The sequence below is a fragment of the Lonchura striata genome, chromosome 4, assembly GCF_046129695.1.
Source record: "Lonchura striata isolate bLonStr1 chromosome 4, bLonStr1.mat, whole genome shotgun sequence".
NCBI classification, from domain to species: domain Eukaryota; kingdom Metazoa; phylum Chordata; class Aves; order Passeriformes; family Estrildidae; genus Lonchura; species Lonchura striata.
Window position 1 is genome coordinate 5,756,577 of NC_134606.1, and position 70,639 is coordinate 5,827,215.

General features: G+C 45.4%; 3 protein-coding genes across 4 annotated transcripts; 1 reads left to right on the forward strand and 2 right to left on the reverse strand.

The window, feature by feature from the left end:
* Positions 1-10,277: 10,277 nt before the first annotated feature.
* On the reverse strand, positions 10,278-18,657 carry THNSL2 (threonine synthase like 2). The gene is made up of 8 exons (XM_021535651.3): positions 17,883-18,657; positions 17,037-17,231; positions 16,633-16,785; positions 15,724-15,954; positions 14,726-14,874; positions 11,956-12,081; positions 10,897-11,036; positions 10,278-10,778 (listed from the first exon to the last, which is right to left on the reverse strand). Exons 1-8 carry the CDS (start codon positions 18,103-18,105, stop codon positions 10,544-10,546), a joined length of 1,452 nt encoding a protein of 483 aa, XP_021391326.2. The 5' UTR covers positions 18,106-18,657; the 3' UTR covers positions 10,278-10,543.
* A 10,191-nt stretch (positions 18,658-28,848) lies between these two features.
* On the forward strand, positions 28,849-31,975 carry FABP1 (fatty acid binding protein 1). Its single transcript, XM_021535740.3, has 4 exons — positions 28,849-29,017; positions 30,060-30,232; positions 31,249-31,341; positions 31,850-31,975. The coding sequence occupies exons 1-4, from the start codon at positions 28,951-28,953 to the stop codon at positions 31,898-31,900; spliced, it is 384 nt and encodes a 127-aa protein (XP_021391415.1). The 5' UTR covers positions 28,849-28,950; the 3' UTR covers positions 31,901-31,975.
* A 1,786-nt stretch (positions 31,976-33,761) lies between these two features.
* On the reverse strand, positions 33,762-58,882 carry SMYD1 (SET and MYND domain containing 1). 2 transcript variants are annotated; one of them, XM_021535738.3, is made up of 10 exons: positions 58,462-58,882; positions 49,835-50,011; positions 48,988-49,201; positions 47,126-47,256; positions 45,370-45,408; positions 42,503-42,695; positions 38,972-39,064; positions 37,788-37,951; positions 36,103-36,271; positions 33,762-34,163 (listed from the first exon to the last, which is right to left on the reverse strand). In XM_021535738.3, exons 1-10 carry the CDS (start codon positions 58,596-58,598, stop codon positions 34,005-34,007), a joined length of 1,476 nt encoding a protein of 491 aa, XP_021391413.2. In that variant the 5' UTR covers positions 58,599-58,882; the 3' UTR covers positions 33,762-34,004. The 2 variants fall into 2 exon arrangements, with proteins under 2 accessions (XP_021391413.2, XP_021391414.2); XM_021535739.3 differs by lacking the exon at positions 45,370-45,408.
* Positions 58,883-70,639: the final 11,757 nt, after the last annotated feature.

A 70,639-nucleotide genomic window follows, 5' to 3' on the forward strand; every position in this document is an offset into this window, starting at 1 on the left:
GACCTACCAATAGCAAAACCATCAAAGCAAGAGACACATTCCTGAGGTCTGACCCAGCATGGCAAAGTCAAGGAAAGATTCCCACTGAACTCAACAGCCACTGGACTGTGGCCACAACACTTACATATAGCCAAGACTTATTTATTAATTTTCCCCCTTTTATTCAAGACTTCATCCCACTAGGACTCTGTCTCATCCTGCAACAAGGAAGTTAAACTTTTCCTACAGAGTCATTTTAAGACAATAGATAACCAAATATATATAGTTAGACCTATTACTATATAGGTATAAATATAAAAAACACTTATATATTTGATATACATACAAATAACCTCTTAAACTGGAGGCCAGCATAAAAAACAGAGTAAACACTGTAATAATATTAATTATGCAACATATTCTGCCTAACATATTTATTTTTAATGGTAGTCATTTTAATAGCTCTAAGGCCCTGAATTAGTCCAATATGTTCTTAACTATGTTCACTTTAAATACAAATGTTAATGACTTTTCCAGAGGGTCCAGTGCCCTGGATGAGCTTGCTACACAGCAGTATATTCTCCTTAGCATGTTTACTTTTAATAACAGGTTTAATAATGCACTTGGGGCCTTAATAACCATGTTTAGTCACAAAGAGAAAAACCAGCTACAAAATACTTTCTCTAAAAACTAGGCTACAGGGGATTGCCGCGCTGCTTCAAAGCCACACCAGCCATCCTTTAATGTGTCTCTGTGTGTTTTGCCTCTGCCTGCATCCAGGCTGGGGAGCCTGGCCATGGAGGAGCAGCCCTGACCGAATTTTGGGGTGACTTGGGGACCCTGCGCAGCAGCTGAGCTGTAAAGGACCACAGCCAAAGGCAGCCTCACCTCTTCCCACCCCCAGTGCTCAGTGGTGGGTTTGGGGAGACAGGGCAAATTTCAAAGGAAGGTGTTCCTGGGCTCCAGCAGAGGCATCCTGGGGTTCTCACCAACGCTGCTGGCATAGACGTGCCAAAGGGAACGCGTTTGAAAAATCACACCCACCACACATTAAAAAAAAACAAAACGAAACACTGAAAAGCACCACCATCAACTACAAAACCCCACCTCCTACATTTAGCTTTCTGAGAGCTAGAAATACCACCAAATTAAGAGGCAGGCAGGTGACAGCTGCTGTCTCTTTCATGCCCAGCTCAAGCCATTGCTGTGGACCTGCAGCCCCACTCGTGTCAGCCCTCCTGGCTGGGGCTGGGGGCAGGTGGGACCCCGGGGACATGGAACCCAGCAGAGAGCTGATTCCAGCTTCCCAAGGAGATTCACCCCGTGGTGTGGCTGGCAGGGCTTCTCTCCCAGCTGTGTCCAGACCTGTCCAAGCCCAGGGCTGTGTCCAGACCTGTGAGATCTCGCATGCCAGGGGATGCTCGGAGCTGCCTCCATGACCTGCGGGCACATAGGACCAGCCCAATCCCTCCCTCTTCATTCAGATTGAAGGGTCACCCTCCACAGGGTGTCACAGATGTCCCCAGTGTGCAGCAGGTCCCCTACGGCGTGTGCTGGCAGTGCTGGAGATACCCCAAGGGCAGCACACTTCTCCCTCCATGCAGAAGCATTCTGGGGCCTGCACCTTGAACCAAAAAAAAAAAAAAAAAAACAATCTTATGGTTCGTCCTAAATATAACCATGGCAGACTTTGCCAGGCTTCAGCTCCACTTGCATGAAAAACACTTGCAAGGCTTGAACCAGCTCTGGTTTGTCTACCTTCTGCCCCAGGGCCTGAGTGAAAAGGGAGGGTGGAATCCAATAGCATGTTGTGCATAAAAAGATTATGCCAAAGATAACCTTATTGCTAATAATAACCCTGGAATCTATCCTGTGAATAGGCCCTATTGAATGCTTGAACACAAGCATTCCTCGGTTAGGTTTTTCTGCCTACAAATATTTCACTTGAGTCTTTAAATACTAATCAGAATTCAGACGAAGGGGTTTTTATCTTCAAAGTGCTGCAGAAAAAAAAAAATTAAAATTAATTCATTAATCAAGTATAATTAAAGGGTATAAAAGATGCCTTTTCCAGAGCAGGGAGCCAACCAACGCAGCGTGAAGCCATCGTGGGGACTCCAAGCATCTTTCCCACAGCGAACGTGATTTTCCCGGAGCGGCGCCCGGGCAGTAGCTGTGCTTGTTCCCAGCAGCTCTGCTCAAGCTGTCTTCCTGACATGTGTTAGGCTGTATGTCTGCCACGCAGGAAATAGGGTTTGAAGCTCACAGCCAGGAGCAAAAGCTGAGATTGAAGCTTTAATGAAGCTGGGATTGAGTGGCTAGGGTGGTTCAGTGAAGCAGTAAATGCAAACACATTATCACCTGAGAACTTGCTCCAATTTCACACCAATTAACTAGGAATGAGAGAGGAGGGCTGGGGCTGGCTGCAGAGATGGCTGATAATCCTGTGAATGGGCAGAAATGGCTCGAACGCAGACGCGCTTGTGCCAAAACGAGTTTGTTAGATAACGCCAGTCCCGGTAATTTTGTCTTTGGGAGGGAGCATGTCATTACTGGAGCTGCTTTTATTAGCAAATATTAAAAACATTTGCCGAAATACAGTTGCCCGTGAGGTAAGCAGGGGTGGAAAAAGTAATAAAGCAATAGCTGATTATTTTATTCCTCTGCCAATGTGTCATATAACAGGGGAAGGGAAGGGAAAAGGGGAGAGGGAGAAGATGGGATGTGAAGGATTATTGGGGCAAAGTCGACAGCTCATAGAGGGGAATATCCCATCCTCGAGGAGTCCCTCAGGATGCTCAGTTCTGGATTTCAGGTGGGTTTGATTTCTGATCCAGTGCCAGCAGATGCAGGTCTGAATAGATCCCCAACAAAACTCACCTTGGCAGCAGCGACGGGGCCCATCCCCATCATCCCCTCCACCCAGGAGCCAGTTCACCTTCACTGCATTTCAATATCTAAGTTGTTCCAAATTTTTTCCCTGCCATGATTATTTCCATTTTAGGAGCTCAGGTGGAAGAAAGGCAGCACTTTAGGGGAAGTGCTGTTAAGTGAATTTCTCTGGATTGAATGCTAATACAAGTCTTACCCTCGGTGTACCAGGCCCCACATCACCCCTCCTGCAGGTTTCAGTGTCTGGGAGCAGCCAGCCAGATCCTCTGGACCCACACCAGCCATGAGACATCCTGCAACCAGGAGGCTGCACTGGAGCAAACTCTTGGATGTAAATTAAATCTTGTTTTCCTTTTAAAAAGCGTCAGTGATAAAAAGGTTACTGCAAGTGCAAAGGCAAGGACCAAGAACCCCCTGCTGGGTTTCATGGTGACACAACGGGCTGGAGAAGATCTCAGGAGAAATCCTGTGTTGTGTGGTGAACCCTGGGGAAGGTCTGTGCCCCAAGAGGGGTCCTCAGTGCTGCCCCAGCTCTTCTGTGGCAAGGCAGCATCCAGGAAGTTGTGTTATTCCTGAGAGCTGCCCGCCCTGCCCTCCAGCAGGGAGCTCTAACAAAATAATTGCAAGAAAGGTGCAAACAGAGGAAAAGCAGCGACTGCAATCCTCTCACTCAATATTGAATTACTCCAGGCTACGGGAGGGACACAGATATCTCCCTTTAAAATCAGGAAAGTGTTTTCTCTGGTGATGAATGCTGGACAGCCAGCAAGGGACCAGGATAAACCATAATATACTGAAAAATCCAAATATGGTCCACCCCACTGAGAGCCAAGGAGAGTGCTGGGGCTGGCTGCTGCCCCACATCTCTAAGCAAGGTGGGCCCTGGATGCTGCTTACCCCACTCTGAGCCTGATTTTCAGTATCCTGCTCACTTCAGGTCCTCATTCCCTTGTGAACAGACGTGGGAAAGAGGAAAAAGTGGCAGCTTAAATGAGCAAGGGTCAGTAACTGCTGAGCCAGGTGCTGGAGGATTCTTTCCCCAGGGCAGGTGGAGTGGGGGGCAGGGGGACATCTTGTTCCAGTTGTTCCAGCCATGGGAAGTGGGGATCTGTGGCATTCCCTGTTTCTGGCATTCAAACCACTCTCCCAAGCAGGAAAAACACTTCCAAGTGGCAGATATCCCATTCCGTACACAACGGTGCTCCCAAGCCCCGGTGCAAATCCACAGGGCTCTTCCTGTCCGTGCTCTCCAGCCTGTAATTATCTTAAAGGCAACAATTAAAACTATTGAAACACATGTGATGGGTTTAGGGAGCATAGCTTGGCTAATCCCCACAAGCATCCCGGAGGAGCGGAAGAGAGGAGCTCCCAGGGTGCTGGGGCTTTGCCCGGCAGGTAGGGACCAAGTGGAGCTGCAGGGCATCAAGCTCAGGGTGAGGAGGTGGCAGCAGCCTGGTCCCCAGGCACTGTGGGACCCTGCAGTCCCCCAGGTAGCAGCGACCAGGCTGGGGGACCTGCAGAAGGGTCCCCCTACTCCTCATCTCGACCCTTCCCAGGGTCACACAGAAAGTCAGTGACAGAAAAACCCCATCCTCAAAACCTGCTGTTTAAGCCCTGAGTGCAAATTTCCATGCCAAAATATTTCATCTTCCTTTTCCCATGTCAGTCCAGGACCTAGCACAGTGAATCCTGCTCCATTCCCTGTGTCAGATACCAAAATAAAGCCATGTTCAGACACAGCTCCTTCTCCCTTTCCCACTTCTTTTACTGCAGCATCATGCTGCTGTTTCCTTTCATGAGCAAAAAGTTCTGCAACTACCTGTGATGCTCTGCTTGAGGGGTCCCAAGGCAGGAGCAATGAGATGAATAGTGAGGAATTGAACGAAATATCACTGACCTGTGCTCACCACTTTTTAATTTATTTGTTTTTCAGGAATCATTAGTTTTGCTATTTTTCTGAAAGCATCACCCTCCTGGAGCCACATTATATTTGATTTTTTACTCTGCTTTCTTTAAGAATTGGTTTCTAACCTGCCCTAAAAGTGCTGAACCAGCTTTGGGAGCCTGAAAATGCAGAGAACTACAGAGCAAAAAAGAGAACACAAACTCTTTGTTCTCAGTATCTCGTGATCTTAAAGTGCTCAGGGTGATCTCAGGGGTGTCAGGGCAAGGACAGAGCCACAGAGGGCAGCTGCTGGCTAGTCTTTTCCAGCCCTCTTGTTCTGCTTTTCATCTCCCCCATAACACCTCCTTTTTTGTGGTATAGTGCTGTAAATATCCCTAGAATTTGCAAAATTTCTACATTTCCTTCTTTTTCCCAAAATCGAAACATCATTTTAATCATTTGGGCTAAAAGTGAGTAATTTTGCCTTTAAAATACCTTTTTTAAGGCTCTTTTTTTTTTCAGTTTCTGCTCAAAAGAAGCTTGTGTTTGCTGAAAAGAAACAAATCTTTTAATTCAGTTCACACAAACTCCTTTTTAATTATTTAATTTCTGAATGCTTATTTTTTTGGCTTTTTCTATCCCATTTCTCCCCTTTTCTCATTTCAAAACACAAATAATTGAGGAAAAAAAAAACCCTCTGAGCCACTTCTGTTGCTGGTGCCACCAACAGCCCCAAAAATGCTCCCAGCCCCATGCTCCCCTCACCAGGGAAGGAGTCTGCAGAGTGTCCCACACCCCTGCTTGTGCTCCCAACTGCCTGTGGATACCTGCCCAGCTGCATCAAAATCACAAGACAGACATAGCCATGGGGCTGAATTAGACAAAAAAAAACCATAGCAAATCCAGTCTTGCATTGATAGGACCCCAAAAGGGCTGTGGCTGTTTATGAACCATGTGAGGAGTTATCAAGGCAGAGGAGCATCACTCTGGCTGATCAAAGTGCTGCACTGTCCCAAATCGAGGATCCCCTCACAGGCAATGTGTCTGTCTTATATTTTCTGTGTATTTATTACACAAATTGTACACATCTCAGGTTATAAATTACTCAAGGGCATAATTAAATGTTTCCATTCACAAAAAAAAAAAAAAAAAAGTATATGTAGCTGTTCAACACAGAAACCTTTCTCTCATGAGCCATCTCTGACCAAGGCATCCTCTGACTGAGTTGCATCCTCCCCCAGCACCCTCATAAGCTGCACAGAAGACAGCCATTGTCTTTCCATGGATTTATTGATTAACAGCAGCATTTTAGATAAGTGAAGCCCAGTTGTCTTCTTTAAGTGCAGACAAACATTTGGGCTAAGGTGTCATTCAGTGTTGTGGGCAAATGGGAAATTTTATTTGGTGGTTGCTTTTCATCACGTGAGCATCTGACATTTTATTTGCATTTCTAGAGGACTTTAGTCTATTTTAAGCTGGGAAAGGGAGAGGGCAGTAGGGCTGGTGGGAACTCCAGTTTCCCTGAGCAGCATGCCCTGAGTTGGGAGATTAATAATGACCAGAGGAGCAGTATCCCAGGGATGGGGATTTACAGCAGTGTCTGGTTTTTCACAGCAAGAGTGAAAAAAGCTGAGGAAAGCAAGAAACAAGTGAGAGGGATGGAATCCTATCTCCAGCTACTCACATCAAAATGTTCACAAGACAAGTTTCTTCTGGGCATGATGAATGCATCAGGAGGATGTTCAGCAGCCTGTGTAGCCCAGAGATCAAACAAAGTGATCTCCTCTGCCTTTTAAATGTATGAAGCTCAAAGATCTTAAGGGCAAATAAACTTAGTTTGATTGCAGGGCTGAGATCTTGGAAGTCACATTCCTTTAATTTCCTTGAGCTGGTTGCCTTCCCTGTGAAGGACAGGCACAGGGTAGTGAATTTTCAATGGAAACTGGTTTTGCCTCATTTTCCACTTCTCTCCTGTTACAAGGAAAGAAGTGCAGAGCTCCAGAGGCCTACCTGCCTCTTCCTATGCAGACAGAAAGGGCTGGGTGTCTGTTTTTAATTACAGCCTGAAAGAACTGCATTTAAAAGACAACAGAAAGCTATTTAATTAATGCTTATCATTAGCACACATAGGAATGCCTAGCAGCAAATTGCAACAACAAAGCAATTCCTTTTTACTTTTTTTTCCTTGCACTTTGGATAAATTAAAAAAAAATAAGGGCAAAAAATTTATTTGCACCACGTTTGAGATGACATTTTACAGAGTGAGAGTAGTGGGAGTGTAGGTATCACCCTAGGAGAGCACAGATGTCTGAGCAACCTTCTCCATCTCCAGTTTTTCAATCTCCAGCTCTCTTGGCCAAGAAGCTTATCTTCATCCATCCATCTATCTGCCCTTCTATCTCAGCATTTACACTGGGCTCATCCCCATGTCTGAGCGCCTACTTGTCTTCATACCTGTCCATAAATTACATGGGGCCCCCAGGGCATTATAAATAATAATTCCCAAACCTTCAGAACACTGTTTTAAAGCATTGGCTTATAATTCACCACGTTGTGGGCTCCTCCCAGTTCATAAATGGAGTAGGAGGACGTGACAACCCAGTCAGTGGAGTAATTGCCTAAAGATCAATTCATGGGATGGCCACAAGCTGGAAGATGGGGATGGACATTGTGACAAAGCACAGGGGAATGCTGGACTGCTCTGCTCATGGGAAAGAGACTCCTCACCCACAGCTCCTTTGGGATTTTATATTCCTCTCAATTTTATCTCAGTCAGCATCATTCTATGTCCCCCTTTAGCAAATAGATCTCTTAATGGCACTCTTAATGATTAGAGTGTTGAACCACAGCATGGCTCTGATGGCAGATGAAGTCCCCATGGGGCACAGAGGCAGATGGCTTAGAGGGAAGACTCCATATGTAGTCCAACAGATCCCAAACTACATCAGGACAGGTACCCCAATCCCTTGTTGGACATGCTAACTACAAGTGAGTTTGGCTCAGGACAGCAAGTTGCTTTGGTACATGTGAGTTATTGAGTAGAAACTCCAGCTGAGCTATGACCCTATTCCTCTATCTCAACACACTGCATCTCCGTCCCAAGACTGTGGAGTTGCACAAGACATTACTTTCTCCTTGAGGTAGGAATTGGGAACATGTCCCAGCCATGTCCCTCAGTGGAGGAATACAGTGTCCCCATGGAGTATGGTCACCAGCCTGTGGGCTTCACTATCTCCTGGATGACCTGTCAGACGTGCCTGGGGTCAGAGACCTGAAACTGGAATTTTTGCTGGAGAAAAGCAAGAGCAGTTGATAGATTAGATCAATTATTTGACAAGCCTGTCCTGGGTTTGTGATCAGCTCTGGAAGGTACAGGACTAAAATGCCATTAACCCTGGGAACATGTGAAGCTGCCAGAGCCTACAGCCACCCATCAGTGTTGGGTGAGGAGGTACCACTTTTTGTGTGACTTTCCTTCCTCCATTTTCCATCTTTCCACCAAACCAGGCTGACCTTCCCTCTCAGCCAGAGACCCAAGGATGAGCGAGCAGAGCCCCAAGCACCAGTCCTGGGGACAGAGTGGGAGCTCCCAGTGTGAGAGAGGCCATGGATGCCATGGTCCCTGAGCAGGTGGTGGGACAAAGCACACCCATGGGGCCAGGTGCATTCCCACATCCCAGGCACTGGGCTGGCACGCGTGGCTGTGCATTGCCCTCTGTGCGAGCCAGCCCCCCTGCAAGCCAAGCCTGTCTTGCTCCCTCTGCCTTGGCTCCAGGTGTGGAACAGGCTTTTCCTGCTGTTCTTCTGCTTCAGAGATCTCAGAGAGGGTTTCATAGTGTCCTACCCTAAAAAAGTCTGATTTAGGCTGGGGGAGATGTAGCATCCTCACCCCAGAAGGGTATCCTCAGGGATGGTTGAGAATTAAAAACCTTTTCACCCTGGCAATGAGGCTGGACCCTTTACTCATCCTACTGCTTGAGGGGATGAGAACACGGAACGTATTCGTCATGCTTTCTGCTTGCAAAACACACCAGGATTTTGGCAGGCTGCAAATCCAGCCCTATTCACCCCTCCTTCACAGTGCTCCCCAGTGAGGGGTTGGGGTCTTGCCAGCCAGGTTTGCAACCTGTCACTTGGGTGCAGAACTGGGTGCAATTTAGGGCCTCTCCCCTCTCACAGGGTGTCTTGAGATATGATTAAGGGCTAAATTGCAACTGGGCCTGGCTGAGAACAGCAAGATTTGGGGAGGCAGCTGTTAAGGGTAGTAGGGTCCAATGAGCATAACATCTGCATCAATGAAAGGGGAAGGGGGGGTCAAAAGGGATCAAGAAGTTTCTTATTGCCACCCCCAGAGGCATCCTGCACCACCCCCAGTGCAAAGCCATGCTTTGGGGAAGGGTTATTTGTGAGGATGAAGGTGCTGCTTAAATAAGAGGTATTTTGCTGGTTTGGTTCTTCAAGGGCAAATGATGGTCTCATGAAACATCATTCCTGGACCCCACCTCTCAGCTGCTCAATCTATGCAAGTAGAGCTGTTAGCATCAAAAACATCCAAGTGCTGTGGTTTTTATATCATTCTCAGCTAAGCTGTTTCCCTCATCCCCGTTAATTGGGATGGGGCAGCCTCAGCCCCCACCCTGGAGGAGGCACAGGTCCCTCCTCTCCTGCAGGGTTTCGGTGGGATGGAAGGAGGTGGCACAGAGCCAGCTGTGCCAGAGGGAGCCAAGGAAAAGGCTGCTTGGGTGCCAGCAAGGCAGCTTGCAGCCCAGGCCAAGCTTCCCACTCTTCCCGCACATTCTGCAACATCCCAAGCTGAATCACTTCACAGAATTTACTTTTAGCCTGTTAAATGCCACTAAACCTTCAAATTAATCCTCCCATTACAGGACTTCCTTTGATGTCAAAGGGGGAATTTTTTTGATGGCAAAGGGGGATTTTTCCCCCCTGGTATAATTATTTCTATTTTTCTTCCCCCTTTTTTAGGCACAAGAGATTCCTGCCAGATGCATGACTTGTGGAGGCAGCTCCCACACAAGGTATTTATGTATTTATATGTATATGATGAGAACGTGGTATTGAAAGACCTGAAGTTTCAGGCAGAAGATAAAGGGAATTTCCCATTTCCTACTTGCTACGGTGGAAGTTGCCTGGGAAGAGTCTTAAGCAGGACTAGGACCCAAAAGCTGTGAGATACAGCACTGGAAAGCAGCTCTTTAAGATAAACTTATCCAGAGAAAACTGCTAAATTTTTAACTGGAAATCTGCAATTTAACACCATCACAGAGTAAGTTTCAATGCCTGGGATCAATCCCCAGCACTGCTTAAATTACAGGGATAGGTAGAGCAGATCCACACCACTCTTTTATGTGTTTCCTATTGAGCATCTTGGGTGCTATTTGGATTGCTGGGCTGAACATCCCAGCACAGAGCCAAAATCACTGGATAATGCTCAAGAAGCAGGCAGCTGTGGGTAGTGCTATGACAGTTTTCTGGAACAGCCAGTAATGATGGAACAGCCAAGTTTACTCAGAGTTTTAATCAGTTTTTCTGATTTATTAGGAAAGAGGGACACAATTGCAGTGCTCTTCACCGAAAATATTATGAAATTGTCCATATAATTGAACTCTTTACTGAAAATGTTATGAGATAGTCCAATTACACGGGGAAGTGAATTCTTGACAATAAATCATTGCATGGAGACTCCCAGCATAAGACAGGGCTTTTCTGGGAGTGGAGAATGAGCCCTGGGAGGTATTGTCCAGCTGTGCCCAGTAGTCAGTTGTGTGACTACCTGCCCTGGGGTGCCGACTGACCCGTCTGTGCCTCCCACTGCTGTGCCACAGCTTCAATCCGGCCCCGGAGCACCTGTGCCCAGTCCTGTCCCCGCTCTAGGGGAGTGGACCTGGTCTCCATTGCTGTCAGAGCAGTGATTTCAGGGGGGATCTGGGGAACCAGGCCAGCTTGGAGAAGGGCATCCTGAAATTTGGCTGCAGAGGCTGGAGCCAGGCAACACCGGGGGATGCTGGAAAGACAAGCAAAGAAACCTTATGGTGTAAGCAAGCTGGGGACTGGAGATGCTGCAGGAGCAAGGGGACAGTCATGGTCCAGTCCCTAATGCTCCTGACCATGGCTCTCCCTACCTGTGTGGCTGTGAGTAGTGGTAGTGAGCAGCCACGGCAGAGTGGGGGCACAGCAGGTACTGGTTCTCCTCCCAGCAGCGCCGCATAGCTCCCACAATGTCCTGGTCAGAGGATGAGCACGATCCCAGGGTCTCTGACAGCTGTGGGGAAACAGGGAGGTTTGCACAGGCATCACCACCCAAGGTATTCCCAGCTGGCTTTGTGACACAGGCACTCAGCAAAGCATGTGGAAATAGAGAGGCTGGAGGATGGGTTCACCCAGAGACTGAAAGAAAAGGGGTTGCTGATGCAGCTTGGGGATGAGGCACTGCTGGAATAAACCACAGAGATGGAGAGTGGGCAAGGGGTTTCCATCCACAGGTGCTGTGAGTGTGGGTGGGCAGGAGCCAGGACTCAGCTCCTCATCTCTGCGCTGCTATTTCCATACTCTGAGGGAGTTTCTGAGGACTTGTGCACCTCAGTGTAACAGCTCCTCTTGCTTTTAATAATAACATTGTTTAGTATTTATCTTTCTGCAGCACAAGCAGGAGTGGGCACTGAGCAAAGGCTGCTCTCTGAGGGAGAACACATCGCAAATTGGACAGGAAAAGACAGGATTTTGTACCTGGCCCTCTCACAACTCAAATGTTTGGTTTTCTCTTGTATCTCTCTCTGCTTTATGTTTCTGCTCCCCTGTGCTGTAACAGCAAGGCTGAATTGCAATTAATTCAGCAGACCCACTCCCAAACACCCTATTTGTACCAGCATCCTCTGTATGATACCTCAGTACATGGCCAAGGATAGGCCAATTTCATATTGCTACCTCAATAACTGCAGGTAATTTTTAAGTTACTTTTGCAAAGAGAGAGATTCTTAAAAAAAAAAAAAAAAAAGGGTTTTTTAGTATCTCCATGCACACATATTGATAGAAAACTGTTCTGGAGTCATGCTTAAATTTTTGGTTCCATACTCTCAACTATGATTTTTTTTTTATTCTGAAAATGAATTGGAAATACCTGATAGCAATAATTTTACACACACACACACAGAGGCACAGTGTTGTATGGATGAGGAACTGACCTTTCTGTGCAAATCCTTTGGCAGCTTCAGCCTTTTTGAGATGTTGAATTGCTCCATCAGAGTTTTTATCAGGTGGCTGTCAGAGCCTGAGAGCAGCCAGAGGATCCTCTCCACGTTGTAAGGCTCCTGGGATAACAAGGCAAGAGGTGAGGAAATTCAAACAGGGGTGAAGCATCCTTGTGGATTCTCTAATGTCACATTAGTGCTGAGGTCCTACCACTGTGTTTTTCTTGGTGGAAGCTAGGGTGGGCTTTTTGACTTCCCTTTGCTTGCCTACATCCCAAGACAAGTCTTTGGGAACACAATGTCTTTTGAACCTCTGACCTGTCAGAGCAGTCTGACAGTGACCATCAGATTAAAACAGAAAATGAAGGGATGGCTGATGAATCAACAGCTTGACCACATCTGTACCATCACTGTGAGGAGCCCAGGCTAATAACACATTGTGTATTAGAGAACCAGAAATATCCAGCTGTTTACTCAGTGTTGCAGATGCTGCTGTGAGTCACCCAGCTCCTGCGTGACTTAATGAGACACCCAGCTCCCTGCAGGGCTGGCTGATAATCTCCATGAATTTATAGGGTACATATAGGGCCCCACTAGCCTATATGGCTGTGTAGCAATCAGCATTGCAACACTGCAGCAGAACTCTGTGCAAGACCATACAGGAGGGTCCCAAACCTATTTCACTGCCCTGCTTCATTCCTGCACATTTACAAGTACCAAGAAATATTCATCCAGGGGGTTTGGCTGAGATACCTTGTAGGGACAGATAGGACAAGGGCATCAATTTACAGAGTCCTCATCTCACCCCCTGGGCTCAAGTGCTGGGTTTGGATAAACTCTTCATAACTTTTAGCAGCTGACAGTGCCTGTGACCTTTTGTCACTCCATCGTGTCCTACCTTGTTAAATCATCAGGACTTACTCAGCCTTTTGTGTCCTTATCTGGGTGTCTTATGAGCTCACTTCTGTTCTTCATCTTCCCACCATCATCTCTCAGAGCCTCCAGCCTCTAATCTTCAGCCTAGTCTGGGTGTAGCCTGCCCCTTGCTCTAGGCTGTCCCCTGTCTTAGGCTGTCCCAAGAAGATACAGGTCAGCATGCCTGGACTTCCATGACCTGCTCCTGGAGGTGCCTCCAACACTGTGCTTCTGACACCCTTTTTCCTGTCCTTCTTTCTGCTGTTCCCACATTCTTCCCACATTTCCCCTTCACCCTCCATTCCCACCAGCCTTGTGGTTTCCATTACAGAACACTATGTTGACACCAGTACGTTGAAGTGGGCCAGGGACTGGTGCAAGTACCAACCTCACCATCTAAGTAAGGCTTTTGCTTCTGTCCCACACCATCAGAGCTTTCCAGGAGAAGGTTGGGGTCCAGGTCATGGAGGGGACAATGTTTTGGAGTGTGGATATGAGCTCAGTGGTTCTTCCTGACCTCAGGGACAAAGAACAGCCCCTGCCTGGCTGCAAAGACACAGCTTTTGCTGGGATTGTCCTGGGATTGCTCCTTGCAAGGCTCATCCACACCAGACTTTCTGCTTCACCTTCAACTCTTCAGGCAGCATCTAACAGGAAAGTTTTCTATGCCTTATTTTAGTCTGCAGAAGCAGCAACCTAAAGAGGCTGTGCACTCTCCATCTTTGAAGGCTTCCAACACCCAAATGGATGAAGCCCTGAGCAATCCCACCTGACCTGAAGGTTGAACCTCCTTTAAACAAGTCCCAGCCAGAGACCTCCTGAATTCCGCTCCAGAACAAATGTTTTCTTTAGCTACAGAAATATTTGCATGGATGTTTCAGATGTGAGCTAAACAATGACACCCCATGCAGCCATGGAGAGGAATGCAAAGAGGGATTCACTCAACCAGCTCCTCAGGAATCTCAGGAAATCTCCTCACCTGATTCTGCCCCCAAGATCCCAAAGTCTGGCACTTGCTGACCAGTGCTACTGAAGGGAGATGGGCTGAGAGAAAAGCCCGGTTACCCTCGGAGCTCTGAGAAGCCCCACAGGTTCCTGGCTCAGGAGGAACGCCAAGCTGCAGAGCACAGCCTGATAATAGGGGCATAGGAACTTAGTGACGGCAAAGCATGGCAGTCCCTCCAGACTCCCAGGTCCTCCCAGTGTGCTTGAACAGCTTTTGGAAAATCCAGATAGCTTAAGGCCATAGAGATACAACACCAAGGGTTTCCCACTTAGATCACTTGTTTGGAAGCAGATCTAATCCCTGGGGATCCCAGGATGGGAATGAAAGGGGAGATATGTGCTTCCAGGTGTTTGGTTTCTGTACCTCCATGACTTTTCTTTCCATGGCCTTTCCCTGCCTGCTGGGACTTGTTTTGCTCTGAGCAAGCTGCAGGCAGCCATGAACAAGGCATTTCTTCTGTACTTCTCTACCTCCTTCCTAGTCTTTCCTCTTGCTCTTTGTGGAGCTTTTCAGAAGCATCAACAAAACCCTTTGTGACATGATGGCATTTTTATTCTCTAGTTGTCACATGCTGTGGAAATGTCCCTGTCTTGCTAAGCTTCCACAGAATGAACCCCAGAAACCCAGCACCCAACAACAAAGATCAGAAAGTCAAACCCTGAAAAGTGAGGGAGGAGTTTGATCTATCTCATCTCAGCAGTCTATATGATAAATGGTCAATATGAGTCACACCTCCTAATGCATCATTTAGTGGCAGATTTTTACAGGTAGAACAGAGTACAAGATCAAAAAAAGTCCCAGCAATATCTTCTATTTTTGCATTTTGGCCAGCTCACTACATACCTGAATATCCATGGCTGATGCTAACGTAGCCTTCACACTCTCTGCCACTGAGAAATCTCCATGTTGAACAGTCCTGTGAATGATGTCATTGCTGTTCACCACAGTAACAAGTCGAACTGGGAGACCCATTTTCTGGGCAATACAGCCAGCTAGGGAAAAGAAGTGAAAAAAATGTATAAGTGCTTGATGAAGAAACATTTGACAGAGACTTAGCAAAGAAGTCATTGTTCAAATTGATTGAGCATCTAGTTCAGAAGCAGACACAAATTATATCCCCTAGTGGACTCTGAGATATCTGACTTCAGTGGTTTGGTAGAGCATAGATTATAAAATCCAGGGATGCAATGCTCCACCTGCCATTGTACATAGACCCTTGCTCATCTCCACTTTTGCTGGTGGATAGGCAGGGGACAGAGAGTTCAGGCAGCTGACAGGCAAACAGGTGAGTTGAAGATTTTGGGCTTTTTCCTCTCAGATGGCAGCCTGGAAGAGGAGTGAATATTAAAAAATCCTTTATTGCTTTCATAAGGGAGTTCTACACCTATTTTGGGACTGAGGCAATCAAGGACTCTCATTTAGAAGGCCAGATTATGCAATTAAGAGTGGTTCTCCTGACCATGTATTACCATGCAAACCAGTGAGGACCAGGCAGGACTCCACACCTCTGTTAATGTCTCACTTAAGAAATCAGAGCCACAGCATTTTCCCTCTTTTCTGCATCAAACACATTCTGTCCTCTCCTAATGTGCCCATCCTCAAGATAGTTAAAGTCATCATCAAAGGGTGGTTTTGGTTTTTCTGCACCTTGCAAATCATCAGTGACACCTAAATTGAGTAATAACCATACATGAGTAATAAAATATAAGTGGTTCTGAAGAAATCCTACCAGAGAGTGGGTGTTTTAATAAACAGCAGTACCCAGTATCTGTAAAGTGCTTTTGGTCCATAGATCAGAGCATTCTCTCTCTCTTATCTAACCCATCTCTTTTTCCCTTTACCCGTGATATTTCCTCCTCCTCCCGTTGGCACAACAATTTCCACCATTGGCAGCTGGCTGGTATCCAGGGATGGGGTGCACTGAAAGTAAGCATAGAAGTAGTGGGCAATCTGCACCATAATCCTGGACCAATTGACAGAATTCAAGCTCATCAGGTTGTATTTTCCAGCAAAATCGACATCAGCAAACAGTTCCTTAATCGGCTCATCAATTTCATCGCTGTTCCCATGAGCTGTCAAAAGGAGAAAGGAAAGATTAGATCTGCCAGCAGCAGTGCATCAGGCACGAGGTGTTTCTGCTCAGAAATAGGGTTGGTCTCAAGCCCTGGGGTTTGCTGTGGCCAGGAGTTGCCCATCTGCCCTGGGGGCTGTGTGAACCAGGGCCTGAGTGGCACTCTGTGGATGTCAGGTGGCTTCTGACACAGCACTCTGGGCTCTTGCTTCTACCAAATATAAACTCGCCAGGAAGGCAAATGCTGCATCCCCTTGTGAGATGCCAAGGTGAGACCAGGCTGAGCAGAGGAATTCATGGGAACTCAAGCAGCTCAAGCACCCAGTGGTGATGCCAATCCACAGGGATGGCATGGTGGTAGGAGGTGGATCACCCATGAAGGCAAGAGGACAGAGGGAAGGGGTGGCTCCAAATCCTTTTAGTGACAAAAAACAGTGCTGAATTTAGTTCAGCCAAACACCAACCACCTGCATGGAGGCTTGGACCAACCACTGCTTGGTTGTCAACCTGGGGATGTTGTCTCCTGTTAGCCAGATGTCTGGGCATGGTGATAGCAACAACCCAGCTGGCTGCAGCTGCTAAAGCTGCAAACCCCACTGAGCAGCCCCCTCAGACTTTTAGGGTCAAGGTTTTGACACAGCAGAGTCATAAACTGGACAGTCCAAACAACAGTGCCAACCAGTAAAGACATGGATGTTGTCTTCAATGACAGTGGTCATCTGTAGTTCCTGTATCTGGGTGCAGAACCCCTTGGGCAGCAGAACAAAGATGTCCACATTCTTCTGTCCTCTCACGCTCTCGATGGCTGAGCTCCCTGTGTCCCCTGAAGTCCCTGTTTCAAAGCGAGGAAGCACCAAAAAAGCAAAAAATTGCTGTGTCAATCTACCCTGCATCACTGCTCTTTAAGAAAAAGATGCAGAGATGCTCCATAAGATGTTTTTGGCCAGAGCAGCCACCTTGGTATTGCCTGGATATTATAAGGCAATACCATCCTCCTGGGGCATCTTTAGGGAGGGCTGTAGGATGATGGCTCTCCAGATAAAGATCTGCCCAAGAACCTTTCCTCCAAGGAGTCATACTCACCCACCAGAATATTGACATGCTTCTGCTTTTTCTCCAAGAAATACTGTAAAAACTGTCCTGTGCAGGACAATGACAGGTCCTTAAATGCATATGTAACACCATGCCAGAGCTCCAAAACGTTCAGCCCATCTTTCAGCCTGGACAGATGCACGACATTCTTGTGCCTAAATCTGCTGAAGGCCCTGTCGATCAGCTCTAGAGGGAAAACAGTTAAATGGCCTGTTAAATTAAAGGAGTGTTTTCCTGACCCATGGCTTCTTGCATCTTTGCTCCTTGTGCTCCTGGGTACCTTTCTGCACAAGCAAAGGCTCTCAGTTGCTGGTGCAGTGACAGATACCAAACAAGTTATTTGTGGTTATTAGGAATGAACCAGCCCAGCTTCATGGTATTTGATAACTCTGTGCTAAGTAATCCCAGGGGACATGTCGCACAATCAGCAAAACTATATTAAAACATAAAATACCGGAAGCCCAAGTTTTATACCAACATGCCATCGAATAGAGGTTGCAGCTGCCCTCTGGTGGAAAAGATAGCTCTTAAGTGTTAAAAACAAAAAACACATCTCAAGGCAAGTGTGAAGCAGCAGAAACCCCTGGAGGGAGCCCCACAGTGAGCAGGGCCACAACATCAGCTTGTTGCTGTCACCAAAACCTCTATTTTTACACAGGGGACATCTTTTCCACTTGTGCCAGCAAGGTGACGGAGGAGAGCAGGCTACAGAAAGGAGCAGGCAATGTGCAGCAGGCTCCTTCTCTTGGGGGCATGGATGGGGAACAGGCAGGCAGATGCATCCAGACCCCCAAAACCTCGTTCACATCCCCACGAGCAGCTCCCCGTTCAGCTCACCATTGAGCGCGTTCCGTGGGACCAGCGTGGCCGGGACGAAGAGGGAGCACAGCTCCTTGACCAGCTCAGGGTAGGACAGGCTGCTCCACCTTTGCAGGGTGTCCCTGTCCAGCGAGGGGATGCGCTGGGGCATGAAGAGCCCCCCATCGGGTGCATAGCCAGAGAAAAGGGCTCCCTCAAAGTCCACGGCCCTCGTGCCTCCCCGTGTGCTGACATACTCCATGGCTGCCGGGGAGGCACCGCGATCACTGCCAGCACCCCAAAGCACCCCCGCAGCAGGAACAACTCCAGAACTTCCCCCGTGGGCAGACAGCGCTCCCCAGGGAACAAACACCTCCTCCACAAGAAGCTGGAGCAGCCAGGCTCAGCGCAGGACACTCGGCATTTTGCAGGAGGGTGGAAAGGCTGCCTGGGATTTTGCCAAGCTTGGAGCCTCCTTGTCCCGCTTTCCCTCCACCCTGCCCGGGGAGACACTTCCCGCCAGGAAAAGCCCTGACGGCGCAGAGTCGCTGCAGAAGCACCTCACGAACCTTTGCGGGCTGTTTGCAAAAGCCGGAGCTTTAAATTAAAAAACAAACAAACAAACAAAAAGAAATCGCTACGTTTTCAGAGGAGCAGGCTGATTTAGTTCAAAGGGGTTAAACCAAGGACAGGATTTGACGCAGCGTAGGAAGGGCTGAGCTAAATCCTCCGGAGTGGCGCAAATCCCGCCGCTGCTGCCTGACCCCGCGGCTGAGCCCGCCTCAGGCGCTTGGGCAGCGCTGCAGCCCCTCAATACTGCAGCCCCTCAATACTGCAGCCCCCTCAATAATGCAGCCCCCTCAATAGTGCAGCCCCTTCAATACTGCAGCCCCTCAATACTGCAGCCCCTCAATAACGCAGCCCCCTCAATAGTGCAGCCCCTTCAATACTGCAGCCCTTCAGCGCCGCCGCCCCCTCAGCGCGGCTCGGCTCGGCTCGGCAGTGCCCCGAGAAGCCGCTGCGCCGCCTCCAGCCCGGCCCCTCTGCGCTTGTGCTCACGGAACACTTGTCCTCGCAGCCTGGGAATGGGAATATGCGGGAGAGACGGAGCTCAGCTGCTTCTCTGCCAGGAGTCGGGATCTGGTTAAATATTAGGAGACAGCTTTTAGCCTGAGAGTGATCAGGCACAGGGCATGGAGACCTTGTGGTCTCATGTATAACCCTGGAGACATTCCGACTTCCAATGGGGAAACATGGAGAGACCTGATTAAACTGTGAGTTTGGATTGAAATTTGAGATTGAAGCTGCTTAAGGAAGAGTTTGGGTCAGGAAACCCCAGAAGTCGCTTGCACGCACAATCAGTCTGGAACTCAGCTCCGCTCAGCCTCCCAACAGCCCTGTCACATCAACGGGGAAACTGAGGCACAGGGGAGAGAGGAGACATGGAAGGGGCTGTGCAAAAACAATCCACTTCTTTGCAGGGAAGGGCTGTGCATCCCTTTGCTGCTTTTTATTTTAATATAATCACCATTTTTTTGAAGGGCAAGGTTAGCACAGGACCGGTGGCTGCACAAACCCAGGACGCGGCTCAGTGCTGGAGAAAGCAAAAGGACTTCAGGCAGGCAGGCAGGAGCAGAGGTACAAAGGATGGCTGATAACAGCTTGCTGTAAGCCATGGAACCCACATCTGCAGCAAGGCACATACCACCCACCAAAGCACTAGAGTCTGACAGTAAATACATTGCCTCTCTCTCTTTATTCTTACGGTTCTAACTGGAGCAATGAGAAAAATCTCTGATAGACAGTGGTCCAGTCACTGCCCTGGGCAGTGGTGTGGAAAAAGACTTTTCTGCACCCAACATCCTAAAATACTCTTTCTGCAGGCTCTTTAGGTAGGGGCAGTAGGTAAATTTCAGGTTCTGGACAGAGCTGCTTTTGATGGCATTGCTCAAGGTTGAACAGGGCAGCTGTAGCAGAGCAGGAAGCAAACAAGCATTTTAATAATATATCTGAGCCAAAACAGTGGGCCAGAGCAGAGCACACCTCTAGGAAATCAGCTAGGAAGGGAACAACTTATCTATAATTATATAAATTATATCACCAACCAGCCTGCATCTGCCCACTATCTCTGTGCTCAGTATTACTCATGACATTGCAAAGATGAAGCCTGAGCCACCCAAACCTGCTGTGGCCCCACAGTCCTCCCTGTACCTGTAGTCACCACATCCTCTTGGCACACTGGCATGCAGCAGGGTACTCACCCTGTAATGGAGGTCTGTCCCCATTCCAGATGTAGATCCAGGTCTTTTCAGATGGTTCTGGATAAAACAGCAAGGCTGGACCTTGTTCTTCAGGGATTGGTCCTAAATCGATGGTGAAACCTCCCCATCACCATCTCTGGAGTCCCTGGAAGCTCCCAGTGATTATTTACTTAGATATTGAGGGGAGTGGCTGATATCTCCAAAACAGTGTCAGCTTCTCAATATGTTCCAGTGGTAACTGACACAAAAAACTGCAAGTAGTATTTCTGGACAAAACAGTGAAATGTTAGAAATAAAAGAAATAGCAAAAGCTGCAGGATATGTGATTTGCCTCCTCTAGTCTAACCTCTCCCCTTCCCAATGACAATGTGCCAAGGTGAATTCAGGATTTTCCTTCCTTGCCCATGCAGTGGCAGAGCATACTTTGAGCTCAACTTAGATTCAGGCTAGAACAAGGACAGGATCAAACCCATAGGCAGAACTGCACAAGCTGATAGTTTTTATTACCAATGCAAGTATTTAATATCACCAATGTACATCTTTGCAAGAGTCACCCAGCACATTTCAATGAGACTTCACCTATTCCCACCAGCATGGGATCTCTGGGCATTCACTTACCCTATGTCTAATTCTTTTAATGTGTGTTTTAACTATGTGAAATAACTTCATTAATGCATCCAATTTTTTTTCCCAAGTGAAGAGCTTACAATGAGATTGATGATTCCTTCAGCATTACATCCCTCTGGGATGCAGGAGCCTTGAAAAAAAAAAAACAAAAAACAAAAGGATTACACCAGGATACTTGCTGCTCTGCATCTGAAAAGGGGTTGTTACCACAACCCTCTCCATGCCCTGGGTCTGTCAGCAGTGATAAACCTCATTAACAAGGTCAGTGGTTACTGCTGGGGTGCAGGGACTGCTGATGTGGCAGTCACAGGTGAGCACAGAACACAGCCTGGGACACAAACCAGGATGACACTGCCATTTACTTGGAGAGGTTTGCCCGTGCTCAGCCCTACTTCATTTCCATGAACTCAAGTTTAGAGTGGCATTTCATTTTGGGTGGAGCTCTGAGCAACCTGGTCTAGTGAAAGGTGTCCCTACCCATGGTAGGGCAGTTGGAAACAGATGATCTTTAAGGTCCCTTCCAACCATTCTGTGATTCTATGATTCTTTAATATTATTTTGAATTTTTAAGAAAAAGAGGGGAAGAGTGTGTCCATGCTGCTTGTCAGGACTCATCCACTGCAGCAACAGATGAAGAGCTGGAAAATGTAATAGCCTCTAATTAACCTGGTCTTACTCACTGCCTCCATATTCCTGCTGGGATTTGCAATTCTACTTTGGACCTTGCCCACTCCTGAGCAGTTTGTGGTCTATGGACTCATATGTCAGGAATCACCTGTATTTGCAAACCCCAGGTAAAGCTGCTGCTGTCAGACTTTACTTTTTTTTTTCTTTTTTTTTTTTTTTGGAATGCCTCATTTTTCATTCATCCAGAGAAATTTTCTCAAAGGCATCCCAAAGCGTGACGAGGACTGAGAAAGCATAATGACAATATAACAGCAACAATTCAACTTTTTCCTTCACAAATCCCCCTAAAAAAGCATGTCTCAGCCCCAAAGATAAAGATTCAAGGATAAGCCCAGCAAAACTCTAAACTTCATGTTTGCTGAGCAGCTTTTCCATCCTCGCCAGCAAAGTGTGCCCCTCTATATGTCTGTCACAGGGATGTTCTCTATCTCTCAGGATTTCTTCATAGAGGTGCACAGAGAGAAGAAAGAGAAAACAGTTTATATTTCTGCTCCTTGTTTTTCTCATGTGGAATGTGTTTGGAGAATTGTTTACCTGGGGTGATTGCTTGATTGGATTATTGTAAGAATTGTTTGAGCCTGATGGCCAATCCAATCCACCTGGGGCTGGACTCTCTCAGGGTCATGAGTTGGGGGTTAGATATGGTAGTTAGAGAAAGTAATATGTAGTTTTAGTATCTTCCTTTCTATAGTATATTAATGTATTATAGCATAGTTATAATAAGGAAGTAATTCAGCCTTCTGAACTGGAGTCGGACATCGTCATTTCTTCCCACGGGGTTCGTCTGCATTTTACAAGACATGTCCGAAGCACAAGAGGCACGTTGGATCAGGGTTCCCGGGGGGTTCCCGGCCCATTTCCCCGGCAGAGCATCCCCAGGAGCGCTGTGGACCAGCGGCTCTGCCGGAGCCACAGGTGAATCCCAAGTCACTAGATGGCGGCAGTGCCTTGTGTCCAGACATCCTGGAGGCGCTGCACATCCCTTTCCCTGATCCCATCCAGCCTTTCCCACCCTCGCACAGGTCCCTCCACCTGCGTTATGGACGCTATCCCAGCAAAAGCCGGGAAACACCTCTCCAAAGTTTTGGAGCTGAGAAAAAGGAAGCACGGGCGGTGTCCTGCGGCAGGAGGGCTGGACACAGAGCTGATGCAAGAGCTCATCGGGATGGGAAGGAGGTTCTTCATGTTCACCCATCTTCTACCCAGAGGATTCTGTCCTGGGATTTTATTACCTTCTTTTCAGCAAGATCTCTCCTGTCCCCAGTGAGACATTCAGAAAAGGGCACACAAAAAGGACCCCAACTCTCATCCAGGTCTAAAAAGCACCACATTTAATAAAAAAAGCAACACATAACCCTGAGCAGAACAAAAATGTCCCCATTACTCCCAGTCCTGTCTTTGCCCAAAAGTTGCCTGTGGGCTGCAAATCACATTCAAACAAAATCTTTCAGACATGTGACCTAGACAACACCAGGCAGGTCCAGAAAGGCAGTGACCAGGAAATTTGGGATTTTGCAATGCCATTTACTGCCCTCTACAGAGTTCTTCCCAGTGGGAAGTGTGTTTACGTTGGCTGAGGAAAATTACAGGAGTTTATCCCTGGGGGTTGTTGAAGTTCTATGTCCCCTGCCCTCTCATGTACAGAAGTGTGAACATTCACAGAGAGAACAGGGAGATTCTAGGTAAAAACTGTAAGGTTCTGGCCAGAAATCAAAGTATTTCAGTTGTGCCTTCTCAGATGCAAGCACAACTTAGGCTCAGAATCTACATCAGGAAGGGGGCTAAGGAAGTTTGCAGAATGTCTGCAGCTGCACAGGCAAACATGCACCCAGAGTTATTTATTTGAGCCTCATGTCAAGGAGATACAAGACAGAAAGGTATGACTGTAAATAAATTAAACTGTACAAAGCTGTATCTGTGTTACAGCAAAGGTGGTTCTTTGCCCTACTTTCTAAATCTGATCTAAATTGCCAATATCTCAGCTGACATGAGGCAAACTTCCACATGGATCACCTCCTCTCATCTGCAAATGTGCACATACAGACTTTTCCAGCTCTGGTGATTCTGCAGGGCAAGGAGCTGCTAGCATGCTGGCCCTTTCCCCACATTTGGGTACAACACTCATGCCTCAGAGTAAGGTATTTCACAACCAGGTCAGGGACATCTGTGTTGTGGTTTGGGTCTTGTAGGCCAAAGTGCAAGACCCACTCATAAAGGCAGAGCAGAAAGGGAGCTCGAGGAATTGTGCAGTGCTGGCATTCCTGTGGGATATTGGAGAAGCTGTTATATCCTGGAGAAAGTTGTGCAATCTGGTTCTACTGTGCTGAAGTTTACATTATATCCCATAATCACATTTTTATCAAAATCTGCAATCCCATAGCATGTGGACTCTATGACTCCCAGTTAGGGACTGGACAAGGAAGATGCTTTATCAGCTTCTCTAGATGACTTTGGAAAAGTCAGGCTCCATAATGTGCAAAAGGGGGGATACCTGTGCTCAGGAAGGCACTTTGACTATAAAAACATGGCATAGCCAAGAGGGACGTGAACAGTGGCAATCCTGGGCTTTGTCCACAGCTCTGGTCTTGCTGCCACCATGGTTGTTCTCCATGGAGCACCTCTGTGGCCCTGAACCTGGTGAAGGCTCAGTTGCTGTCAGACTCCATGCAATTCTCTGTCCTCCTCGCAGCTGTGTCATGCCTCAGTACTGACCCTCTGGCTGGTGCATCACTCTTGGCTCATTGCTTTCCCCAGCTAAGGAGCACTGTGTGCTAGGGAAGGTCTTGGGGTTATTTCTTGGACTTTGCTTCATTTTATATATAGATTGTGTTATATATTTGCCTCAGGGAGAGACAGGAACAGGCTCCTCCTCAAGCTTGTCTGGCCCCAAGATGCTCTCCTTGACTAATCTGTGAGGAGCACTGAGTGAGTCACAGTGCTTGATAAATCAGGGCACAGCTGGGCAGGTGAGTGCTGGCCCACAGTGACAGCCAGGTGTCCCTCCAGGACTGGAGTTCATCTGACCACTTGGAGGCTGCTGCCTTTCCATGCCAACATGCCAGTCTCCTGCACTTGCTCAGATAAAAGTTTCCTTATCCCCACTGTGTCTCAGGGGCTCTTCACGTGCCTGGATCAGAGGGAAATGTTTCCACTGCAGATGTCTGGTGGGGTCTGATGCACCATTGGTTAAATCTTCACTGACTCTGCTTTGGGGGGTCTCTTCCAGGCATTCCTCACTCAAGAACATTGACTGCTAATGGCTCCATTTCTTTCCCAACATTTTCTTTCCTTGTCCTGACACAAAGTAGTTCCATAAGCAATGAACACCATTTTCAGTCCTTTACCTTGACTCCATGAGCTGGGTTGTGGTTGGAGGGCAGCCTCACCCCACCGAAGGCCAACCTGCTAGGACAGTACACATCCTCTGAGGGCACAAACAGAGGGTCCCTGTGCCTGGAGAGAGGCCACAGCTCTATACCACAGTTGTTGGAGGCAAGAGAATGGGAAGTGGGTGGCAGAGCCAGCAACTTTATTCCTATTGTAAAGCAAGTTCCCAGCAGCAAAGTCCAAATCTTCTGTAAGCTCTGGTCCCCAGGTGATCATTGATAAGCAGAGCTAAGGCTCTTGTACTAGCAGTGATAGAGCTGCCTTGACTTTGAAGAAGCAATACAAACCCTTTGCTCCATTTGGCACCTTTGCAATAAGATGACAAGGGCTGAGGGCTGCTCTTCTCTGAATATCTGCATTGATGGAAAGCTTGTTGCACAAGCTACTGCTTTTGCATTCTTATCAGGGCTCTGATAGTGACATATCTAATCTAAACCTATATGAAATGGTGCTTGCATATCTGCAGCTTGGAAGTTACAGCTTGGAGGCAGGAATCTCAGCAGACTGCCAAGGCCATTTTAAAAAGAGAATAATCTGGGAAACGTGCTGTATTTAATCTCAGTGCTGTCTTGGTAACACAGCACAAGGAAAACCAAGAGGGATGGAGAGCTCATGGTAGCAGCAGCATCTTCTCCATCCCATCCAACCTTTCAAAGCAATGCGGCCATGTGGCCTGATGAAGAAACCTTTGTTCATCAAGGTTCAAAATAATCATACCAGGGATGTGAAAACCTGGCAGCAGACCAAGTTTCCAGGTTCAAGGACAGCAGAAATAGAATTACCCAACAATACTATAGGCTGAGACAGAGGGGAGCCCATCTGGGGATCTGTGCCTGGCAAGCTTGTGACCAAGCTTTTTTAAAAAATGGCTAGGGGTTTTGGGGTGTTCACCTGGACCAGCAGTAGCAGAATCCAGGACTGAATCATCAAAGTTCCTGGCTTGCAGCCTTTCACATTTGGGCCAAGAAAATCCTAGTGTAGAGCCCAACCCTGGCTTCCCAAAATATCAAGGTGCTGGGCTCACTGGAGTCTGGGGAGCCACTGGTGGGATAGATAAGAGAAGCAAGTGAGGTGATAGAGGAGAGATGCATATTTCCAGATATTTCTAGACCTCCACAAGGCTGCCAGGGACCCTCCCCTGGACTATAGGAAGTGCCTCTCCCCATACTTTGGCTGTAAAGTCATTTTTGTAGTTCAGAATTTAATTAAGAGTTTCAGTTTGAACTGGAGGAGGCAGAGAGGCATTTGTTTGGGTTTTTTTTTCCTGTAGGAGCCATAAACCTCAAAATCTAGATACAATGTCCAACTCACCAAGGAGTGCAGGTAGGAGGGTGGCTTTCCAGACACTGAGTGAAAGTGAGAGCTGAGTTCAGGAATCCCAGGGAAGGGTTGAGCAAATGTCATAAAAGGATGCAACTGCTCCACAGGCAGCTACTGAGGTGACAGAGCCAAACTCTTCCTGATTATGGAAGATGTATCGTGAGGCACCAGCCACAAATTGCAGTTTGGGAAATTTGGGTTGATGACCTCTCCTTCAAGAGGTAGGTCTTGGAGACCCAGGATGAGTGCCCAGGGAGACAGAGGAGGTTTGGTTTAAAATTTGGCCAAAACCATGTCTGATCCACTGGTGATACTCTTGCCTAAGACATTCTGCACATCCCTATCTCTGATTCAGGTACAAAAAATTAGAAATAAGATACATCAGTCTTTTTTTTTTTTTTTTCCTGACAGGCTTTTAAGACCCTCTGCTTTATTTTCAAGACAGCTTAAAGACAGAAGTACCTTCTGGCTTCCCACAGGATGTAGCTTCCTCAATAATTTTTGAAAATTATCCACACCTTTTCCCTTTATACAAACAAGATTCAAATTTTAGGGTATGGATTTACTTTAATCAAATTATCAATTAACATGGTCTCATGTTAATGCAAATCAAGTACATATTCTTGGCACTGGAAAGTGAAAATGATGCTGTATTCTGTTGGGGAGATGTACAAGTATTCTGAACTTTGCTATTGAGATTAAGTTTATCTCACCTGCCATTTGCTCAGCAAGCCCTGCTAGATAATAATTACCTTGGCCAAATTTCATTCAATAAGCATTTCTCCTTTCTTTAGTATGAACTGCATATCTCTGCTAAAGAAAATGAAAGAACATTGAGCCCAACAGAACACAAGGAGGTTTTCTTTTTGTTCATTGATCAATAATCTGTTGGTCACATTTCCAAACTTCCTAACAGCAATCCATAGTTCCCACTTAGCAATAGCAAATCAGGAGCACAGATATGTTACAGCTTTTCACAGTAAGCAGAGGAGAAGAGGATACCTACATAAAACAACTTGGGTTCCAAATGGGATGAATTCTCTCATGAGTTGTCCATTTCTGTGAATGGAAAAAATTCTGCCCTATTACCAAGAGAGTCCTGGACAATTATATTCTCCTTTTAACGTCTGATGAGTGACATCCAGCCCTTAGGTGCTTCATCTCCATGGACACTGTGGGCCTGGGAACTCTGCAGTTTTTTCAAGTCTAATCTCTCCCCCCATCATGCAAAGAGAGGAAACCTGAATTGTCTGGAGGAACAGCTGGAGGTCCAGGGCATGAAAATGCAGGAGGCACACATGTGCTTCTAGGTAGCCCTTGGCCAGAGAATGTTGGCTGACAGGAGGCAGGGATCTAGCAGCTCCGGGTACTGCCAGGACACAGCAAAAGAGGTCAGTCACCACTGTCCCCATCAAGAGGACACTAAAAAGGGACATGTCAGCACAGCCCCATGTGACACCAGGCTATTCACCTGAGGCAGGCATAAAAATGAAATGCAGTTCCTAACATGACATAATTCTTGAGGGGGTTAAATGGGAAAAAGAACCTGCCTGGCTCCCTCCATGGTGCACAGAGATGATGTCCCTGCAGATTTTCCCCCCTTTCAGCCCACTTCATCCACTATCCATCCCACCGGCCAAGGTTTTCCCTCTCTTGCCTCATCTGGCAGATTGCCTGTACTAATTAACCAGAAACTGAGGCTCACTGCTGCAGCACAGAGAGCGGGGCTGAGGTGGCAGCAGCAGGACAGACCACAGCAGAAGGCTCTGACAGCATCTCCAAATTGGAAGAAGATAGGTCTTTTTCTTTCTTATACCTGATTTCACTTCAAAAAAAAAAGGACAAAGGTGTGAGCTGACTTTGGGAGGGAGGACGAATTCATTGAGGCAAGAAGCCCAGCCTGGGAGTTCAGACCCAGAGGATGGATGCTCAGATACCATGAAGCAATCCTGGGGTGCTCAGCCAAAGGGACAGGACTGGAAGAGGAACCCAGTTCTGAGTCCTGCTTTGGAGGGAGGAATTTGGCTCAGCTTGGAGGCTGCTGCTGGCCCTTCTTCTGATGTAGCACTTGAAGAATTGCAGCTCCAAGAGCTGGACTGCTTCTTCAGTGCAAGAGAGACTGTGGCTCCTACAGGAAAAGGAGATGAAAGTGATTTGGTAGATCAATAATGGCACCAGCTCTATCCACATAGGACCATAGAGGTGGAGCCTGATTCAAACTTCAGTCTTCAGGTGGGCCAGTGCAAGGCCAGGAATTGATTTGGAGTATTTTTCCTACAAGACATCGATGGGTTTGTGCTGCTGCTACATCTGGGTTACACCAAACCCCACCAGCACAGGTTTGTGAGTGAGTCAGTCCCTGCCAGTGTGCAGCCACTATTCTGCCAGTGCTAAAGACACCAGTGAGCAGAAACCCCCCAGTGCCAGCTCCAGGGGACACACAGTCACCACATTCTCCTCCTCCACACATATGCTTCCAGACTGCAAACTCATTAGATGATTTGGCTCTTCCTCTGATAATGAGCCTCTTTGCACAATTATTATTTTTTGTTATCATTGGTTTCTCAATGCCACGTTGCAACCGCCATAAAATGGGGTTTTATGGGGTTTCCCTGCCCCCAGATTGTAAATTGTGGTCTGTAAAATGTAGAACAATTTATCACTGTTTTATGGGCATGTTCAAATATTAACATAAAACTGGGCAATGGTCAATTACATCATCTTACCTCTGGCCAACTTTTAAGGCAGAAGGATGATATAAAACCAAGCTCTGCTTACCAGCAAGGCACCTTCTCTTGTGTTAGGAGCACATAGAGTTTTCCACCATGAGCTTCACTGGAAAATACCAGCTCCAGCACCAGGAAAACTTTGAGCCCTTTATGAGAGCCCTCGGTATGTGCCTGCATGTGCTATGTACTGCTTTGTCTCTGCAGATCCCACTGATTTTTGGGAGCCAGCTGTGCTGATGTGCTGATGGTGTAGATTGGGACATCTCTGAGATTTGCTATTTCTCTCTGTCACCTTGTAATTATTGGGATTTTAAATGTATTTGTGTGGAGATGTGATCTCAAAATAGAAGAGAAAGCATCTCTCTGTCTGGGGCGGGGGGGCCAGGAGATGATGGGTGAAGTTTTATGCTTTGAAGGAAGTCAGTCCTGGCAGGTTCTGCAGCCACTGGCCAGCGTGGCTGAGTGCTGCACACACGTGATAAGCCACCAGGACCTTGGTGGCTTAGGGACACTGCAGATCTGCTCCATCAGGCTGTGAAATTTGAGGGCAAGCAGGACATTGCTCAGCCACTGTTCTGCAATGCTGCAAAACCTCAGAAAAATAGTTGGTTCATCAGAAAAATAGTTGGTATTGTTTAAATGATGAATGTGTCTGATATATTTCCACTTCTGTGGAAGGGACAGGGAATTCTGTGACAGTGAATGTGGTTCTGCAGGGATCCAGGGGGCTTTGCACTATTTCTGCACGGTTATGTGCCAGAAGGGCCCTACCTGTCAGATCACCTTCAGGCTCTGGGAGAAGGTTTTATAAATCGGTTCTGAGGAACCCTGAATCTCATAAAAAAATTTTGTTCCTTTATTTTGTCTTGATTTTATCAATTTTTCCTTACCTGTCAGTGAAGGAAGGAAAGCGAAATTTATTTTTAGACAGGGATGGAGTGTTTGTGCTCCCAGTCAGGTCAGCAAGACACAGGACATGTCTAGTTCCCACATAAATTCAGGATGACAGTATTCATCTTCCTTCTCAGCAGACTCAGGGACCTATGGCTCTTGGGGAAGCACCATCATTTAAAGGTTTTTCCACACTGGAATAGAATTTTTCCCAACAGTAGGCCCCCAAATCCTACTACATTGATTTGTTCAGTGGAAGCAATCTGCCCACAGATGGCTCCACCATTCATTCAATGTCTCTTGTTCCTTGGCAGGGCTCCCTGAGGACCAGATCCAGAGGGGCAAGGACCTCAAAAGCATCTCAGAAATTGTGCAGGATGGGAAAAAGTTCACTATTACTGTGACCACTGGCTCCAAAGTGGTGAAAAACCAGTTCACCATTGGGGAGGAGAGTGACATAGAGATGCTGAATGGAGAGAAAGTGAAGGTAAGTGAGCAACCAGGGCCATGGGGGCTCAGGGATATTATATTTCCTTTCTAGCCATTCCCTCTGCATATGAGCAAAGGGACTGACCATACCAGAGGTATTAATTAATGCATTGCACTTCCTGCAGAAGAAGCCTTGTATTTCTGAATCTATTTTAATAGTCATTTTGGAAAACACTAGAAGCCAGTGTTGTAATATCCCATTTGGAAAAGGAGGATAGAGATGCTTTGGTAAAATTTTTTGACAGGAAGAGTTTTGAAAGATTTGAGATGAAAAAGGATTGACTTTGTGTCATCTTGCAACACAAAACATACCTCTGCCTTAATTTTGTTGACTCAAAGGTAGTGCAAGAAAATCAGACAATCAGTCATAAACCAATAAATCTCTTCTTTTAAGTCCCAGTAGCTGTTAGCTTCTCTGCTAGCCTTTCCCACTGCTTCAGATTACCCTGGGTGAGATGATTTGGCAAGGTGAGGAGTTACCACCCTTGAACTTGGGTGCTCCCTTTCCTGGATATTAGTTTCCAATGGTTCATAGAATGTCAAGGCAACACCACTGGCAAAATCTGCCTCTCATCTCTGCCTCAGGAGGAGATGGAACTGCAGGGACTTTTGAAAGCAGGAGAGGTGATCACCAAGGAAATGCCCTGTGAATAGGGCTCTGAGAGCTCTACCAGCTGTGTCACAATTTCCAGCATCACTGCAGTCCCTTTGGCATAAACCAGGGGGAAGCAGCTATTAGAACACTTTTAGCCTCTGCACATCAGCAGCTCAAGGGCAAATGAACACATAGCTGGGCAAAACAGAGAAACAGAAATGGGCTTTGCTTTCTAATTTATTTGATTAATTTTATTGATCAGTGACAGCTGCCCTGGGGGTGCTGGTGCTGTCTGCAGCCTTTTTAGATGTGCAGCTCAGGTGGCTCTGCAGTCCCCTCCTGCTACAGCAGAGGAAGGAGAGCATGCAGGGGTCAAGGTGGTCTCCAGCAATAACATGAATGCTTCTGTCTTTCACCAGGCTGTTGTGCAGATGGAGGGTAACAACAAACTGGTCACACAGGTGAAAGGGATGAAATCTGTCACGGAGCTCAACGGAGACACCATCACCTACGTAAGTGTAGAAGAGCAATGGCTGGAACAACAGGGCTGCCCTCAGGAGCCTGGCCTAGGAAGCTACACGGGCACTGGGAGGTGCTGGAGCAGAGCAAGTGCTTGAACACAGGCTCTGAAGGCAGTTTCTCCTTAGAGTATGATCCATAAAGTACTTTTTAAGATCCCAGTTTAGGCACAGCTGATCAAAGTTTCAGGTTATGAGGGCATGATCTCACCCACCCAGAGGAACAGGTATGTGCACTCTTAGAGAAGAAAGGTGAGGCAAACTGATCCCAGCTGAGGGATGCCAGCCTATCCCTATGTGCTTTGGGGTATTCATGAAGAAATCCAAAGCTTTAAAAATCCAGTTTATAAGAGTTAGACTGGGGATCAGTCCTGTTTTGATTTGCAAGACCAGATCCTAAGTACAGTTTGGAATTAAATACCATGATGATCCTTATCCTACTTGAGATATTCAATGATTCTACAAATTCATAAAAAGATAACACTTTCCATTACTTTTTCAGACAATGACCATGGGTGACCTCACCTTGAAGAGAGTCAGCAAGAGAATCTAGAAAGATTATATATGCCAATAATTTACTATGTAAAATGTGGCCATTAAAATAAAAATTTTATTGAGTCCTCTGTCATCAACCTCTTCATTGCTACTATAAATAGACACAAGCCTACAAAGCTCATGGAAGCAATGGTAGAAACTGGGCAGCAAACTGATCTAAGGGTGTACTGATGCTGGAGAATGGAGTTGAGGCAAGGCACAGGCTCAGAGCCACTGAGTGACACATGCTGATGAGTGTTCTTCCAGCCCTTTCCTGGGAGCAGCTGCCAGCAGCCCGCTGGGAATGCCCCAGTGAGTCCTGCACCCATGGCTGATGTGGGCTGGGGAGCACTGGGCAAGAAAAGGGCTCTGCTCCCTTTCCTTGCAGACATGGCCAAAGTGATCAGAGTGACCATCGGGGCCAGAGGATTTGGGGTGGTTCAGGTGGAGTCAAGGAAGTGCCAGTGATCCTGTTTGCAAAGCTTGGGAAAGAAACCAGCATGGGCTACCAGCTGCTGTCTTCATCCTCACACCTCTGCAGTAGGATCCAGCCCTGTAGCTCTGGCCACCCCATCCCCATCTCCTCCCCAGCCCTTCCCAGCAGGAGGGTTACAACTGCCACAGGTATCCAGTGTGTGTTTCACCCCAAGCTACACCTGGTAAATTGGGTTGAACTGGAATAAAAAACTTCTTCCAGGGTGAAATACAGATTTTCTCTTCTTGCAGGAGATGGGCTGGTTGTTCATAGTGTAGACAGAGGAAACACCAAAGTCATTTCCTGTACTCTTGCTTGGCACTTCAGGCCAAATGGAGATGTGGTTTTCTGCTGCACACAGGAAGGGAAACTCTTTCCTTTTATCTGCCTTTTCCAAGGCTGCTGCCAGGACTCCTCTGTGTTCAGGAAAGGTTTTCATATTACAGATCAAAATTGATCCTCATGCCAAGAACTGAACCAATATGGATTGTCACACAGGGCAGCAGAGGCACCTCACAGACAAATGGAAGGGCTTAGCTAAACTGTGCCTAAAAATCAGGTGTTGGTCTTTAGTGAACTCAGATCTGGAGAAACATCAGCAAAATTAATGAGAAATGTCAAAGAGGAAAAGATCTGGTTTTGTTTACTTGCTGTTGTGCTGAGGAGCAGGTAGGCGATTCTTGAATAAACCTTTCCCCCTCCAGGCTGCCACTGAAAATCTGCAGGAAATCAGCTGGGTTTTGAGACATATGGGCAGACAACAAATACATTTATTTATTGGCAGTTCACTGCAGCTGCTCTTTGTACTATCCCTTTTCTCCTCAGTGCAAAATTGATTAAACACCTAAGTTAAAAGGCAGGTGTTTTAAGGCATCAGAGACCCTGATGAGGAAGGATGGATTCCCCTCCCTGGAAACTGCTTGTCTAGTTAGAACAATCCACTCAGCCAGTGCACTGAACTATAGCAACAGGCTTCTGGCATGGCCCCATGTCCATCACTGCAGACATTTTCTGATTTGTAATTAAGGAGAATACTTTATCTCAATTAACTTATCTTGGTGTAAGGATTCCAGTTAGTCTCACTTGCAAATGGCCCACAATTCAATGCTGCACCTGTGCCAGCTGCAAAATCATTTTTCAGCAGTTTTTCATAAAAAAAATATCATTTAACACAAAACACCATCTGTGTGTCTTGTTCAGTTTGCTTTCATTGCCCACAGGTGTACATGACACTTCTTGTAACTGGCTTCCCACTTCTATCTTCCCATGGACACCACTGGAAAGAAATTATGTCATCCCCAGGAAGTGGTAGAACCCCTTAAGAAAAATCTATCAATCAAAATTTAACAAAGGAATTCAGAATCAGAATGTGTAGAAAGAAACATGCTTCCAATAAAAATGTAAATTTTCTAACTGTTTTTTTTCTTTAATTATTTAATGCCTTAGTGATAGAAAAAGGGATGTTGTTTCTGCCGGGACCTCTCTGCTTTAAGCCCTCAGAAGAGTTTCCAGGATGCTCCCCCAGCAGGTCCATGCTGACAGACTTGTGCCACTGGAAACAATCACATTGCTGTATCACATTCCCAGTGTTTGGAAGTGCCATGGGTGATGTCACCCTACAGGCATGAATTGGTGTCAAGCTCCAGGTTTATTCCTTTTTGTGGAAGAGGCTTGGTGCGGTCTCATTGCTGGGTTCAGGCATGACTTGAATCTTCTGGTTCTTGAGGGCAGCTTCCCTCATCTTGTAATACATGAACTCATTCTGCTGGAACATGCGCAGCTCCATCTCCGTCTGGACACGCATGACCTGAGGGACACAGCTGGTTACAAACCCTGGGCTGTCCTAGGTTACAATATAAAGATGTATTCTATCCCCATCTTCAAGAGCTGTTGAAACCAAGAGGGCAATGGTTTTTTCCTTATCTCCTGTTAATGCCTTGCCCATGACCCACAGATAAATCCCTCTGGGGGCCATTTCTGTTTAATGGACCCACCAAAACTCACAGAATGGTAGCAGCCCATTGTGAGATGCTCTGCCCAGGGGTGAGGAGCTAAGCATCCTCACCTGGATATAATCTGGGGTTTGGGACAGAACAAGCAGCTCTTACCCACTGGTTTCCAGAAGACAAGAGCTACTAGATCTTTTCTATGGGATCACCACTTCAACAAGACCATTCCATCTGGATTGCTGCCACCACCCTAACGAGCAGGGTGTCAGGTTGTATTCTGACTCTGTCAGTGGTTTTTCTTTTGTATTATTGTATGTATTTTATTGTGTGGGTTTGTTTTTGTTTTTTTTTTTTTCTTAATAAATTGTATTTCTGACCTGGAGTCTCTTACTGGTTTTGCTTTCAAACTGGAATAACTGCCACTATCAGGCACTGTTCCCAAGGGATGTCCTAGGCCATGCAGTGACTGAGGCACCTTGCCCTCAGTGTCCCACCAGCAGGACCAAAGCTGGCTGGACACAGATATTCTGCTCCTTTCTCACTCTCATTTGCTGGCGTGCTAAAGAAAGCATCAGCCTTTCCCACATCCAGCTTTCCCACAAGCTACTGGGAAGCCTCATGCTCCAAAAAGTGATGCAGGACCTGGAGGTGATGCTGTGCAGAGCCAGGAAATGAGTGCACTTCCCATCCACACACAGGGCCTGGCCCTTGGGGTGGCCCATCACCAGGGTGGGGGTCACCTCAAGTGGGAGAAGAGGGTTGCTCAGTCCCACAGTTGCACCCTTTATACCCCAGGATTCAGCAGCAGCAGTCATTCCTAGCGCTGCATTATAACAGAGGATCAGAAGGAATTCTAGGATATATTTTTACACCTCTCTGTGCATTTATTCAATCCTTTGTTTAGGAGCACCGAGATAAGCATGTGCCATATATCTGCTATTTTCTTCCTAAAATGTGAAGGGAAGCACAGAAATGGAGGTATCTCATCCTCTGCTGCACATATGGAAACAGTCAACAGGTTGGCTTTAGGTAGTAGATATTAATTTTTCTGAAGATATAAAATTGTACCAGTGAAGGTTATAGCTCTGCTATATGAGGACTAAGACATCAATAAAGGATTTCATCTGGTATCCTATAATTTTTGGGGGGTAATAAAGGAGAATGCTATAAAGCAAACAGGTCACATGAAGGGACTTAGGGGCCAAAGAAATAATAGATTCCCCAGTTGCAATTGTAAATAATTCCTCACATCTGAGCAGATGTAATTCACTCGGATCTCCACTCTTGACTCTAAGCTAGGAAATGCACCTATCAGTCATCTGAGGAAAGAAACATACTACTGCTGAGAAGGTGGTAAATAAAGAAGAATAGACACCAATAAAGAAAATCAGGTGGGAAACTGGGCACATCCACCACATGTGATTTGATATACCCAAATTCCAATGTCATCCCTCCGAGAGCAGTGAAATCAGCCTGCTGGAAGAATGGGGGGGCTCTGTCTATTGGCACAGCAATTTCAAAGAAGATTCAGGGGCTCAGCTGCCATTTCCCATGTATGTTATGGTGCAAAATAAAAGCTGCTTTTCAGGGATGAAAATTTCCAGTAAGAAAGGACATGCATTTCCCTGCAGAATGTAACATAATCTAGACAAAACCACAGCACTAATGGTTTTATCTAGATTATGAGAAGCAGTCAGCACTTAATACATCTCTCATCTCTACAGTCTGTTGTTTCTATGACTTGACTGTAATTTTGCCCAGATAAAGAGCAGAGACAAGACAGGAGATGACACCTACCTCCAGGTCTTTGGTAATTGGGTGGGAAGGTCCATGGGTTATCAGGAGAATGGCATAGGCTTTGCAGATCAAGCCATGGCCAACTTCAATGAGGCCAGCGTGCCAGTGAGTCACTCCCGCCCGCATCACGGCCATCCCCAGCTGCGCGTTGTTGGGATGGTAAATTTTCCTGGAAAAACATTGGGTAATTTTAGTTCAGGAGAAATCTAGGTTCTCAAAAGTGTCACTGACATGATATGTTTGCCAAAGAGCAGTTTGTTTACTCAGGTGAAGAGCTTGTTGCAGCCAGTGCCCCCAAAATGTGCTCTTCTTAGAAAGGGACGGGAACACATTACACAAGGACAGAGCTGTACAGGGACATGAGTTATGAAAAATGGGATATGGACTGGGAAAGTTCAACTCCTGGCTTGGAGGAAACCAAGCTCTGTCATCTCATGCCAAAAGAAAACCACGCTCCATCAATATTTTGGCACAAACAGAACACAGATCTGACCCTACGGCTCAGCTGGCACCAGCTTAACCTGACACACTTAGTGGGGTTACAATGCAACAATCACCAACTCCTCATTCAGAGCAGGAAGAGAAACAGATGGTTCCAGAAACTCCAGAAATGTGCATCTCACCCTCTGCAGATGCATCCCTTCATCTGGGAATTTTAAGTGCCTAAAGGGAAAAATGTAACTTCTCCTCTACATCCAACTTTAAAAGATTAAGCAGAGTTAGAAACTGCTTGGACTTAGCTGAAAACCTGCCCTCAAGGGTTTCTTTGGAATTTGAATTGGCACTTAAAGCAAGAAAGGAAACTACCAAGGTCCTCACCATGGTCTGAAAAATTGAGGAACACAAAGAAGAAAGAATTCTCTCTCAGTCAATTAGCTCAGCACCAGGGCTGGGACATGAAGTTGCTTGTTAGGCCTGCAAGCCAGGGAGGTGACTCTGTCACCCCTCTGCAAAAGAACAAAATATAACACCCTTTTGGGGTAGAACTGACCAAAAAGACAAGTAATGAGTGTGAGATGTCCTCAGCAGGAGGATGAATAAGATTATGAATTTGGCTTTTCTCTGTTCTCAACAGTTTCCATTATTTTTCTTTCTTTCCTCTTTTTCCCTTCTGTTAAATACTCATCAGTCCTGTAATAAAACCTCAGTAATAATAAAGCACTTAATTTTTAATGTGAGGTTTATCCTGGATCTATGTGAACTAAACCTGAATTTCTTTATTCTCACTAAGCTTTTACCACAGAACTATATAATGAGCCAAGACAAAATCCATGTAATATTCAGGAGTGAGGAGATATCTTGAGTGACAGCCATTTGACATGGTTTCTCTTTGACCTCTCCTTCCTGCAGGGTGCAGGGAACAGGCCATCTCCTGCAGTCACAGCCTCTGTGTCCTGCACCCAGGCTCTGTGTCTTGCTATCAGGGCAGCCCTGAGATGGCTCTGAGACAAAACAAAAAGGCCAGTGAAAGATGTTCCTAAACCATTTGCCAGTTCCAGTTTAGTAAATTAAGGTGTTTGTGCATTTAAGAAGGGACCCCTCTCTGTCTGGTGGTATAAAAAGTTTCCCATAGGAATTTCACCACCACTGCCCTCATGGGAGCAGACTAAGAAAATTATTCCTGTAAGGCACTGCTTAACAAGGTACGAGCACAGAGAGCTGCCAGAAGCAGGACACAGACGTACAGGTAGCCATCCACCATCCTCTTGGCATAGTCAGCTGCTTCCTCAAACATCTGGAGGTAGGAGAGCACCTCGGAGGCAATGCTGAGGATCCTCAGCAGGTAGATGTTCGTGTCCCCCAGCACAGGCTCCTGTTTCTGCAGGCAGTCACGGCACAGCTTCACCACCTGAGTGTGGAGGGACAGCAAGGGTGAGTCCAAGCACCTTTGGGCCTGAAGCTGCCACACCAAGACCCCGTGGTTTGCACAGTCCATGCCATTCCCTGAGGCTGAGCCAGCCTCTGTGAAGGTTGGGGAAGGGAGGGTGTCCTTTGATATGTTGAGAAACATCAGCCTAGGAAAATGATTGGCACTCACAGCTTTCTCTCCCAGGGTTACACTCATAAAACTGAGGTGAGGAAAAAGTGATTTGTACTGCTCAGGAGAATAAAGACTCCAGGAGGCTGGGTATTGTCAAACACCAAGTACCTACAGGACTCATACTCCAATGCCATCCACCAGCCTCCTGAAAATATTCAATGCAAGGAATATTCCTAATGACCCCCTGGGGCTGGAGACACAGAGCTGTACTGTTCCATGCCTGATCTAGCCATGGGTCAGTGTCCAGATTTCTGTTCTAGGGGGCTTCAGCCTTTTCCCAAAGACAGTTACAACCCAGAGGTCACTACTGAACCTGGAGTGCTCTCTGAGGAGAACAATTAAATATTTCCTGGGTGAGCAAAAGAGGGGAAAAAAAAGAAAATACTTGAGATGTCTCACCCGTTGCCCTTATAGCTTGGACTCTAAGGTGGGACATGGCTCACCCAAACCACACATCTATCCTCAGCACCTAACAAATGAGCAACACAAGGCACTAAAGAGATCAACACAAAGACCCCTGATGGTCTTGTTCCTTTCCCAAACCCACTGTCCTTCTTTTTTTGAGGCTACCTGGCAGAGCTGACTTGTTACACCTGTAAATCATGAGTTTCACCCAGGAGCCTTGGGTTCAACACCTGTGTCAGTCAGAGGTGCTGGAAGTCACCTGAATCTCTTTGTGTCATCACTACAAAAAAAAATCAGTCTGGGATGCCTCAGACATGGTTGTGCTTTACAGTTTCAGCTATAAATTGGGAATCTAGAGGGGAACAAGGCCTCCTTTCCTAGGCAGTGTGTGTGCAGCAAGAGAGCAGAAGTACCAGGACTCACCTCATGGTAATGTCCCTCCATGCGGGCCTTGCTGATCTTCTCCAGGGTGTCCTTGGAGAGCTGGATCACCTCCTTCACTGTGTCTGCAGAGGGCTGGGGACAGCAGCAGGAAAACCAGTGAGGACAATGCACTGCCTCACATGTGCCAAGGTATATTGGTTGAAATCAGCTTGGTGGGATGCTTCCTACATCACCACTTCCTACTGCTGCTTGTAAATACCAGTGTGCTCCTCAGACCTGCCCAAGGCTGCAATGGTCCCAGCTCCAGGTCAAAAGGTGAAAGTCCTGCTGACTTCAGTGGGAGTGTTGCCCATCAGGGTAGTGGCCATGTGCCTCTGATATGCACAGCTAGATTCCTCAACCCTCCCCACCACTCTTCCCTTCTGGAAAAGGGACAGAATTCAGCCTGCAACTGAGAGGTCTCCTGAGATACCAAAGAGGCTGTGAAAGGCCCCAGCTGGAGAATATCAGGTGCTCTTAGTGCAGCTGCTAGAGGGAAATGAGGCTCTTGAATGAGAGACCAGTGGAATAGGAAAGATCCCTGGATTTTACCTACCCTGACAAATGCTGTCATTAGTTCCAAATAGCCTAAGATGGCTAAGCTCAGATTTCAGCTCGATAGGGAAATGTGTTTTCCTGCACACCTAAAAGAAGTTTGTGTTTCACCATGCATTTAGAGACATGAAGCACATGTAGGAACACCTGGCAAGACACTAATGAGTTCATTATTAGTTGCCACCTCTTTATTCCCTTAATACTGAAATATAACATGATATCCAGCAGAACCATTCATCCTCTGCTTCTCTGAGCCCTTCAAATTTGCACTCCAGAACTATTCCAGCTATCATGACCTTCCTTTTCATAAATGAGGAAATCTGAAATCAGCCCACAGTCACGTGACTCCAGGAATTTTTGGGAAGAGCCTGGTCTGGAGACACACAGCAGAGCCAGCAGCCAGGAAAGACCTCTGGGTGTAGATCAAAAGCAGAGTCCCCATATTGCAATGAAGGATGTAAAGACTGGGAGTCAGGACTATAGGGCTGTCCTATTGTCTTCTTTCCACACATGGTCAATTAGACTTTTGAGGAATCTGAAATTCATCTAGTTGGGAAATCCTCTTCGAATTCTAGTATTGAAGGAAAACCAGTAATTTTCTGACCCATTTACCCCGATCTGTTACAGATGTTATTATGTTACCATTTGTGTTATGATTTATTATTCTATAGCATTTTACTGAAGCTACTGTAGCTAATCAGCTTTGGGCAGCTGTCTGAGCAGCACACCCAAAGGCAATGTTAATGTCAGTGCAAATCACATTGCTGTGCTGTCTGCGTCAAGGCTCCCAGAATAGGAACCTCAAACAGCATTTCCACAGTGGCTTTTTCTAATAAAAATCCTCCCTCGCCTTTACTAGACTTCTAAGTCAGTTGCCACTCTAAACAATGGGAACTGGGCTACTCTTTGGAAGGGGTGAAGGACTGGAGGTCAGAGCAGCTGTTGAGGATGGAAGCTGTCCATCTCCCATGTATTCCTAGCGCTTTTTCCAAGCAGCTGTGAGCACTGCTGCCCCCAGGCAAGTGTGTCTGAGCTCAGGAAACGTGACACAGCCAACTGCTCTGCGGGTGAGGTCAGCCTGGATACTTATTGTCTGTGGATGGGGTGTATTTTTAATAGCTGAAATCATGCACCTTGCATACTCACAGGCTTTTTCTGCACAAGCACTTCAGATTGTGGAGGACATTGCCCCAGAAGTGCATGTTTTCCTGCTGTGTGCTGCACAACACCTCTAATGCTCACAGAAAGGGGATGGTGCATGTCTAGTGGGTGTCCCTGCTCAGGGTAGGACAGATGGAATGAGGTGATCTATAAGGTCCCTTCCAAGCCAAATCATTCTGTGATTCATGGTCTCTGTTCAGTCAAGACTTGATAGCAGGTGTTGAATGATGGATGAGACTTTTTTTTTTTAATGCTGTCTACTGGAGAATGTGTTCAAAAATACTCCTGCAGAAAGCCAGATAAAAATCCTTCTGCATCAGAGAACTGAGTTCTGGGACAACTTTATATTATAAGTGGAGAAGTACATTAGTCAGGATTAGCTGTAAGATGAAGCTTGATAATTTAAAATGGAGTTATATAGCAGGGTCTTTTGTACCAGAGGAGAACTTGACCCAGCAAGGCAAGGATCTCCTCTAGTCCCATCTCCTGTCTCCTATAAGGGAGCTCCCTTATATCAGCTCAATACTATTCCTCTAAACCTTTCTCAAGGAGAGAGTTACACTCCACAGCATCCAGCCTTTCCTGGCTGCCATGTCTCTGAAAGAAGAGTTGCAGGACTGAGCTTGGCTTCCTGGCACCTCCTGAGAGGGGGGCTGAGAGTTCTGTGCTCCTTCCCAGGAAGCTGCATCTCACTGGGGCTCTCCTGCTGGCACTGCTTCTGTGAGGTCACATTTCCTCAGCCCAATTTTTTTGTTTTGTTTCCCCCCTGCTCCACATCATCCCCTGGGTTGTACTGTCTGATTCATGGTGTGACTGCTCAACACTGCAGATCAATGACTTGCTCTGCCTTGCTTTACCTTCCTTTATACACTTTATAAGGCTTGCAGGAGTAGAAATCCCCAAGCTAGCACTGCCAGAGATCACAAAACCTATGAGCAATTATATCCTTGGGCAGAGGAACTAAAAAGAAACTCTTAGAGCTGCCAGCACACTCATAAACTGGAGCTGCTGCCCAAGCAACACATCCCACTGCCAACAGCAAGACACAGCCCTATACTCTCCTGCTGGATGACTTGTGAGACCTCCAGGGAAAAGAAAGATTACTTAAAAATGAGCAGTTCAACATGTTAATTCCTCACAGTCAGTCTGCCTGCAGCAAGCATGCAAAAATGTCAAGTGATGGTGCAAACTCCTTGTGACAGGCCTTTGCAGAGAGGGACTGGGAGTTCAGGCTTCCCACGTTCCTGCAGCCTGTGTGATGGTACAAACCACAGAGCTTCAGCAGCACTCGTTAGTCCTGTCACCATGGATCACCTGCAACACATTTCTCCTTCTGCACTCAAAATGTAGAGTCCCTTGCAGTTTTTCAGAAAAAAAAAAAAAACAAACAAACAAAAGAAACCCCCCCCCAAAAAAAAAAAAAAAAAAAAAAAAAAAACAACAACCCAAAAAACCACAATCTAAATGCCAACATTTTTCTCAGCTCTGGCCCTAATTTTCCAATATTTTTTTTATTCTGTCTATTGTTGGACTTTTAGGTTAAAGGCAACTTTGGGAGGCTTTTTAAAATTAAAAACTGTACTTACCTTGTATAATAAGGACTGGCCTTGCATGGTGGGCTTGAATTGGTGTTGTGCCCAATCAAGGTCCAGATCTGTTCTCATTTTTTTACGTTGGCATTAGTCATGCTTTTGCCAAAATCTGACCATCGAGACTATCGAGACTGCTGAGAAACCACAGTCCTAGAGACCCACAGATGCCTTGTAGAGGAGATGCAGCCACCACTGGGTTTGGACACTGCAGGACAAACCATACCTTGCTTTCCCCTGCCTTCACTGCCAGCATCAGGTCATCCTTGAGCTGTTTCTTGCAGTGCTCGCACGTGCAGTCAAAGTAATATTGCTTCTTGAGCTGCTTCCGCCGCTCCTCGCTCAGGCTGAGGAAATCCACGTAGGAAACCGTCAGCTCATCCCCCGGGGAAATCTTGTTCAGGGCCCTCAGCTCGATCCTAGGGGCACAGGAGATGAGATGTGCATGTGGAGAAGCAGCAGAAGCAGAAGTGCAGCCACAGAGCCAGCAGGGACCATTCCTGCAGCCTGCCCTGCCTTGCAGGGGCGAGCCCTCGCCCTAAGGCGCTGCTTTAAGGCTTCAGGGAGGCAGTGCAGAGGGGAACAGCAGCCTGGTCAACTGAATACAGAGCAAGAACACAGTCACACCAGTTTTTCCTGCCCCTCTACAAGTCCCTGGCAGGGATATGTAAAGGTCTGAACTATAAAGAGGTTATGGCTCCATTAATTTATCCATATGGGGGCTGAACCTAGACCTCAACTTTTAGTTTGTTGCAGGAGATCTCACCAGAAGAAAAAACATTGAGATCAGAAATACACACCAAAATGCTGAGTTTGGATTTGGGGTCTTTTTTTAAGTACTGCTTTGCATGCTACCCACACACCCCTGGCTATACTCCCAGATCCTGAGCTCTGCTGCCTTCGGTATCGTTCTCACTTTGAAAAGTTAAGACAAATTCCCTCTGGCTGCTGCATAAGAGATGCCCTCACCCTGCTCATGCATTTCCACATAAAAGCTTAGAAGTAATTATCTGGAGAGAGTATATTTTTAAATAGCTCATTTGACCTATTACCACAATTCAGTTGCCAACCTCTACTACTGAAATCCATGGCAAGGCCCTGATAACGGGATTTGGAAAGCCAGACCTTTGTACCTGCCTTTCCCTCATGTCATTCCCTGCAAAAGGTCTTCAATAATGTGGAGATTCAGAGCTATTCCCTTGCTCTTTCACTCTACATACTGAATGTCCCAGTTACTCTGGGCCATCTCTCAGTTGTAGGGGCTAAACAGGCACAACTGGCTAGAGAATTTGGTGAGAATGGGGAAAAAATCCAACAAATACCAGCTGTGAGGTGGTTCTTTTGTACCCACCTCCTCTCCCAGCTACTAGTGAGCTCAACAGTGTGTTTAATGCATGTCTGCCCTGAGATGGACCTGGGGGGAACCTGTTGGCTTCCACCAGAACATGAGGCACTCTAGGTGGAACCCAACAAATGCCTCACTAAAGGCAGAGGTGGCAGAGGACTCACAGGTATCACCAGGTGCTTTAGAAGTAAGCTTTTTGGGGAGGACATGACTTATTCTGTGTGATCATGTTTTTGCAAACAGTTGTAATTCTCCTGTAATTCCCTTCTAATTCCCTTGGAATTCCTGTTACAGGCTCTCAGTACCAAGGGCGTAGCTCTGAGTCTTCCAGCTCTGCTAAAGCTGCTGTCAAAATTCTTCTCCGAGGCTGGTCTTGATCTTCTCTGGGTGTTGCCATATCAGCAACAAATTTCATACAAAATTTACCACCAAACATGCCATTGTAACAAAGGACAGCTGTTAGTTATGTCACAAGTACAGGAAAGTGCCAGACCGAGAAAGGTGCAACCAGCTACTCCAGGAGGAAGTGCACAAAAAAGAGCAATTCCCACCTGAAAAGTTTACACATATAAACATTCCCGCTAACACTTCACAGGATCCTCATCAAAGTGAGTCATGCAACCAGAGAAGCAAAATCAAGCCTCTGACTTTCATGATGCCCCTGATAGCCCAAGCACTGTAGGGGTATTTCAGGCAGCCATCTCTTGTGTGGAGGGGATTGATAGCCCTTGGGGTTAGCCAGGAAACACATGGCATATTTTAAATACTGGAGTTCAAGAGACACTGTCAGCCAGGAGCACACCACTGAGCTTGTCAAGGGCTTTCTCCAGTGTCTGCCACGAGCAGCAGGGACCTTGATAGCTGCATGCACAGGCACAGTAAGTGCCTGATAGCTCAAAACTCAAATTGCCCCAAATAGCAACTCTAACCAGAAGTGAAACTGGTTTTCCCCTTTTTTATAGCCCTATATATAATGTCCTGGGTAAGATTCAATGGTGAAAAAGAGCACTTAAAATGTATTTCACATCTTCTTTGAGGAAAATGCATGCTTGCTTGAGATTAAATTTTAAAGACCACAGTGTCTTTAAAGAACACTGACTATAATATACCAAATGTAATGAGTTAAGCAAAAACTTTTTTTTTGCACATATTTTTGTGATTTATTTAGTTTGGATCAGGTAACAGTGGCATCATTAAAAGGTGGAACATTAATAATGGATTATGGAAAAAAGGAATTGAAACCTACATGTCATGGTCTGCTACTGTAGGTAACTCATTCCTCGGGCACAGTTTGTTGCAGGAGAAACACGGAGTATTTAGTGTGTCAGTAACACAGTCATTTCTCATCTCCTAATATGCAAGGCTTTATTTTGGGCTGTACAAGATTAGCAAGACCTTGTTCTGACTTTCATGCTCTTGCCATAGTCAGGGGAGGAGAAATGAGAAGTGGAGAGGGGAAATACTGACAGGGAGGAAGCCAAGGGAGGGGGTGGGAAGGCAGAGAGGGAATTCACCCTGGGGAAGACAGTCTATTACCACTATTATTTTCATTTACTACAAAATGCAGAGTTAAGTGAGGTTTGGGTTTAGTGGGGCTTTACACAGGGAAAGAAGTTTAGAAAACAGGAAAAGTAGAATTTGGAGTAAACAGAGGGAGCCCCTTGGGGTCTTTGCATCTTTTCCATTAAACATGGGGCGTGAGGGGTACAGGGGAATGGAGGAGAATGATGCTTTCAAGACTGACCCACCTCATCTGTGTGTGGAACATTGATCTTACAGCCTCATGACTGAAAGACAAAACAAACATCTGCAGTTTACACATGTACAAGTACAACAACAAAAAAAAATGGGTACGTGGCATAGCACTGGACATTGCACTGACAGGAGACAGGGGGGTTGCCTGTGCCTGCCTCATGTGGCACTGCATGAGAGCTTCCCTTTTGATGTGCAGCTGCCAGGACCAAATTGTCCATCAGTGGGCCATAGAGGATTTGGTGGAGAACTGCCCTGGCACTGTGATTTTAGGAGTGGTCTAGGTCAGGGAATGTACAAAACCTGCTCTTGATATTTGGCAGGAACAAGGGGATTGGATCTCCTGCACAGAAAGGTCTCCACTGACATCAGCAGTTGTACTCTCTGGAACACAGCTTGAAATGGAGATCAGACTGGGATATCAGCCACAATTTACCTGGCCAATAACCAGATGGCCAAGTTTAAAGTCAGTAACCAGATACATGTGGGAGCTTTGACAGGCTGCCAGGCAAATCAATGTCCTTCCTGTACCTACTCAGAAAGTCAGGGCTGTTATCACTGCTGGTTACCTGCTCCACTGCTGGAGCTGTTTGCAGAGGCTCTCCTGTCAGCCCACTATGGATCCAGTCCAGGGCAACTGGATAGCATAGCACAGACTCCAACCTGACTTTGGATCAGACCCTATTTTCCACCAAGGTAATCATCGTCATGCACTTTTGTTTTCTCTTGGCTTGTTTACCAGCTGCTTGGTAAATTCTGGTATCATTTTATCAGGGAAAACCAGCAGTGATAACTGGAGTGCAGAACCAATGTGTTAGTTAAAAGAGGAGCTGGAGGGAAGAGGGGTGGTTAAATTATAGCACTAAAGTTTAGTGAAGACAGGTAGCTGTAAAATAGTAGCAGAAAGGTCAGAGGAAAGATCAGGTTTTGGCAAGCAATTTCCCACAGTTAATATTTTGCACACACTACAACTTTCTGATTCAACAGCAGTTTATACCTGTCATGGCTTGGAAACTGGGAAGGGCAGGCATCCCTCCTGTGGGCTACCTCCACTCCCAGCTCTGGTGAAACATCTCTGCATTTCACACCAAATCTTTTTCCATCTCACTCATCCTGCAGAGGTTTTCTTACAGGACTGGAGTGGGAATAGGGAATGCCCAGAGACTGAGAGCATCCTGCACTCTCAGATAACACAACTGTCACTAAGGTCCCGTTGCTAAAGAGTTAATCAGTGATTAATTGAGATGGGGGTTGTGTTAGGAATGGTTATAAACACATCAGCACATGGTGATACACAGCTGAGTGCAAGCTTCAGTTAGGAGAAACTCTTGGATTGTAGACTCAGCATAATCCTTGATAATTTGCAAGTAGAATTACTCCTTATCTATAGATGAGACTTCAATATAAGAGGTGAGTTAAACAGCTGCTTACTACTTTAGCTACCTATTTTGAGTCTAGTTACAAAATTCATAGGATGCCAGGGGAAAATTCTTTGCTGGTTGCTGGATTTGGGATCAAATCTTATGTATTTGTTAGTGCATCAGATGACAATTTTTTAAATAACAAGAAGGGAAACTAGTTTGTCTTTAGTAAGAAAACACTGTTTGGGCTTTTTCTCTGAGCTTATTTCCATCTCTCTGAGAGAAGGAAATAAGAATGAATAGATTTTCTGGGGCAGGGACCTGACAGTGGGGGTGGCAGAGCCTGAGCTGGCTGCACCCCTGCTGCAGCAAAGGAAAGAAATCCACTCACTTGCCATTGTTGAAGACGACAGTGCAGTTGGGCCAGCAGTCATGGTTGGCCTGGCAGAGGTTGGGGAAGATTCCCACACCAACAGCCTGCAGTCCTCTTTGGTCACTGAGGGTAAAGCCATTGCAGCTGATCTAGTCCCAAAACACAGGCAGGAAGAAGTGTTAAAGGAGAAAAAGCTGAAACACTCCAGCTGGGATAAAACATCAGAAGAGAAACAATGCAGGACTTGTGCAGAGGGGCCAGGCCAGAGCTGAGTCAATGTTATGGAATATTTGCTGTCAGTGTTCATTTGGGATGCCTAAGATAAACTTGGTTGGGCCATGCATTGATTTCCTTATATTTGGTTCCTGAAAATAATTCAGAAAAAGGTCACAAGAAAATGACTTTGAGGCAATTCAAGCAGAAAGCAAAGTTCACACTCACAAAAACAGGTACCAGTTAGGAATTAACCTTGACTGCTGCATTCAACCTGGTCATGTTTGCTGGATTGCCCTCAAAGCTCATAAAAACCAGCTACTACTCTTTGCTGTGAATTTTCAGAATTACTACTTTTGTATGACAGATATTCCAAGAATGAATTATTTCACTTTTCTATATGAGACACTACTATGAACAGAACGGTTTTAAGTCACAAGCATTAATAATGGAAATATCTGCAAACAAAAAATCTGATAGGATAAACCAAAGGAAATAATTAACCCAGCTGCTGATTATTTTACCCTGTTAGTAGTTTTATTTCCTTTGTGAACTGATTCTGTGGTTTTTCTGTGCTTCCTTGCTCCTCCACAGACAAGCTGTGCTGGTCACTAGCACATAGGGTCTCCCTGTGTCCAGTGGACTGGGTTTTCTTTGTGGTGTGGGTGCCAAAGCTGTGTCCTCTCCCTGTACTGGGAGTGACAAAGACCAGCTTGTCTTGCACAGCAGCCACTGGCAGAGGGGTGAGCAGAGCCTGTGTCTCCTCGTGGCAGTGTTGGGAGCTGAGGGGGTAGTGCAGGATACCCAGGGCTGGGAGCAGAGCAGCTCAGCCTGAACTGGAATTTCTCTCTCTGCAACACTGAGAGCAAAAGTTTGTAGTTAACTACTTTGTAGTTGATATTATTAATTTCCATTTTTTGCTGTTTTAATTGTATATATTATGTCAATGTAAAAAATCAAATGCACACAATATTAATAGACATTAATGTATCTACTAAAATAGATCTTCTATATTCAAATACATTCTAGATGTAGTTACTAAAAATATATTTTCTCAGCTGTCCCAGGTGCACAGAGATGCCCAGTGGGACTTGTGATGAAAATGCAGCACCTATGATTGAGCAAACCTCTTGTCTGCACATTGAGACAGACAAAATGTTTCAGCCCTTGCCTGTTACCCTGATTTTTAAGTGTTAAGTTTTCTTTTGAAAGTTTTAATGTTCTCATAAAACTTCTTTAGCCTTCTGATAATGTTTACATATTTTTACTGGAGTTCTCACACAATGTTCATGTAAATAATGATTGTTTTACATTCTCCTTTGTGAGAAGAGAGAATTAATAGAGTGTTAGTTTGACCAGTGTGGTTGGAGAAGTAGCAATTTCATCCTCCAATCCACTACCACTTTTAGAATTCTATATATTGCAAAGTCAGAAATAAAATTAACTCTTTTTCTCTCTTGAACTCGCCAAGATTCTGTGTACTCATTTTATGTCCAATAGCAACACTTGCCCTTGCCATGCCTCAATTTCCCTGTGTCAGTGCAGATGAGAAGCAGGTGGGGGATGAGATGAAGTCAGCCATCCTCTCATGAGGCCAGCTGGAGAGTTTCTCCCCAAAGCTGGCATCACAAACCCTCCCCCCGTGCTCTGCCCCCCCTTGGACGTACCACCCCGAATATGTGGGAGATGAGCTGCATCCCGAACTGCTGGCACTGGGGCGGCCAGAACTCCAGGAAACTCTCCACGTCAACACGCAGCTCCTTCTTCTCCTCCTCCCCAAAGCTGTCCACGTGGTTCTGCAGCTCCTCGATGGGCACCAGGCAGCCCTCGGACAGCCCGCTGCCCTCCCGCTCCATCTTCCACAGGATGCGGGCAGCCAGCCTGGCCAGGACACAGCCACGGGGTCACAGCACCAGCACCACATGGAGAGAACAAAATTCATCAGGATTCATCCCCTGGGGGGCCACGGTGTGCAGGCAGACCAGCTGAGACAGGCTCAGCATCCACGGGGTGATGGATGGTCAGCATCATCCCCAGCCTTCTGAAGCACAGGGAGGTGCAGGGTTGTGTCCCAGCACCTGTGTTCTCATCTGGAGAAGTTCTACAAATCCCCTGGTATCCAGCCCTCCACAGCTGCTCCCATTTCCTTGAGGATTCCTCTCATTTTTTTATGGTGGAGCCAGAATGTGAAGACAAGTTAATGTATGCTATAGGCAAATTGGGGAATAACCCATCTCTTCTTTCACTTTTCCACCTACTCCCCAGTTTCCCAAACTTCCTAAACCAAGCAGGGTAGGTTTACCTCACCATGTGCAGAGTTTTTGGGACCCAGCAACAAAAAAAAAACAAACAGGAGCACATCTCTTGCACCACTGATGCTCTTCTATGTACCTTCCCTATCTCAGAGATCCTCCTGGCCCATCCTAAACCTTCCCCCACCTCCACCTCGCCCAAGTCAGGCCACCCAGGATGGGATGCTCTGTTCTCTCCCAGGTCACAGGGGCCAGCTCTCACCTGATGTTTTCTGTGGGTGCCTTGCCATGTCTCTTGATGGCAGAGCACTCGTTCTTGTGGTTGAGCCAGGCTGCTCTCTGGCAGGTCCTGTCACAGTAATGGGCAAACTTGCACTGCCCGCAGCGGTGCAGCCTCTCCTGCCGCTTGAAGCAGGTGTGACAGATGACGTGTGTCAGGCTGCAAGGACAGAAGGACACCTTGGATCAGTGAGGTCCTGCCAGTTTTGCACCCCTGAGCTCCCCACAGCCACAGAAATGAACATCTCGAGATTTCTGGTGACTATGGAGAAACATCCCACCCAGCTAAATCGTTGTGTTCTTGCCTGGTGCTGTTGCTGGAAGTTAAATGGTGATGGAATAACTGGGAGCCCTTCAAAAGGGGTATTTCATCTTTGGGGGATTCAAAACAGGATTTCCAAGAAGCATGCTACAACTGTATGCATGTAACCATAACCAAGGCTGGGGAGGATACTGATGAAGGAGTCTGACCTCACATCCTGCCTCTGAGAGTGTCCAGGGTCCCAGACTGAGGGGAAACCTCCCCCATACCCCCTTCATGTGTCCAGCTTTTTCTCCTACAATTTAATTCACTGAGAAGGAGGGGGAGACACTTTGGTCTCCTGCCCAAAACATTTTGGGACTTTCCCCTTGCTGCTAGAGAAGGCTTTTCACTGCCTGATTTGGTGTCTGCAGCTGTCTGCTTCTCCAGGCAAGCGCTCACTTTATCTGGGCCTCCAGCCAGGCTTGACAGTACAGGGGAATTTAAATTCACACCACTCAGCCACTGCTGGTGCCAGAAGGGAGGTTCTCATCACTGCAAAAAGCTCAGAGGTCATAGAGGCTTTGTGATTAAAGAAACATTTATAATTGTGCACAGTGCAGAGTGGGGAAAATGAGGCATGGGGAGATAAAAAAATATTGATCATCCCATGAGGAGGATGTGCCACATGCAGGAATCAGACTCACAGCCCCAGAGAATCCAGCCCAAAGATTGTCCTTCCTCTTTACTATACCTATATATAGGTACACACATACATATGCATATACATTTATATCTATATCACAGTACATTCAAAATGAATTTTCTTCTCTCTGAAAATATTGTGTCAGCTGCTGACATAATCTACCCTGTGCCTTGGCTCTCGCAGGATAAAGAGGGCCACAGATTTAAAAGCAGGATGACCCATATCAGACAAAACCATGTGCAAAAATGAGGTTTGGAAAAAAGGGTTTAGGAAAGCGAGCAGTGCTGGAGGGAGCCCAGTGCAAGGCAAGCACCTGGGATGGGGCAGGAGGAAACGTGTCTGGGAAGGGGGATGCTCCACTGTGTCCAATGGCAGAGCTGAGAGCTGGTGAGAAATGTGAGGCTGGGCTCTGTCAGCTGTCAGGTCAGGGGGGCAGAGAGGTGCAAGAGAGATGGCACTCCTTGTAAGGCAAAGCAGAGCCAGAGGGCTGATAAACCCACATGGTTTCATCGTGCCAGGAAGCACAGGGAGATTATCTCACATGGGGAATGGGGGTTCCTCCTGCCACCTCCTTTAAGGGCAGTCAGGGAAAAAAGTTTCCTTGTAGAGAGGAATGACAGGTTGGAAGGGAACACGGTGCAGAAAAATCCAAGTCTTCTAACAGGTGCTTCTCTCCCCTCAGTTTGCTCCCTGAGAACAAAATCACTCTGAAATGCTGACTTTGCATTTTGCTGTTTATTGCATGGGGTGTCCAGATTTTCCAAAGCAAACCTGGCTGGCAGAACTTACCAACAGCTCTGGAAATCCCTCATTTCTGAGGAGATGCAGAAATGCACCAGAAATGTTAAACAAGACTTTTTGAGAAAGAGAAGGAGCAGCCCTTGTGGTAGTGAAACTGCAGAAACAATTACCCCCAGGTAATCTGACTGGCAAGTGTAAGAAATACTGAAGCTCTTACAAAACCATTATGGGATCCTCCATGCCCCAAAATGGTTTCAAAGACTGGATTTGAAGATACTGTGTGTTATCAGGACTCCAGAGTCCTGGGCTAAATTCTTGGCCCAGTAAAAAATCTGGAGACACAAGTATTTGAGATCTATTCCATAAAACTTCAGCTAACATTCCTTAAGCATCTGTGAGCACCTAAATCCCCCAGGTGCCCCTTGGCAGTTGTGAAACTCCTGCTGTGACAGAGGAGCTCAGGGCTGGATGCCCCAAAAGGGAAGGACAAAGTGGGGCTCTCCCTTGGCTGGGCTCTGGTTCCACCTGTCCTGGAGACACAAGACCCAGACACCAAAGGCTTGCAGTGGTTCAAGGCTCCTCTCTCATCCCCTCTGCAATGTTAAGGTTCTCCAAGTGGAGCAGCCTGAGATTAAATTTAAGTCTCTCAGCCTGTGGAAATTATTGGTCTATAAAACCTTCTCTGTCTGGTCTAGAAAGTGTTTAACACAACCCAAAATGGTTCCAGGTATCCCAGATCTCCCCTTCAGTACAGAGAGCAGCCCATGCCCGTGTGAGCAGGATGCTGCATGGCCAGGCAGCACTAAAATTCCTGGAGAGGACCCTGGGGAGGTCCTTTCTGCTGTGGCACCTACCAAGGAGTCCTGGAGGTCTGAACCCTCTGGGTCTTGCTGCTCAGCTTCCCTTGCTTCATCACAGGGACAGCACAACAGATTTCTGCTCTGTGTGTGCACCCCGCAGCCTCGGAGGTGATCAGTGCCCCCTTCCACACATAGTGAGAGCTGGTTCTCACCCTGACCAAAAGCAGGATCTTCTTTAGTGATTATGCCTCCAGCCCATCACAAGCTTGCCAGGTCAGGATTTAGGGCTGACTTAGAGGGCAGATGCCACTGACTGACTCACTGAATGACTTTCTGGGGAGCCTCAGGTTTCCTTGGCCTCCCAGCTCAGCATCAGCCGAGCTGAGCTCTGAAGGGCTCACGTGCTCTGGTGTCACTTAGGTGAGACCCAACTACAGCTACTCCTGAATGCAGCTACAGTGACAAAAACAGTGCTTCAACGAGCCAACCAACGAGTGCAAGAGGTAACACAGCACTGACAACAAAACCATGGCTCCTGCAGGCACAGCTTGCAGTGAAAGCACAAGAAACAAATAACTCTTGAGACTGCTTGGACTGGATTCAGACAGATTAAGATCCTGCCAGGTTGAGCACTGCCACAGGAAATGTATTAACCTCATCTCCAAGACATGCACAGCCCAAACATCTGCCATCCAGCACACAAAACATCTCATTCAGTGGCCTGGAAAAGCCAGGTGAGATGGCTTTAATGCAAAGAACAGAGGAGGATTTCACTGAGTAGCTGATAGACACAGTGAGTAGCTCCCAAACTGTTAAACATGGGTCCATGCTATCCTGTACATCACAGATACACAGAGATGGCCTTACTCACAACTAAATCCTATTTATTATTGCTTGGCAGGGCACCTCTCTCCTCAGTCTGCTACAGAGAACAACATAAAACCAGCTTAAGATGTAGGGCAAAATCTCCTTGGTTTTCCAAGTAGAGGCTCTAACACTTCATTAAAGACAGCAGCCTAAGAAAATGCACCTGTTACCTAAAGATGAATTATTAGCATAAGAATGGGTTTGCTCCTTTAAAAAGGAGTTGAAGCTTAGTACTTTCATCTTTAAAATGTCAGGGATGATATATCCTAGCTTTTCTGATTTGAGAGGAGGATTTATTTTAGACTAATTTTTGACTATTTTATTTTTAGTTTTTCATTACAAGATTTCCCAGCCTTTTTTTAGAGATGTGGGTGAGATTTTCTTTAAAACATCTAGGTCTGTTCCCAGGTTTTAATTAGGCTTTTGAACAAATGAGATACTAATAAAAAATCAAACCTGAGAACATTTTTTAAAATATGAATAGGATCACATTAGCTCTCAGTTTTTATCGGTGTCAGCTCAAAGAATTTGTTCCCATAATCTTTTAAGTCATGCTGTTATGGAAAATTTTGGATTTCTTATATGTCTAGGTCATCCTAACTACAATAGCAGAGCTCCCCACATTTCCTTGGAAAAATGTTTTCAGCCTCTTTCTACATCAAAAAGACATGCAAAAATTGCATGATCTCAATTTTTTTATCAATTTGCAGATCAGTCATCAAGCAGATCTTCAGGTGACCTTGGCTTTCCACCACATGACAGTGTTTTCCTTGACTACTGTCCCTCAAATCCTGCTGGTTAAAGAGCAAATTTCTCTTGGCAAAGGCTGACAGAGACATATGAGGCATCCCCTTGCTTATAGGAAATGTAAACTCTTACAGGCTTGAGAGCCAAGTGATGTGTCAGAGGAGAAGGTCACATACAGCCCCGGCACTGGGAATGCCATGGTCACGCAGCTGATGGAGGAAAGGAGATCTGGGATCTTCAAGGAGAAAGCAAAGAGGGAGGAAGGATTACAGAAAGCTTCAGTGAGAGGCTCAGGGCCTTTGGAAATTGAAAAATTACTCCAAAGGAAACAAAGAATCCCTTGAGAATGCATTTCCAGCTTTCTGCTTCTACGTCAGGGCAAAGCTGCCTGACAGTGGTGTTTTCTGAGTGATATTTCAGCTGAAAGCAGAAAGGCTAAATCAGAGATCAGGCTGTGCCTACACGTTATCCTGGAAATCACACAGAGTTCTGCACCCCTTTTCCATCAGTATCACCATTTTTTTAAGCAGCCTGCTCTCATTCAGGTAGAAGTAACAGGCTTGATACAGGAGTCAACACTAAGTACACACTCTGTTAAGCAACTAAGTTATAGAATCATAAAATCCGAATGGTTTTGCTTGGAAGGGACTTTTAAAGGTCACCTAGTCCTAGTCCAACCCCCCTGAAATGAGCAGAGTTATCCTAGTGAGTCATACTCTGGCCTTAAAACCTGACTATGAGCTGGCTGGTGTTTATAGGATCCTCATTTTTCTTTGAGTTTTACGTATTTCTAGATTAATGGTCTGTGTGAGAGACTGCTGCTCAGATGACCATCTGAGACTGAAGAGTACAAGCCCTCACCATCTCAAACAACTTTGGGGGCTTTCAGGGTCCCTGTGACCTTCAGGGGCTTCCAGGGTGGGATTCAGCCTGTAGATTCAGACACCAAGATGTGCTCATTTGTCTGTACCCCCTGTGTCTGAGTAGAGATTCCCCAGCACAACCAGTGGGGTCTGGAGAGCCATTCAGCTCAAAGGTAGATGTCTGTGTTCACTGCACATATAGAGCTCCACTGATTATATCAGCATTTAGTGCTGGATTCACTTGGCTGGACATAGAAATCCAGTGTTAGACTCTGCAGGGACACCTGATATAGGGTTTTGTCAAAGGAAACACTTGTCCTTTTTCCTAGCAAAATAGAATCTCCACACTTCCTCAAACTCAGCCTCCAACTAAAGACAGACATCAATAATGTGCAGTTGGGTGAAAAATTACTTTGACAGCTCCTCACATGAATCTGTCTAAGTATCTCTCTCTACCTACATCTATAAGTCAGGTTGGAGTCTGTGCTATGCTGTCCAGTTGCCCTGGACTGGATCCATAGTGGGCTGACAGGAGAGCCTCTGCAAACAGCTCCAGCAGTGGAGCAGGTAACCAGCAGTGATAACAGCCCTGACTTTCTGAGTAGGTACAGGAAGGGCATTGATTTGCCTGGCAGCCTGTCAAAGCTCCCACATGTATCTGGTTACTGACTTTAAACTTGGCCAGGTAAATTGTGGCTGATATCCCAGTCTGATCTCCATTCCAAGCTGTGCTCTGGAAAGCACATGGCTGTTGTATCTCTGCAGAGCTCCTCTCCCACAAATCTCAAAAAGATCTTTGCTTCACCTGCATATCCCATGCAGCCACACAGAAATCACCGTGTGGCCTCTGCACTGCAACCTCCTTCCACACCCCTTTCAACAGCAAAATCAGGGGAAGGATTTCAGAGTCTCAATACCCACAGACTGGGAATAGACTTCCCAAAGGACTGAGTTCTTCAAAGGACTGCAAAGCAGAGGCCAGCTCTGCACTCTCGTGCATCTGTGTGGTCTTTATGCACAAAGAAAGCTGAGACCTCTGGAAAATCTGGTCACACATTTGGTAGGGCCCGAGCCAAAAACTGAAACCCAGCAATCATTCCTGTTTGAGTCCCTTTTCTATAGTACACATACACAGTGCTTTCAGCAAGGCAGGGGAGGTACTGAGTTGAATTAGGATGAGGGACTCTGGATTTTGGGTTTGCCTGTGCAGGTTGAGACCCTTTTTTTAATAGTGTAGACTCAACAGCAAATTTAGGACTTATACACCTGTGTTTGTGCGCTAGGAAAAGCACATGCCTCTTCACTGGGCTCTTCATCCATGCAGAGGCAACAGCAGTTCCTATAGAGCAAAACCAGCTATTATGGCCAGGTGTAGATTTAATCTCGCAGGAATAAAAAATACAAGGATGCAGGCAACCCTTCTTTGACAGCAGTTAAATCAATGGAGTTTGATGCAACTGAATACCCTGGGACAGCAACAGAAGGGACCTTTAAAACCAAAACCCTGGGTGTGGAAGAAAAGCATCAAGGTAAAGAAAAATGTGAAAAAATGTGTGTTTCCATTATATCTCACACCCAGGCTATATCCTGCCAAGCTCTAATCAAAAAGCTTTCAGTCTGTTTCAGAGATTTTGGGACTGTTTCACCTCTGACCCATATTCAGAGCTCTGAGATGAAATGTGTCACAGGAGGGTACGAATCCATTATTATTGCACAATAGTTGCAGAGAAGGGCTGTATTTACCTTCATTTCTTGCTGCTCAGCCTCTGGACCTGCCCTGGGGAGCTAAACAAGACCAGCTTGGAGAGGAAGGGAGGGAAGCAGGGAACCACATCTGATTTTTCTGTGGGAAGGCTCAGCCTAAGGCACAGTCTGAGCTGGAGCAGGGACAGCTTCTGCCCTTGTCTCACATTACACCAGTGACATTTGAAAATGCAGCAAAGCTGCAGCTCTTCAACACGGGCAGCTCTGCTCCATGCATGGTGCAACACTGCACATGGAAGAAAACATATTTTTAACCCATCATCAAAAACCAAAATGTTTTCAGTTGTTTTAAAGAAAAAAGTCTTTTTAATAAGGCATATGACAGAAATAAGTGCCCATAGGCACTTCTGAAGCAAATCACCACAAAATTCCAGCTAGTGACATGAGTGAAACTGAAATACTAACTGAAGAGCTAAAAGGACACATCAAGGAGAAATTACTTTGTCACCAACTCCTGTAATTGAGCTCAGGGTTAAGACTTCAAGAACTCAACATTTTAAAGTGAAAAATGACATTTTTAATGTGAGCTCTTGCAATGACATAATAAAATAAAAACTAAAGGTGTCATTCCTGCTATGGCAAAGATTCATAATCATGTTCACCCACTGACAGTTAAAGGACAAAGAAACCACTGCGAAAGAAAGACACATAAAAAACTTATTTCTTCCTCTGCCTATTTAATATCCAATTCTCTGCTGCTGCCAGATCACACAGTGGCACTGATCAGCTTCATCTATGATATGACCAGGGTTAATGCAGCAGCACAGCCTCTGCTTGTGCCCCAGACTTCATTAGCAGAGCCAATGCAATTAGACAAAACTCAGCTAAGCAGAATTGCTCACAGCCCTGTTTAGTGTGCAGGGTATTTGCTGAAGTTACTGTTTGGGGCTAAAAATTCAGTCTCAGGATTCACCATGATGCCCTTGAAGAATACTCACAACTTTCTTAAGCTCAGGTACCATCTAAATCCTCAGTTTAAAAACCTGGGTCACATTCTGTTCTCAGTTACCATGTTAAAAGGCTGAAGAAATTTCATTTGTGTCAGAGGCTTTAATTTAGATTTAACCCAATGAAAATCAACACAGAAATCCATTCTTTGCATCTGTTCTCTTCCAGGTTATTTAAGTGAATCTTCCACTGATTCAAAGGGCAGAAGTGGGCACCTACCAGCCACACCAGCAGCACAGATTGAGTAAATGTTGTGATTAAAACAAGCAGCAGAAAAGACAAATATCCTTGCACAAGAACTCAGAGTCTGGCTACATCAGTGTGATCATAAGTTTAAAACCAGTCTCGTGAAAGAGCAATGCAGACGTTTGTCTCCAGTTAGCTCAGCCAGCTGTAAATATTAAATCTCTTTAACAGAAACAGTGTCACTTGCTGATCCCCACCAGCTCCTAGTTCGAGGGCAGCGGGTGATGGAGCTGGAAGTGCAGCTGGGATGGTACACGTGAGCAGAGCACAACAGAATTCAATTTTATCATGTATTACCCATCAGAGACTTCAGCAAAGCCAGTCTGAGATTCCTGGTCCTGAATTACCCTGACTCCTGGCAGTTCTCTGCAGGGTAGCATGGGGCTGCTTTTGTGAGGCACTGAACACATGCAACGTTCACTGCTTTTCTAAAAGGACACCAAGCACCTTGCAGGGTCACATGCTGGAAGCCAACTGCACCATGCTGCAAGTGAACAAGCTGATCTGAGCCCTGGGGAGGACATGCACTACAAGCTGTGAGTGTGTCTTTCCAGAAGTGCTTCTGACTTCCCTCTGATGCCTTCTCTGATGTCATCCAGACTCCTCCAAGCTTTTATACAACCACCCAGATGAAATTTTGCAGCGAGATTATTTTTGCTTGGAGCTTTCCAAGTGCTTTTCTCTTACCTGTCAAAAACCACGGCTGCGTAGGCTGGCTCTGCAAAGATGACATCCCCAGCCAAGAATTCCTTCTGGGCTTTCAAACCCCTGCCTTTGCCTTCGGCTGTGAACAATTCCACGGACTCCATTCCTCCTTTGGTCATCCCAGGGACCCCAGGGTTTGGGAGGTGGGGATCTCAGAGCCAGCCAAGCCTCCTGTCACTGCTGCCAGCCTGGAGGTGCTGCGAGGCCAGGCTTATAAAAGCAGGGCTGGGCTGCCCCCTCCCCTGGCCACACAGATTCCCATAGCAGGGCCAGGGGGTGGGAGCAGGGCAGGCAGGAGATCCTCTGCTCAACAGCATCAAACTACAGGGACGAGACAGGGCTGGGCTTTCTGCTTCATTAGGAAAGCCCTCTCCAAAAGTGACGCTGGGAGATGTTTCTCTCAAGCACAAAAGTTGTATATGTTACAACTCGGCTCAATTTATGCTCTCCCGTTGAGAAGAGAGTGTATTCTCTTCACAGGGTATTTTTAGCCACCACATGCTTCTGTCTCTCAGGAAGCAACAGCTGAGACAGTGGGATGGGGAGGGCTGGGATGCCTATTTCTGACCCCTGCACTGTCTGGCTTTTTCTAGAAATCAAACAAAGCTGCTTTATTTTTATCCTCCAAGAGATGGCAGCGAGTTTAGAGGCAGGGATAACAGAGAAACACGTGCCTTGACATTCTCAGCATCCTGTCACTACCAGGAAAAGAGGAATTCACATCCCAAATGCCAGTGGCAGCGTGTGTACAGAGCAGTGTGGAAGGAGCTGGAAGGACACCAACAGTTCAGCACAGACTGTGGGAGCAAGCAGAACATCCTAGATACTCTCACCATTCTGGATGCACCAAACCTCTTTGAACCATCACCTGAGAGCTGTCCCCACCTCCAGTGCTCAGCTGTGGAACGGAATCTGAGCCACCTGAGTGGAAAAAGATGGTCCAACAGGGAGCCCAGACTCAGGAGCAGCATGGCTTTACTCTGCACCAGTGCAAGTTCAGGGAGACTCAAGAAAAGGCCCTCATGTAGAAGAATGAACCTCACTGTGAAAACTGAACCCAGCCCACGTTGCCCTTCAGCATTTCTTTATCATTTAATAGCAATTCACAGGGCTGGTTCCTGCTAATCTCACCCTACACTAAGGAAACCTGATGCTGTTTCCTGCTCTAAGCACTGTGAGATAACAATGATTGCAGTCTTCTCCCCACATCTCTGTGCTCCACAGAAAAATCTGTCTGGCTAACAGCAAAAGTGAGCTGCAAAGAAATAAAGAGGGTAAATCCTGTGCATCCTGTGGCAGTAAAATAAATCCTTTACATTTCCAAGGCAGTGGGAAGTATCACTGGGCTCTTTGAGACACAGAACTGCTCAGCAGCTTCTGCTAAAAGCCTCTGGCAGTGTTTCTTGCCTGCAGATGAAGTCTGGTATCCTAACAAATCCCTGTCTTACAGCCTGCCTGCATGTGCCAAGCACAAACAGTATCAATCCACAGCTCCATAAATTCAGGGTGATCTGGCAATTCATCTGGTTATGAGCAGTATTTCCATAACACCAGACACCTCCCCTGCTCCTGAGGAAGGCCAGAGCTGTCCCAGAGCCATCAGCAAAAGCCTCCCAGTTCATACTGTGAAAAGTACATTTCATGGCCTGGAAAAGTCACTACAGGCAATTAACTCCTACAAGCAATTACAATTTTAGCTGCAATGCTCTGCATGTGTGGTAGGTGATGTCAGGATGCTCTGGTCTCATCTCTTATTCAGAGGTTATATCCCTTGGCTCTGACATCTTTTGGAAACTGCCAGAAGGATTTCAGCACCTCAAAATCAGTGCTGATTGGTTTTTTCCTCCCAAACTCCCACAGCTTGGAGTGTGACTATATTGAACACAGTCATTTAATCACACCAAGCATTGTTTCTGGTTCCCAGAGAACAAATAATACAGAATAGAATAACAGAATAATAAAATGACAACAAAGATGCTGGATATCAGGGATTCCTTCTTTTTCAATCCATATTTAGAGCAGTGAACCTACTCTGAGCCCCTTGAAAAAAACATTGAATTTCAGAGGCAGCTGGAGAAGGTCACCAGTTTTGAGCATGGAACAAGGCTGACCCCTCAGCAGGAAATTATTTTGTGCTTTGGGTCTGTCTGGATTCTGGGCTGGAGGGGTGAGTGGCCCCATCCTCCCAACAGGAGAACTAACAGCACCCTCTGCTGCCCTCTAAAACTTATCCAAAGCACAATTTTATCAAATTTAATGGCAGCAGCTTTGGACTGTTGCCAGCAGAGCTCAGATAAGCCATGAATTACAGAGGGGAAAAAAAAAAAAAAAAAAGGAAAAAGCAGGAGGAAAAAATCCCTGTGCCCAGCAGGAACTCCTCAGCCTTATCTTGCCACTGTAATTCAGCTTTAACCATCCAATGTTAGCCCTCACCTGAGGCCCTGACCCAGATGAAGCCCCTTTTTGGGGCAACAGCAGGGAAAAATGAGGGGAAATTGCTCATTCTCCTTGGGGTGGAAACAATGGGAGCTGAGGGGAATTCAGCCCTGAAAAGGGAAGAGTCAATGGGGCCATGAAGGGAAGGGCTGGGAGTAGGCACAGTATTAACTAGGCATTTACAAGGCAGTTACTAATAATTATTAGGCAGGTATTAAGTAGCTACTAGGAGCTGTCAGGCTGTGACTATTATTTACTAGACATTTACAAGGCAGTAATTAGTAATGGTTAATTATTAGATTAGTAAATGTTAGATATATATTAGTAATTGTTAGATATTTAGATTAGTAAATGTTAAATATTAGACAGTTACCAGCAGTTGTTAGGCACTAAGATGTTACCAGGGGTTACCACAATTATTATCATATTAATATGATATCATTATTATTATTAAGTTATTACAATGTTGTTAGACTCTTCCTAGGAGTTACTGGGAGGCTCTTCTTGTAGTTAGTGAGCAGTTCCTAGGGACTTACTAGCTCCAGTAGTTTCTGGGAATTACTAGGCAGGTGCTACTAGCTATGAGGCAATTACAAAGCAGTTACTAACTAATTACTAGCAGTCACTAGCAGTCATTGAATGGTGTTGGGCAGTGGTTTATAAGCACTGACTGACAGGTTGTATGATGAAAATCAAGTTTAAAAACTTTAAAAAACCACACACTGAGCAACACATGAATGTGGGCTTTATTTAAAATATGTGAGACATCCATTAGCAGCAGCTTTCCCCATTGTCAGTTAAATTTATTAGTATTCTTGGAAGCAGAAATAACTCCACTGGAATTAATCACTCCCTTTAGAAAGCTGACAGCTATTTTAAGCAGTCAGCTTTCTGGAGGGAAGTATGAGAGCTCTCCAAAGGAATATACTTGGGGAAAGTTGCAATATGGTCTTGCTATGTTTAGGTTTAAATGCCTATTTTCACACATATTTCCTAAATTGAACTGTCATGTTTCTGAACTCCAAAATCTGCTTTGGTGCATTAACAACTTCTGAAGCACTTTGACCTCCTGGAAATTTCAAGGGGTTTAGGAGTCAGAGGGTTGTGGTTTTTAACCTTTAGAGGTAGCTCACACTCTTATTTTTAGTGCGGAGCTGGTACAGGTTTTGTCATGAGCCAGACACAGCAAGGGCTGTTGGCTGTGTTTGTCAGCTCACACCTCTGCCAAACAGAGTGTGGAACTGCATATTATGGGTACTTTCTGGCCTGAGAATCTGAGAGAACAGAGGGTATCATTTTCTTCAATGCAAAATCAGCAATAACTTTCAGCTTTGGAAAGACTCAATGGCACAACTCTTAATAATTTTATCACACAACACACACATCCTCCTTTTGGGGCATGTGTGTGTTGTGTGATAGAACTATAAAGAATGTATAATTTTTGTTTCTTTTTGTTTGTTTTAGTGTAAGGAATTTCTTCTGACTCAGTGTTACCCCTTGGTACCTGTAGGAATGGAGTCAGTCTGTTGTTAAAGTCATGCATCCTTTATCAAGACTGAATAAATAGCTTTCATATGTTAGAAATTATTAATTTCCCCCTCTCCCTTCTTCAGCACATCTTATTCAGTTACTGGAGAGGAGAAAGAGTTTGGGTACCAATTTACTGGTCATGTTTCTCACCCAGTATTCCAAAAATCCCTCTCTGTCAGTGCAAACAGCTCTCTTACAATCCTAGGGAGCATTTGTATGTCAGAGCAGAGCTGGGCAGAAGATCAAGGACCTTGTCTTAACCTGCTCCAGAGATGCAAAGTGAGGTGTATTTCTTACTGTGTTCTTAGGGCACAAGGAGCACTAAAACATGCCAGTGTGGAAAGGGAAAAAAGTCTTTTATCCTAAGGATTCTTCTTTGGGAGGAATCAACCGCTCAGCATAGATTTAATCAGCTTTCTAAGTTTTGGTGGTGTGTTTCAAGAAGTACAGCACAGCAGGATCAAACCATGCTCACAGAAACTGGAACAAAAATATCAAATGCTTGTTTTCTGAAATCCTGAGGTATTGGTTTCAGTAGGAATTTTTTGACACTTTAAAAAAGTGCAGCTTTATTTTTTTCCCTGATAAAAGCAGAATAGTTGATTTAAGTCTGCTGCAGCACTGCTAAGCTGGCCCAGTTCTCATGGGGGTGATAGGAAGGAAGAAGCAGAGGACAGGCTTAGTCCTGTGTTGTAGCCAAATCAATGCTAATGTAGTGTTCAGAGATGCATATGAAAACTTGTAAGTTAATTCTGTGGGGGAAAATCTTAGGGTTTGAGTGATGGAACTTACAGAAACATGCAGTGCCAGCATTAACAGCACTCATTTCCAAGCAAAAACCAGTTTGGTGTTTAATTTTTTTTTTTTTTTTTTTTTTTTTTGCATTCCCACGAGCTTTGAAAACAAAACAAAAATTGCTCAAAATATATTCAGAGAGTAAAGTCACTGAGAAAATGAAAATTTAATGCTACTACGATATTGTTTCCTTGGAAAAAAGTTTTTACCTGACTGCAGAAGTGGAAATCTCACTGGTAGAGCATCCCTTCCTCATTTGGAATACAGAGCTGCAACACCACAGCCCAGTGTACCTGATAGGGGATTTAAAGTCTATTACCTTCACCTGCCCTTTCTAAGTTGAATTTCTGTGGATATCTGAGTGAATTTCTACATTTGCTCTCTGACTCCTCCTGTGCACTGAGCATGCTGTGGGATTTCAGTGCTGCTCTTTGCCTGCAGTTTGACATCTGATACTCTCAGCATCCAAGTTTTTGTTCATCTTTCCTCCTTTTATGGAGCAGGAATATGATGGCCTGAGAAGCAATAGAGTTTTAACCTCATGTGGAGCTGCAAGCAGCCAGCTGGGACAATGACAGCATGCAGGCAGCTGCCTTTGCTGCTTGCAGAGTGATGCATGTAGTGTGGATGCACTAATGCATGCGTGTGGATTGGAGATGTGCATGTGATGCAAATTAACCCTTGCTGCTGTGCTGCTGGCACAGGCTTGGCATGCACAGTTACAGTGGGGCTGGCAGGTTGTGAGTTTGTGAGTCCCAAGTTGGGAAACTCCCTGGGGGCTCCCCTGGCAGGGGAAACCCTCCTGGAGCAGTTCTGTGTCAGGAACCAGAGACACATTGGACTTTTTTGGTCTTCAGCTTGTGTTTATTGTTATCTTATCAAAACTTCAGCACGCTGTCTGCACCAGACTCTCCGTGCAGGAGAAACAGCACAAAAATGGGCAACAATCTCTTGTTACAAGGCCTTTTAAGTCTAATCAAAAATGAAGTTACCCAATCAAGAAGTAAATTATTTTCTTTTCTAACCCAATAACTGACCCCTAAAGACCTTCAATGTGGATTTTTCTACCCAATTACAAGATACCACCTAAACCCAAGAAGAAAGAAGAAGAAGAAAGAAGGGAACTCAAGACAACACCCTGTATCCTCCATCTTGAACCCATATATAACATACTAAAAATCCTAAAATCTCAATTTCTCACCCATGTGGCATACTGAACTACTCTACAGTCTCTCTAATCTATTTCACACTTTTGTGGTTTCTAGTTTACCTTGAGGCTTTGGAAGTTTTCTCCATGAATTAAGGTCAAAGTCAGTGTTTTCCTGGGAGTCAGGGCACCCCAGGGCAGACAGAGAAATATTCCCAGTACCCTGGGTTTCCACAGCAGGTGGTCCTGGTGAGGTGTGTAACCCCATTATTGCTGGCTAGGGGTGTGTGTACAAATCACAAATGGGACAGGACTGCTGTAGGACACCTTTCAAGTTGTTTATTTTCCAGCATCAGCCTCATTACATGGTTATGACAATGGGAAGATGCCAGCAGCTCACACCCCTGACAGCAAAGAACTAATGTTGCAATTTACTTTAAGTTTTTTGACCAATCACACAAAGCAAAAGCATATTGACAGTAATTCTATCCAAGCACTATAAGCACACATACCTTTGGTTAAAACACTGCTCACTCATTTAGAATACAATACCTGCTTGTAAGCATTGAAAACCAATGCTCAGAGCTCCATTATTAAGCTTAGAATTTCCTAATATCTCGCTAGATACACTTTTGTGTAGCTTAGGCAGTTATTCTAGACAAGCATCAATACACTGACCGTTGTTCTATTTGTCCTCACTTTCTACATCTCATAGACCTTTTCTGCTGACAAATCTTACAGCTACTGCTTAGCTCTAATTGCAGTTCTGCTCTCTCTCAGGCCTGCCTCTTGCAGCTTGCCCAAAACCCTCTGATTTTGAGGATTCCCACACCCATGGCTTGTGAGGATGTGTGGAAGGGCTCATGAACTGAGGAAAGGTGTGAGTCAGTCTTTGCTCTTGAGGAACTGATGTTGTTGTACCTGATTCATGCACATCCACCTACTCTTCATTAAAATGCTGTGTTTGCTGTTGGCATCTGAAGGTACAATTTGGCCGTGTCATTTTGTGGGTTTAGTACCTTGAACTCGAAACTTTATATCTTTGCCTTAAGGGGTTTGTCTAGCCTAGACATTTTCTTTACTCCATTATTCTCTTTTCTGACTTCTTTGCCCTGAAGTATTGGGAAAAAAAGTTAATAATAGGCTAAAGCTGGGAGCATTTCCTTTTTAATCAAGTGGTAGAAAATCTTGGGGTGAACAGACTTTTTAAAATTACCTGGTTTCTGGTATTTTAATTAATGCTACTATTTTTCCTACCACGTTTATATTGCCCCCAGGGAACACTTTTTTCCTTGCCTTTCCTACATGCAATTCTACAAAGATTCCTCTACAATTAATGCAGGAAAAGTAAGAAAACAGACAGCAAAGGTTTAAAGTCGGAAAGACATTCTCAAGCTTCTCTCAAGAGGCAAAGTTTGCAAATATAATAATGTTAAAAAGTCCTTAAGCATTCTCACATCAAACTTTTAGTGGCTTTATGGAATTGCTGTGACAATAAGGAAAAAAACTTTTTAAAAAGCTGGGTGTGATTCCAAGATCACAATGGAGAATAGAGAAACAGTAAGAAAATCATCATCTTTCAATTCACACAGTAAGAATCTGATTCATTATTATTAGACCACTTGTTTGATTTCAGGTTTTCAAAATCCACCTCAGTTACTTTTATTATTTTTACTTATCTAAAGGGCTTCCATTTTTTTGTTAAGAGAGCCTGAAGTTTCCATTGCCTTCTCAATGTCCATAATTTCTGTGTCTGAACATTGAAACAATGAAGTTGTTCTCTGTCTTCACTGTTATTCACTATTATCTCAGACTGCTTTTACATCTGATACATCTGATGTATTAGGTGCTGTGTCTTAGAATGCACAAGTCAGAAAATTGCACCAATAAGTAGCATGCTGGCTTTCAAGCATGCATTTATTGTTATGATTTATTCTGCTTTATTAAGTTTCTATTTATTCATGCCATTTTAAAGTCACATTGGAGAAAAGAATGAGAAGTCATTTTTATGGGAGCAGAAGTGTGTGTGTTTAGGTAACTCTCCATACACCACTCTTTGTAAAGTAAAGTTTGAGTGGGTTTTGGTAATTAATAAATTTTCAGTGACCCACGGCTTGCCTTATGCTGAAGAACTTGTAAGACTGAGACCAACTCACTAACACATCAGTTTTGAAACAAATTATTACCTTACAAACCTCTATCTTGGGCTTTTAAAACGGTATTGTAAAAAGTTAAATTATGAGGCAGAGCTCCAAGCATGCATTGGCTCAGAGGGAGCAGTGGTGCAGTAAATTCACTGACTGTGTTTGCTCAAGGGAGTCAAGCACTTTGAACAGTTTTGAAACACCTGTTTTCTGATAAAACCAGTGAATTCAAACAAAGATTGGTCATACCCTAACTGAAAACAGTAATTTTAAGTGATGCTGTTTATGCCAGTGCTGCTGGTTAGGATAATAGTGAAAGGTCCATCAAAGTTACATTTATAAGAATTAAGTTTTAACTCATCCCTTTGCAGTAACTCATTTTGCCGCATCCCCGCCCCTCCACATCATTTTTCCTGTGCTACCTTTTCAGGATTTAGAGATGCACGGAAGTGAAAACCAGAATTCAAACTTAAACACCTAAATACAATAGTACCTGCATGTGAGAATGTATATTTAAAGGTTGACCAAGTTTTGTCTCCTGTCTCTGTGCAGAGGCATAAACCAATTTTCCAGCCTTCTTCTTTCTCACCTCCTCCCACTTGTCTTTCTTCTCTGTTAGGGCTCCACAGCCTCTGGAGCACATGTGGAATTTAAGTCTGATTATAAAGCAGCCCTTTATTACAATGCCTCAGTATCTCAGATGGCTACTATAAATTAACAGTGTTACACACCCAAGAAGGAATACAGATTGACTTTTGTGTGCACGTGTTTTGCTTTTTTAGGATTTTGCAGGCATTTTGATAGATAAAATCTTTTTGGCACCGATTCTCTGTCCTAGAATTTAAGTTCTTGAATCATCAAAGAGCTGAAATAATCACAATTCTATATGGCTGCTGAGAGCTGGCAGTGAAAGGAATCCTGTCACTATGGGTGGCAGGAGTCTCCAGGGTCTCTTTTCTTTGGCCTTGACAATCCAACAGCAATAACATTTTGTTTCTCTTGGCCCAAATATCTGCTATTTAAAGAACAGCTTTTAGGTAGTACATTCATGGAAGTCTAGGCTGAATTTCACATTTACTTTCTGGGCACACAAGTGAAGGATGACAGCACAGGAAGATGTTGCCAGTTTTATTGCTGAATTTTCCCTTTTTGCCTGGATGGTGCCTGAACATTCATTTCCCATTCTGTCTAATCAGCTTTGACAGGTACTTTTTGCAGCCCAGTTCCCTCTGAAAAGAAGTATTTCTGTAGTGCTTAGCAAGGATGATGGGGCCAGGCAAGTGGTACAGGTGAGGCAGATGGTGTGTTGTGAAACTGCAGACAGGGCCATAGCTGCAGAGGTACCCATCTGTTCTGTGGGATTTCTCACCCCAGAAGCCAGAGGGAATTGTTACAGTGCTCCACACTTCCCATGAATGTGAAATTAAATCTCTGAGGGATCTTAGCAATTCTTTTCATGGAATCATGAGTATCTGAGGCTAAATATCTTGTGCTAAAATCACATGCCAAGCCTTTCTTAGCATTTCAGTGGGGTCAGATTCATAATTTGTTTTCCAGAACCTCCTTATGTTTTATGCTTCACTTATGTATTCCTTTTAGATACTTAAACTGCTGTTAATATTTGCTGTAGCCATGGTATGTCAGTGGATTTCACAAGTCATGAGCTCTCACAGCAAGTCTGTGGCACTGCCAGGTGCCATTAGTGCCAAAACAAAGCTGAGGAACCCATGGCAAGGACAGACCATGAGATTTATTAAGAATTACACGAGGAGATATTGCTATTGGGTCCTGGTAAATAGGAGATGTGGGCTGGATCCATGCTGCAGTACAGAAATCTGTTTTCCCCTCTGACATTTGGCTGTTGACAAACAAATTGTTTAGACCAAAAATAAAGGAAAAACAACACTGAAAATTATTGGTTGACTTCATCATGTGTTACAAATGCTTGTATCTTTTATTAAAAACAAAACCACAACTAAAATCTCAGCTTACATTTCTTAAACATTTTTAGCAATATCTTTATATTAAAGAGCTGCACTTTTGTGACAATCAGTAGTTGGCCTGCTCTGCAGCAAACCATTTGTTAATGTCAGAAATTTGTTCCACTCAAAATTCACACCACCAGCACCATTAAATATTTTGGAGGCATATAAATGACAATATCAGTCTGGCAGTTCTGCAGGGCCACAGCTTTTGATTGATTCTCTCAAAAGTTTCTGATGACATAGTTACAAACTGTCAGGTAGCCTTCAAAAGAAGTTCTTCTTGCCAGGAAAGATGTCTTGTGAATCTGAAAGTAAAAAACCTAAAATTCAGCTAAATATTTTTAGAACTGCAGCATAATCTCCCCATGCTCTGTCAGTTTGGTGTATAACAAATGGCTTTGAGGCAGAGTTAGAAGGAGAAAGGGCAGACTTGTTCACTGGGAGTGAGCAGGGCTGTGCCATTTAGCAGTTGTGGATGTAGTGATGCCCTTGGGAAGGAGCCTGCAGTGTCCCAGACCACACTGAAAGCCATTTACAGCTTGCTGCCTTGTTGGGATTTAAGTGAGAGACACATCAGTTTATTCCTGAGCTTGCCTCCTGCAGTTTGTCAGAACACCATGTATAAATACCCTGCCCAGCATTACATATATATATTTTTTTAATGTATGTATACACATACAAACATATATTTGCCTAAAAATCTGGTAACTACACAGAAATAAAAAGAAAAATTCTATGTGTGTTTCTACATTTTTTTTTCATGTGGTTTGAAGCTGAAATTATACTAGATCAGGGTATTTAAAAGTGGTTCCCCAGAACTTCTGAAATTGTTGTGCTTCCAACCATGCCCAGCAGCAGCTGCTGTCCCCATTTGTGGATCAGGATGCCCTGGCCTTGTTTGGGCTGGGAGAAGCTGTTGCCCTGATTTTTAGAAGTGTTAAGTTTTCTTTTATAGTTATTTTTAAAGTAATTTTAAAGTTCTCATAAAACTTCTTTAGCCTTCTGATAATGTTTACATATTTGAGAGTCAGAGCTCCCACACCATTTCATGTATAAATAGAATAGTTTACATATTTCTCTGTAGGTGGAGAAAAATGATTGATTGATCTTTGGACCAGTGTGGTTGGAGAGGTGGTAATTCTAAAGGTGGTCACCTTTAGAATTCTATAAATACCAGATGTTTGAATAAAACTGGGTCTTTTTCTGTTTTGAACTTTCCAAATTTCTGTGTACTCATTTGGAGGCTGAGCTGTGTGGCACTGGCAGAGCTGGAGCTGAGCTCCCCTGTTTTGCTGTTTGCTGATGGAGCAGCAGGGCAGTGCCAGGAGCTGCTCAGGGCAGGTGACATTGTCACACTCGAGGTGCTGCCCTGCCTTCCCCAGCCAAGTTACTGCTAGGAACCCTGCCTGTTTCATGTCAAATGTGTTCATCAGCATCCTGTGAGCCTGCAGCAAACCTGAGCTGAGCGAATCTGCAGGGTTCTGAAATGGAGACAAATGTTTTGAATTCTGTGTCTTTAATTTTGTGGCTGCTCCTCTCTTGGGACAAATGAATTAACAGCCCTGTAAATGTTAGACTGAGGTAAGGGGTTATTGTAGCTCTGCATTCATCACTGCTGACTCAGCTGTAGCAGTTTAATTTTATATTGGCAAAGATTGAGCACAAACAGAGGGACTGCATTGTTAAGAGGTGGGAAATTGACTTAACGGGCAAGAGAAAAGATAATAATATGAAAAGAGAACTAAAATATGATGAATTTACAAAAAAGAAAGAATCTTGATTCCTGTCAGTCTTTTTACACCAAGGAATGAAAATGGATCTGGTAATAACAAAGAAGGGTTTAATATTTGAAGCTGTCCCTAGAATATATTCCTGTGCAATTCACCAGATACTGTAAAATACTGAGGACAAGGACACAGCAGGGTTCAGGATTTCTCCAGGAGGCACAATAGATGCTACTTGGCCAACCAGACTGTTATTCCCTATAATCCAATCTTTTCAGTACAGTGGTCAGCAAGAAAAAAGTGAATTAAACCTCACTTTAAATTTTACATTATAAAGTTTAGGGCTTTATTGGTTGGGTTATGTCTGCCAAGAAGGCTGTGCAGTAAACTGCTAATCCA

Coding starts and splice junctions, on each gene's coding strand:
- THNSL2 (XM_021535651.3), bottom strand. CDS start 18,105: ATGGAGTATGTCAGCACACGGGGAGGCACGAGGGCCGTGGACTTTGAG. Junction 15,955..16,632: donor CAACATCCATGTCTTTACTG/GTTGGCACTGTT, acceptor TCCTTTTGACAG/CTCATGGGAACAGCGATGAA. Junction 10,779..10,896: donor CACTACTCACAGCCACACAG/GTAGGGAGAGCC, acceptor TTGTCTTTCCAG/CATCCCCCGGTGTTGCCTGG.
- FABP1 (XM_021535740.3), top strand. CDS start 28,951: ATGAGCTTCACTGGAAAATACCAGCTCCAGCACCAGGAAAACTTTGAG. Junction 29,018..30,059: donor GCCCTTTATGAGAGCCCTCG/GTATGTGCCTGC, acceptor GTTCCTTGGCAG/GGCTCCCTGAGGACCAGATC. Junction 31,342..31,849: donor ACGGAGACACCATCACCTAC/GTAAGTGTAGAA, acceptor TTACTTTTTCAG/ACAATGACCATGGGTGACCT.
- SMYD1 (XM_021535738.3), bottom strand. CDS start 58,598: ATGACCAAAGGAGGAATGGAGTCCGTGGAATTGTTCACAGCCGAAGGC. Junction 50,012..58,461: donor GCAGCCGTGGTTTTTGACAG/GTAAGAGAAAAG, acceptor CTGTCCTTGCAG/CCTGACACACGTCATCTGTC. Junction 47,257..48,987: donor TCTCCCACATATTCGGGGTG/GTACGTCCAAGG, acceptor TTTTGGGACTAG/ATCAGCTGCAATGGCTTTAC.